The sequence below is a fragment of the Benincasa hispida genome, chromosome 9 (assembly GCF_027475165.1).
Source record: "Benincasa hispida cultivar pf3 chromosome 9, pf3_genome.v1.1, whole genome shotgun sequence".
NCBI classification, from domain to species: Eukaryota; Viridiplantae; Streptophyta; class Magnoliopsida; order Cucurbitales; family Cucurbitaceae; genus Benincasa; species Benincasa hispida.
This window is the reverse complement of record NC_143486.1, coordinates 55,677,610-55,749,698: the sequence shown is the minus strand read 5'-3', so window position 1 is coordinate 55,749,698 and position 72,089 is coordinate 55,677,610. Positions and strand designations below refer to the sequence as shown.

At 37.4% G+C, this 72,089-nt stretch overlaps 2 protein-coding genes and 2 non-coding genes across 41 annotated transcripts; 2 read left to right on the top strand and 2 right to left on the bottom strand.

Annotated features, from left to right (window-relative positions):
• Positions 1 to 18,192: 18,192 nt before the first annotated feature.
• LOC120084441 (uncharacterized) lies at positions 18,193 to 38,238 on the bottom strand. Of its 15 annotated transcripts, none has more exons than XM_090318308.1 (7): positions 37,751 to 38,238; positions 37,568 to 37,637; positions 37,438 to 37,475; positions 37,238 to 37,342; positions 36,642 to 36,885; positions 19,884 to 36,459; positions 18,193 to 18,792 (listed from the first exon to the last, which is right to left on the bottom strand). In XM_090318308.1, exon 6 carries the CDS (start codon positions 32,889 to 32,891, stop codon positions 31,419 to 31,421), a length of 1,473 nt encoding a protein of 490 aa, XP_090174434.1. In that variant the 5' UTR covers positions 32,892 to 36,459; positions 36,642 to 36,885; positions 37,238 to 37,342; positions 37,438 to 37,475; positions 37,568 to 37,637; positions 37,751 to 38,238; the 3' UTR covers positions 18,193 to 18,792; positions 19,884 to 31,418. The 15 variants fall into 15 exon arrangements, with proteins under 15 accessions (XP_090174434.1, XP_090174435.1, XP_090174432.1 ...); XM_090318309.1 differs by having other exon boundaries at positions 36,642 to 36,831; XM_090318306.1 differs by having other exon boundaries at positions 37,238 to 37,306.
• Positions 38,239 to 46,200: 7,962 nt separating this feature from the next.
• Positions 46,201 to 59,362, bottom strand: LOC120085491 (Tudor/PWWP/MBT superfamily protein). Of its 24 annotated transcripts, none has more exons than XM_090318118.1 (7): positions 59,018 to 59,362; positions 58,875 to 58,939; positions 58,723 to 58,795; positions 56,812 to 57,138; positions 48,943 to 49,532; positions 48,517 to 48,786; positions 46,201 to 47,457 (listed from the first exon to the last, which is right to left on the bottom strand). In XM_090318118.1, exons 4-7 carry the CDS (start codon positions 56,991 to 56,993, stop codon positions 46,268 to 46,270), a joined length of 2,232 nt encoding a protein of 743 aa, XP_090174244.1. In that variant the 5' UTR covers positions 56,994 to 57,138; positions 58,723 to 58,795; positions 58,875 to 58,939; positions 59,018 to 59,362; the 3' UTR covers positions 46,201 to 46,267. The 24 variants fall into 24 exon arrangements, with proteins under 24 accessions (XP_090174244.1, XP_090174255.1, XP_090174242.1 ...); XM_090318129.1 differs by having other exon boundaries at positions 56,808 to 57,138; positions 59,039 to 59,359; XM_090318116.1 differs by having other exon boundaries at positions 48,499 to 48,786; positions 59,039 to 59,359.
• Positions 59,363 to 63,501: 4,139 nt separating this feature from the next.
• On the top strand, positions 63,502 to 63,608 carry LOC120087404 (small nucleolar RNA R71). Its single transcript, XR_005484543.1, has one exon. It is a non-coding gene; the product is annotated as a small nucleolar RNA R71 (small nucleolar RNA).
• Positions 63,609 to 71,887: 8,279 nt separating this feature from the next.
• Positions 71,888 to 71,994, top strand: LOC150033934 (small nucleolar RNA R71). Its single transcript, XR_016532565.1, has one exon. It is a non-coding gene; the product is annotated as a small nucleolar RNA R71 (small nucleolar RNA).
• Positions 71,995 to 72,089: the final 95 nt, after the last annotated feature.

Sequence of the window (72,089 nt, the reverse complement as noted above, 5' to 3'; positions counted from 1 at the left end):
GCGACACTGCCGAGATCCAAGCTAGCGAAAAGGCTGGAGAGAGCGAGATCCTTAGCGAGAAACATGGAGAGAGCAACACTACCGAGAGCCAAATGAGCAAGAAGGCTGGAGAAAGCAAGATTCTTAGCGAAAAACATGGAGAGAGTGACACTGCCGAGAGCCAAATGAGCGAGAAGGTTTGAGAGAGTGAGATTTGGACAGAATGCTGTGTTTTAAGGAATGTAATGTGATCGTTGATATTTTTTATAATTAAGTCAAAAATTAAGCAATTTAAGTGGCAAAAGGAGATTTCATGCAGAAACTTAGGGATTAAAATGCACGACCAAGATTACATGCCATAGGAGTAATTTTGGTTGGCAAACTTAAAATTAGACAACTCAAAAGCTCAGTTAACCCTAGTAATTTAAAAAAAGGCCACTTGTAGGATGTGTTGTCACATAGAGAAGAGTTGAAAACGACTATAAATAGGAGGCTTTGGCTGAAGAATTAAACTCATTCTCAAACAAATTCCAGTAGTAATAGTCGTGTGGAGAGAGTGAGGTAGTTCTGTGAGTTTAAAAGAGAGAAGCTCGAGGGAAGTGCTGCCCAAATTTCCTTCTAAGAGGGAAAGCTTACTGTGAGTGTTATAGCTTTATAGTTAACATATGTTGTGTGTTACATTGCTTTTAGTAACTCAGTAGATGTTGTGCGTATTATGTTGCATGAGAAAATACCATCCCTGCTAGCATGATAATTTTGCTAGGTTAGTATGCGTGGTAAATGTTATGTCACTCCAGAGCATCATTTGTTAGCATGATAGTTGGGTAAAGTCAGTATATTTGGTGAATAATACGTGGTTTGTTAGAAAGTACAGTGGGTAGCTTGATGTACTGTGGGTGTGATACTTCTTTGTAGCACTGTGTCTTTGATAAATCAATACGTAATGTGAATATTAGTTGTATAACCTGAACCTCACAGTCTTGAGATGTTAGAATTTTCTATCCCATGAATTATAGGGTTTTCCGTTATCTCTCGCAAGCATTACAGTAGAGTCCATTGTGAATATTTACTTAAGTTAAAAGAGAAGTGCATCGTAAATACTATGAAGCCATGATATTGTTTGTGTGTGACTATGGAAACTGCGATTATGCCCGAGATGTGGTTAGCATGCTTAGAAAAAAGTGCTTGGCAGGAAATAATGATCGGCTTTGGTCAGCGGGAAAATTGGTCGGCTTCGGTCAGCGGGAAATAATAGTCGGTGACGACCAGTGGGAAATATGGCCAAGTACCTAATCATGACTAGCAGGATAAATAAAATGGTCGATGTGCACATTGGCGGGAAATGGGGTCATAGGAAGGTTTCCATAGGTGATTGTATTGTTTGATGATAGAATATGATTGCCATGTGTTGATGTTGGAATTCAAATTAGTAGCTGCGTGATTATGCCATTGATTGCACTTAAGTTCAGTGTGAGTGCCAATATGTGATTGGTTTCCCAAAATGATGATTTTCAAAATGATTTTCATCTTTAAAAAAACCACTCACTGGGCTTAGTAGCTCACACTCTTCAAATTGTTTTCCTAACCCCCCCCCCCCAGGTAGCGGAGCGGAGCGTTCAACAAAGAGTCCACCACCCACCACCATCAACTAAAAGCTCGGTAAACTCTCCAGGCACAGCTCAGATCATGTGTTAAAAGTATTGAAAAGACAATTAAATTGCATATATAGATAAATAGGTCGAGTATTGTAACCTTTTAATTGGTTGTATAGATTAATAGGTGGGATAATGAAAACCTATTGATTACATGTATAGATACATAGGTAAATGTTGTAAACCCATTGTAATTATAATAAATAGCGAAAACAATAGTTAGTACAAATATTGTCTTAGAAGGATTATAGTCACTCTCATGCTCCCTTCCCGGTCTTAGGGGATTAAGGCCTGGGAGGGGGTGTGACAGAATCACCCTAATTTCGGATGGGGTGGTAATAATGACCAAGGAAGCCAGAGAAATTCACAGAACAATTTCGGGAATCGAGGAAATTCTCCAGCCTTTCACCAGAATCAGAATCAGAGTCACCAACGGCAATTGCACAACCAACCTTCCACATCAAACACCTCTGTAAATTCATCATCCTTAGAAGCCCTGCTAAAACAATACATTGAGAAAAATGATGCAGTCATGCAGTCGCAGGCGTCTTCGATAAGGAATTTGGAGGTCCAAGTAGGGCAATTGGCAGCCGAGCTTCACAATCGAACACCGAGAATGCTACCAAGTAATTTAAAAGCCCCAGGATCTCATGGAAAGGAACAATGTCCGTGATGACATTGCGCAGGAAAGTCTGACCGCCTGCGGGGATGCGGATTGCGGTAATCTTGAAGAATTTTTCTTTCCATTAGCATCCCTAACATCTATCTTTAATCGCTTTCTTTATCGGTTCCTCTACTGCTTTATTATTGTGTTCATGCAATTCAGTTTACTGCTTTCCTAAATTAAGTTTTTACTGCTTTCCGAAATTACTTCTACTTTAATTCAAGTTGCATTAATTTTATGCATAGTTCAATTTATTTACATTCCTATCTTAGCATTGCGTTGTTCTTAAATTTCTGTGAATGATTTATTAAAAAGAAAATGTACACCGCAAAGTCTTATCGACTTGCGTTGTTGATGAAATAAAAATATAAAAAAAATAATAATAAAAATTAAAATTAAAAGTTAAAAAAATTAAAATTAATAATAATAATAATAAACATCAGGTATGCATTGCAATGACGGGTGTATCTTGCACTAATAAGATACAATTTGCGTCCATCTTACACAAATGTATTGCGCTGAGGGGTGTGTTGCGCGCGTATGTATTCTACACCCGTCCTTAGCGAAAACACACTATGTCAAGGTAGTGTTGTGTTGGTAGAAATGCCGTGCGCCCATCCTCTAGAAATGCGCTGAGTTGAGGGGTGTGTTGCACTAATGCATGCATTGTTACCCGTCCTCCGCAAACATGCATTTGTGGTAACAGATGCATTGCGTTAATCTTTAACATTACACCCGTTCGAATAAAATACAAAAGAAAAAAATCTTTTTGCGAGAGAGTAGTCGAATCGTTTAAGCTTCCAAGGAAATGATGACTTAGCAGACGAAAGGACGTCCTTTCTGCTAATTCATAAATGCGAGGAGCGCGGCGGGCAGGCATTTTGAGAATCTTGAAGCCTGCCACATAGAGTTTGCGTTGGGCCCATCAAGGCCCAAACTATAAACCTTTGCCCTCCTGCAACTAAGGAAGTTTATTTGAGTCTCTAGCGAAAAAGAAAACCCTAAGAATCCTCTCTGCATACCAGACCTTCAAAATTCCTTCCTCAAACCAAAGAAATTTTTCCAACTCTTCCACTCACTGAAACCATGGCCAAGCAATCCTCACACTCATCTTCCCTACCTTCATTACCTTCCCAAGCCCCCGTCACCACACGGGAGGCGGCATTCCTTGCTGCCAGTCTTCGCCTCGCTGCCCAGCCCAAGTTTGTCCAAAGAATCGCCAGAAACTATGGCAAAAACTCTCTGTAGCCAAACCACTCCCAATCCGAGAGAGCCGAGCACAGAGAGTGCCCCACTCTTAGTACCGTCATCAAAAAGTGAGAAGAAAAGAAGAGATGACAAAGAAGTATTTGGGAGCACTCTGAGCAACATGGAGAGAGGGGGGGCTACCCGAAGCCGGAGTTGTAAATGAGCCCCTGCCTTCGGAGGAGGAGATGGCAGAAGCTTCGCGAAGAAGCGCCCTGACCGTTGCAAATTCTAAAGAGACTGTTCCAACAGACTCCTTGAGGGACCCATCAGGGCCATTTTAGAGGAGGTGGGAGCGATGAAGCTGCTAGAAAAGGCTGAAGGGAAGAAGAAAAGGAAAACAAAGAAAAACGGGTAGACGGAGATAAAGATGCCCGGCCAACAAAGGAGAAGAAAGAAAAGAAAATGAGTGAGAAGAGACAGCGCAGGCGAGAAGAGAAGCGCCTGAAGAAGGAAGAGAAGAGGAAGAGGGCGAAAAGCCCAGATTTCGATGGAGAATCCACCACTGCAAGGGTGGAAGAGGGGGTGTCACCGTAAGACAAAGAATCAATGCAACTTCAAGTGTCATCAACGCATATAAGAATGGTTGCGACTGAAGATAGAAAAGATCCAGACATTACCCCTCTGATGCGGCGTCGCAAGGAGAATGCACCGCAAGGGTCAACAAGTGACCCACAATTTTGGCAACGCCTAGCAGAAGAAAAGGAGAAGAGAAGAAGAGAAGAAGAGGAGAAACAAGAAAAAATGTTACGTGCGCACCAAATCATCGCATCAGTCGATTTGACAAGAAAACTCCAAGATAAGAAGGTGCGTCGTAACAACGCAATATCGGCGAAAGAAGAAAGAAGAAGGCTCGAAGATGATCAACGCATATTGCTTGCCTCGGAGCAGTTTGAAAAAGAAATGAGAGAAGAAGAAGAAGAAGAAAAGAAGAAAAATGAGGAGAAGGAAAAACGGCGCAAGGCCAATGTGCAGCGCATAAGAGAGAATAAAAGAAAAGATGTTGTGGAATAGAAAAGGGAAGAAAAAAAGCAGCGTAAGGAACGGGAATGCAAACAAAGACAACAGTCCCACCTTGCGTTGGCTCAAGATAAGGGCAAAGCAAAATTTGAAAGTAGCGAGCTTGCGCCGACCAGGAGGCGCCCATCAACAAAGAAAGAAAACGATGATATGATGATGGAGATGGGTTTCTTCCCTGCGTCAATGCCACTACCAGATTTGATTACAAGTGTTGTGCTGGAGCATGGGTGGGAGACTTTCTGCCAATGCCCATCCATCATAATTCCTACGGTAGTAAGGGCTATCATGGTCGGCTCCATGACAGCGAAGATGTGGTGATCATGAAAGGTTGGACAGTGCCATTCAGCGCAAGGGACATCAACGAACAGTATAAGATGAAGGACATCCCGGATGCACCAGGTAACAAAATAATTGATGATCCTAAAGAAGCACACATGAAGGATGCACTAAAAGTTTTAATGCAACCAGGCACTCAATGGTCAATATCTTTGACTGGCATCAAGACCCTTGCGTCCAAAAAGCTGCTTTCAGAGGCGCAACTTTGGGTTTACTTAGTGAAACGGCGACTCATCCCAACATCGCATGATAAAACAGTTTCAAGGGATCGAGTGATAGACGCATATTGTATAGCGCGCGGCATTCTGATTGATGTAGGCCAGCTGATTGCGAAGCAAATTCAAGGCTTTGTAGGCTATGTCAGAAGCCAGTACTTCTTTCCTTGGACGATTTTGAGTTTATGCCTCTCTATGGGTGTAGGCATTGACAAGGAACCCATGCCAGAAGTCAACGGTCTCATTCATACGAAGATCTTGAGAATGCTTCTCAAGGACTCCCTTCACTGCCCCGAGCTTCCACCCAAACGGCCCCTCATCAATTTGAATGCACCGCAGCAGCCCAAGCCAAAGAAGTAGTGCAAAAATGATAAAGGGAAGGAAAAATTCCAAGATCAATCACCGCAAGACCAAATACCCTTGGACCCCTTACCCTTAATCATTCGCCCTCCAAGCCCTCCAATGGAACCCCTTTCCCCCCTTTTGTAACACTTCACCAATCTCCTCCTCGCTCCCGATTCAGACACTACATCCCTAGAAGCATCTCCCCCCCCCCATCCATCTCCACCTCAATTTTCACCTCCACCGCCGCATGTTGAGACCCACACGGTTTGGGAGAAGGCACTTCTGCTCAACCTCAAACCGTTACTGATGAAACATCGCAGGCGCATCCCACCATCGCAACCCTTTCTGCTGAACTAGTAGAGATACGGTCCCTTCTCTCTCAACAAAAAAATTTCTTCTGCCAGAGAATAACGGAATTACAAGAGAGCAACGTAGAGTTGCAACGCAGTCATGCGATGATGTGGCAGGTGATGATTAATATTCAACGCAATATCTTCACCATCCACCTGAATCAGAGACAGATGGCGGAGCGCAACCATGAATACTTCAACTTCTTAACAGTATACTTACATGGTCCCATGGTGCCTCCCCATCTCCAACAACCTCTCATTTTGAAGAAGCGCCTCGAGTTCCTCCGTAGAATCCTCCTCAAGATCCCCCGCCACAACTCTAAATTTGGGGGTGTGCCACCTTCTCCACAATTCTGCTATTTTTCGTTTGCGGCCATTCTTTCTTTCATTCATTATTTTTTTGTATATATAAGCTTTACCTTGAATTCTTTGTATATGCTAAAATTTTTTGTTGCGATGATTGTAATTCTTTGTATACTTAGTTAACTTTTATACAACTGAGTAATGATTCTTTCCATATGCGTTAGCCTCTTTACTTATCATCCTTTGTCAATTATTGCGGTAATTCGTGTCTTCCATTCCGCATTGTTAAATTGCGCTGCCATGATAAGTAGTATGCATACCCTTAGCAATATTTCTTACACATTACACTTTCTGACTAACACTTAGACAATTCATAACAATAGTTCTACTTTACCTTTTCTATTTCAAGACTCTGCTCAAATCTTTTTTCAAAATTTTGACTAAGTGTTTTGTCTTTTCTGTCCAAAACAACGCAATGAAGACCTTGTGCATCTCTAAATTTGGGGGTGAGGAAGGTCTGAGTAGATGCGATCAAGCGGATGCGGTCATTATCAGGCAAATGCGTTCATTATATTAAAAAAACCATAAAAACTCCAATGTCAGCGCAAGGGAAAATCCCAACCTGATAAGAGTTAAGTCGTGAAAGGAACCTGCTCATAGTTGGATGTTCGTATGTCACCCATGGGAGCAAGTCAAAACGAAGGTAGGTTTCCAGGATCAACGCAATATGAAAAGAAAAAAAGAGAGAAAATAAGAATAAAAGAGACAACTCCACTGACCAGCAAAAGTAAAATTTGGTTGAGAATCAAGAGTTGAAATTGAGATTGGTACACAACCGAAGTTCAAAACGAAGGGTAAAACCATGACCAACAGTCTCTAATAAGATGACGCAAATCAGGCCATCGCATAAAGACGCACCTAGTTATTTTTGCAAGAAGAGGTAAATATTCTTCTCAAAACTAGAAGGGAATTTTTTGGTAGAGGTTTGTTGTAGAAAAGAATAAAGTAGAGCAAGTTGATGAATTGTTAAAGGATAGAAGGAAATTGCTTTGTTGAGTAATCTTGTAGAGGTGGAGCACTCGGAGTAGCCGATCGACACAAAGTTAGGATAGGAATTGAGCCAAATTGCCTTAGTTGAAGATATGCTTGAGGACAAGCATATATCTAAATTTGGGGGTGTGATAACTTGTAGAAATACAAGTTATTTATGCTGTTTTATTTAGATATTGTGGCAAAAAGAGAGGAAAGTTGCATCGATAGTATAAGAATTGGCTGAGAAATACAAAAATTATAAAATGTCGTCAACGCATCCACTAACCCCATTGCGATGACGAAATATAGTGTTCCAGTCTCTGTTTTGCAGGAAATAGGTCACCACATGCATTAATGGCTCGAGGAATAAATGTACAACGCATCTACATCGCATGCGCCAATCGATCAAGAACGAAGAAATGATCAACGCAATGACGGTGCATGCGACGATCGATCATCGATTCTAGAGATCAACACATTTCCACTGCATGCGGCAATCAAAACAACAACATCGCATGCGGTGATCAATCGAAGATGTGAAGACCAATGCATTCGCGCACGATTATGACAAGTGTACAGCTTTCTATTGTACGATTCTGACATATTGATCATGGAGCAGAGCAGACATTTCCACTACGACATAGCAGAAATTATCAGAATTACACAGTGGGACCACTAATTCAAAGAGCCAAGGTCTTGTCTATAAATAGCTTCCTTGAATTCATTGCAAAAGAGGCTGGTCTGAAGAGACTTTACAGAGAAACTCTGAGAGAACGACGAGACAAGGCTGAAAGGTGAGTCTCCGAGCAAGGAATTCTTCCGATTCTCGAAGCTGAAGCTCTGTACAAGAGGTCACTTCTACCGGGAAAGCAAACCTGAGAGGGAAGCTTTCCTCTCCACTTCATCCATACGCCGACAAGCACAAGTCTCCGATCGGGATCTGTGTCAAGACATTGATACTCTTTCCGTATTTGTTTATATTCTTTTAATTCATCTTCTGTGTTCATCTTCTTTAATCTTTTATTCACAAATCATGTATCAAATGCTTATCTTTAGAATTAAATGTCATTATCGTCATCATTATCATCTCTCTTTCCCTTTCCATACATTTATCATCCATTTTCTCTATGATGTGTTCTTAATCCCCTGGGTAAATAGGAAGATTAAGCGAGTGAGTTAATCTGTGTTAAGGTAATTGACTAAGTTTAGCTAAAGCCTGCTCGACGGCATCTTCACCTATGTGAGCATAAGTGAAGATGTTATTCCGGCTATCGAGAGAGGGTTGGAAGAATGCATTAACTAAAGTGATAAGTATTTCCAGAGATGGAAACAACCTTGCGTTCATTACGTTCATCTTTGTTTCACCATAGATGTATGAGAACGCGACCGATCACTGAAAGGTGTACGTCAAGGGAAAGCAGAACCTTAGTTGTGTCCTTAACGAGATTGATGAACTTGCGATGTCCTTTCTCTTTACTCATTCTCTTTCTGCTTCGTTCACAAGACTTGCCATCGCATTCATTAGATTCTTTTGTACAAGTTCACAGCCAGTCCTCACCTTGTATCATAGTAGTTTAGAAATTTATTTTATCAACGCATTTTACTTTCAATGCTATATTTTTGTGAAAACAAAAATCTTTATTCTTTATGAAAATCGGTCGCATTTACCACATTAGTATCGCATCTAACGACAACAATCTCCATGTTCGACCTCAGGTCATTTTGAGAAACTTGCATTGGAATTATACTTGGTTCTAGCATAAGGAAACTTGTGACACGCACTTCGACATCGCATACTACGAAGCATATTATCATCGACGCATACACGTAGAACGTAGTATCACAAAATATCTTTATCAAAAAGCACTTGAGTCCATAGAGCATCATCACAATCATTCATTCATAAGCCACGTGTTAGAGTTAGATAAAGAAAGATATATTAAATTTTAGTCAACAAGTTTATGGCGTCGTTTCTGGGGACAAGAGCTTGTATCATTCATATTCATCATTGTCCATATGCTTAAAGATTAAAATTTACTGTTACATGCGCCCACCAAGTTGCGCCAACTCTATGCAGCAATCCTTCTTGAGCAGATATTTGCGAGCATAAATCACCACAAAGCCTTGCGGTAACGCTGCGCTCGACCGTTGATTTCTTGTGATCGCATTTTCCGCCTTGCGTCAACGCATATTCTGCACAAAAACACACAAGTTAACTGTTTTCATGCGATGAACGCATGCCACCACAATGTCATGAATTTAATGTTTTTTGGATGCAATCTTATATATTTTATCAATGCAAACCTGCATTGTTTAATAACTTAGTACTGTAATAACGTGCATTTCTGCCCGTTATCAGTGGTCCAGTGATCAAATCCTAGATTAGACTGATATTTATTGACTATCCCAATCACATAGCAGATGTCAGGTCTCGTACATAACATCGCATACATAAGGCTGCCAACAGCCGATGCATAGGCGATCCGTCTCATTTCCTCAACCTCTTGAAGTGTCTTAGGACACTGCTCTTTAGACAATATTACTCTATGCCTAAAAGGTAGTAAGCCTCTTGTAGAGTTCTGCATTAAATATTTGACAAGCATCTTGTCAATGTACGATGCTTGAGACAGAGCTAGCGTTTTGTTCTTTTGATCTCTAAAGATTTGAATTTCCAGAACAAACTGAGCCTCTCCCAAATCTTTCATTTGGAATTGGGTGACTAGCCAGTTCTTAACTTCAGTCATTAGACCTACATCATTCCCAATGAGTAGGATATCATCTACATATAACACTAAGAAACTACTGAACTATTGATGATCCTCTTGTAAACATAAGACTCATCAACATTTTGATCAAAGCCATGAGATTTGATCGCAGTATCAAACCTTATATTCAAAGATCGAAAAGCTTACATCAGTCCATAAATGGACCGATTAAGCCTGCAAACCCTTCGCCCTTGACCTTGGATTATGAAACCTTCGGGTTGCTCCATATAAATGATCTTATCAAGATTGCCATTCAAAAAAGTAGTCTTGACGTCCATCTGCCAAATCTCATAATCATAATATGAGGCAATGGACAAAAGGATCCGGATAGACTTAAGCATGGCAACAAGTGAGAAAGTCTCCTCATAATCAACTCCCTTAACCTCGGTATAACCCTTTGCCACCAATCTAGCCTTGAAGGTTTGCACCTTCCCGTCAACACCCTGTTTGCTCATGAAGATCCATTTACAACCTATAGGTTTTACCCCATCTGGTTGATCTACAAGATCCCATACTGAATTGAAGTACATTGACTCCATTTCAAGATTCATATCTTTGATCCATTCATCTTTGTCAACATCTTCCATTGCCTTCTTGTAAGACAGTGGATCTTTAACATCTTCGTCAACTACCATAGCTAGGATTTCAGTTAAACCCATGTAACGGACAAGTGGGTTTGCAACCCTCCAACTATGTCGAGGTTCCCTCAACACTTGAGGTGAAGTTGACCTACTAGATAATCCAACTTCAACAACTTTTGTTAAGGTGTTTAGTTCTTCAACAACTCTTGTTGAAGGTTCGGTAGTTTCTTTCAAAAGTTTATTCAACACAATTTTACTGTGGGGCATGTGCTCCGTTATGTGATCTTCTTCAAGAAAAGTAGCGGTTTTCGATATAAACACTTTTTTTTCTTTTGTGTCAAAGAAGTAACCACCACTGGTTCCTTTGAGGTAGCCTACAAATAGGCACAATTTTGAACGAGATTCCAGTTTCTTAGGATTTTCCTCAAGCACATGTGCTGGGCAACCCCAGATTTTGAAATGATGTAAACTAGCTTTATGAATATTCCATAACTCCAAAGGTATTCTAGTAACACTCTTAGATAGAACACAGTTCAAAATGTACGCTGCAGTCTCCACTATATAACCCCAAAATGAGTCAAGTAAACAAGTGTAACTCATCATAGACAAAACCATGTCCTACATGGTCAATTTCTCCTTTCTAATACACCATTCTACCGAGGTATACTAGGTGCTCAGAGTTGGGATACAATTCCATGTTCTATCAAATATTTTTGGAATGTCAAATCCATAAACTCTTCACCTCAACTAGATTGAAATGTCTTTATTGTTTTACTTAATGAATTTTCAACTTCACCCTTGAATTCTTCGAACTTTTCAAAAAATTCAGATTTATATTGTTAGGTTTTATGTCCTAAAACTCGCAGTTTGTAGAAAGATAAACATTTTCTATAGTCAATAAACTTATTATTGATTTTATAAATTGCACACATAAAAGTCTAAATCCAATAAACTAAGATCCATGGCTATTATATGAATATTTGAACTTTATGTAGTGACATAAAGATGGATCAAGTTCGAGTAAATAGCAAAAATGATCTATAGTACATGACTAAGGTCGGGTACCTTATTCTTGTAACACTATTGGATGTGCCCTACTCTGTAGTTGTTACAAAGAATTGTAAAGTGCTACATAGAAGTGATCCTAATTTGTAAATGTTATGACATGAGGAGTGGGGGCGTCTTGTGCAAATGGATTTGTACAAGATCGGACCAAGAAATAAGTCACTCTTACTTTATAACGTTGTTTACTGTATAAGACTGGCTATTTCACTTAGATGACCTAGGTAACTCGATCTTAATCCTAAGCTAACTATGAAATCCTGTTTATTCGAGATTACCCTTAGATTTGCATAGGTGACGGTTGGCTCAACAGCACCAACTCAATAAGACTCCCATTTCAGGGGTAAGACCGGATAGATAGATGGGGACATAGAATGTAAGACGGAGTTCACGCCTATCCAATTTAAGGATAGGAGAAAGGTTATTCTCTCATGTTCTGAATCCAAGTCTTGAACAAAGGGCCACACCCTCTCACTGAGCTGAGACAGTTTTGGTTTAGTGACTGGATCACAAACCAATTGTTCATTAGAGAATCAATAGGAAATTAAGGAACAAGATGTAATTTCGGGGGTAAACAGACATTTGACCCAGCCGTTATTACGAACAACCTATGAATCATATTTAAATAGTAATTCTCCAATTCTGTTTAATTTTAATTTGAACGTTTCAAATTAACTTATCACCTTGTTTAAATAATTATTTATTAATTTTTATTAGAAGATTAATTTATGAAATTAATTTGTAAAATTAATAAATTTTGATTTTAGAATCAAATGTGATTTTAAAATCAAAATTGGTTTTTTGAAATAAAAAAATACACAAATGGAAAATTGAGATTTTTCATCTCCATCTTCAAGTAGCTCACACTAAACCCACTATCTTGAGCTTCGATTACTCCAAGCATGAGCTGCGTCTCATGCAGCCATTCTCATTGGATGATGGTCTGCAATATATTGAAGAGATTGGAGTGAATTTGAGGCAATGCAATCATAAGAATTTTTCTAAAAAAATTCGGTTGAAGAAAGAGTTCTTCATTGGGTTGCTGTTGTGAGTATTTTCCAAGTTCCCTTGATTCCAACTTATTTTAAGTCTCACAACTTAATCTAGAGTACCAAGAGAATAGTGGGATAGATCTTGTGGTGGTCTGTACAAAGATTATGAGAGGTTTTGCAGCTAGAAATCGAGATTTCAAGAGTTCTTCAAAAGTATGACTTGAAACCCATTTATTTCTGCTATAGCATGTTTTCGTTTCTGCCTAAATTAATGAATTAGAGTGCTTATCGATCCTCGTCGTTTCCACTACGTGCTGATACAATCCAACATCTACAACAAGATTTGGAGAAGTTTGCAGCTGAGAATCAAGATTTGAAGAAGTTCTGCAAAGGTATGGCTTGAAACCCACTTGTTACTGTATGAGCATGCTTTAGTTACTGCCAAAATAAATGAATTAGAGTGCTTATTGATCCTTGTTGCTTTCGCTCTTGCCGATATATTCCAACATATATTGCATTAAATAAACGTACATACATCTTGAATAATCATAAGTAAAGGTGATGAAATATTCGTAACCTTCCCTAGCTTTTACATCCATTTTACCATAGAGGTCTGAATGTCAAGCTCTAAAGGTTCTTTGGCCTGTGATCTTTTCCCGTAAAGGGTCTCTTAGTGATTTTGCCTTCAAGGCATGACTCACACATAGGTAAATAATTTTCTTCTAACTCGTTTAGAAGTCCATTCTTCACCAATTTCACAATCCTATTGAGATTCATGAGTCCTAACCTCAAGTGTCAAAGTTAGGCATTTTCTTTAGGAGAAATTTTAAGCCTTTTATGTTGAGTTACTGCAGTTTTAAACATTCTAGTGTTATGGAGGGATTTAGTTGCTAAGGCCTTAGCACATATAAATTATTTTCCAGTTCAGCTGAACAAATATTGACACCATTCTTTGAAATAAACACTTTATTTACAGAGAAATTTATACAATATTTTTGTTCAAGTGTACTTTATAGAAATTAAGTTCCTCTTCAAACTAAGAACTACATATATATTTTCTAGTAAAATGAATTTATTGTGTAAAGTCAACTGAAGATCTCCCACTGCCACAGCCGAGACGATGTGCCCAGTTCCAACCTGCATCGTCATCTCACCAGCATCTAGTTGCACCAGGAACTAATTCCCTGAAATGAAGAACAAACGTGGTTAGTGGTGCCAAAATCTTTAATCCAGGCAGAATCATCATTCTCCACTAAACATGTTTCCAGTACAAGCAAATCACATTTACCCTTCTTGACCTTTTTCTTTTCTGCCAAGTACTTGGGACATTTCATTTTCCAATGTCCCTCTTGGTTGCAATGGTAACAGATTCCCTTTGCAACCTTGGCTTTCTTTTGAGCCGTTGCTGATGGGTTAGCTTTCCCCTTTCCACCTTTCTTCTTCTTCCACTTTTTATTGTCGGAGGAAGAAGGTACAAACTTTGTCCTAGAGGTTGAACCTCTATGGAACTTCTTAGAGAATGAAATAACATTTGCTTCACCCTTCTGTCCCTTTCTTTTCATTAAGGACTAGAAGGTTTGTAGCTCGTTTAGGAGGGTGGTTAGGTGATAATGGGCAGAAATGCACATTATTACAGTGCTAAGTTATTAAACAATGAAGATTTGTGTTGATAAAATATGTTAGATTGCGTCCAACAAGCATTAAGTTTATAACATTGCGATCGCATGCGTTCATCGCATAGAAACAGTTAATCTTTGTATTTCTATACAGAATATGCGTTGACGCAAGGCGGAAAGCGTGATCACCAGAAAACAACGGACGAGCGCAGCATTACTATAAGGCTTTGCGGTGATTTATGCTTACAAACTTCTGCTCAAGAAGGATTGCCGCATAGAGCCAGTGTAACTTGGTGGACGCAACTTGGTGGGCGCATCTGGGTGAAAGGCATTAATCACGATGGGACAGAAAGCTGATGACGGTCAAATCCAAATTAAGTTGACAAGCCACTAATGATAACAAGTACACTCAGCTTTTCAGTGACAAATATTTGACGCATCAGTCAGAGAATTAAAGCTTTCCCATCTGCACAATCATAAGAGAGAAGCCGCCCTTCACCCCGAAGCTCTATAAATACCGAAGGCATCCTGCAGAGAAGGGGTTCAGCAAGTTCGTTTCTTTTTGTTCATAGTTTCAGCCTTGTCCATAGTTTTCTTTTATTTTTAAGGCAGAACAAGAGAAAGGAAGAGACGCCGAAAGATCGCTCAGGGCAACTCAAGAGAGAACCTGGAGGCATAGAAAGCAGAGAGCGGGCCGACTCTCGCGAGAGCGAGATTATCTTTTGAACAAGAGTAGAAAAGATAGTGTAAAAGCCTGGGAAGCAAGAGATTGCTACCAGGCTCTTTATTCTCTTCTTGCATTGTTATTTTGTACTTCAACTTTATATTTATACAATAGAAGTTCTTATTCTACATCTATTCACTCTCTTAGCACGCATGAGTAGCTAAACTTGTCGAATGGGTTGAGAAGAACTAAGATACATGACCTAGAATCTTCATCGCATGCGAGTATCTTGTTTTATGTTGTGCCCAACACCCCTTTAGAGCTACTCGAGAGAGAGTCTAAAGAAAGAACCTAAAGACTTGAGAGAGCTAGGTTAGAATCTAGACTCGAGAGAGCAAGATTAGATCTGCATAAACAAGAGATAGGAACTTAGAGATAAGCTCTGTTTGCCAACATGCATCGCATGCACCCTAGAGATAGGTTATGATATTATGTGGTCGCCTTATTTGTGTGTGTGTCATTTTGTCATCGCATAAATGAGAATAGAGACTTATATCGCATATATCGCATGCATTCTAGCATTAGAAGCTGTAGCATTCGCATCGAGAGATGGTTTACTATTGTATATGTGTTGCATGATCGCATACCATGAACGCAACCTAGGAAGTGTTAGCCGAACCCTTCTCAACCCATTCACCGCATACTCATCGCATCTTCCATTTTATCAACTCTTTTCGAAACTCCGCTGTATTTGTTTATTTTTATTACCGCAAACAACATTCCAAACAACTACTTGATTTATTTGGTTACCGCAAAGTCTTCCTGAAAATTACCACTGCATATTGCTTTCCCAAGTCCCTGAGTTCAACCCTGGACTTACCAGGAAACTCACTGGGGTTTACATTTGGATTCCACTGCGAAAACTTGAGTGCTCAATGCATTTTCATCATCGCATTTCATTCCATATTTCCACCTCATAAAATAATGCATCATTAGGTTGTAGTCAATCTTGTTCAAAAGAACATTACTTTGGAAATGAAGAAAACTTTCAGGTAAAGATTCCAAAATAATGCTCACCTTGCTGGCTTCATCAATGTCGGACTCATTCATCTCCACCACGTTGAAGTGGACCATCATGTTGAGAATATGTTCTCAAACAGATGCCCCTTCTTGCATATAGGCATTGAAGATGTGTTTGAGAGCATCATGCCTGAGTTATGCAGACGATTTTTCGAACATTCCCTTCAGGGACTCCATGATCTCATGGGCTATGAGCATGGGTTCATGCTTGTTGGCCAAGACTTCGGAAAGAATCGCCAAGATATATGCTCGGGCTTTTTCGTTTGCCTGTGTCCAATGCTCGTATGCTTCCCACATTTCGAGTAGCATTTGGAGCTGAAATGGGAGGACAGTCCTCCATTAGGACAAAACGAAGGTCATCGATTATTAAAATTGTGTTGATTATGTTTTTCCATGAAGCGTAGTTTTCACCATTAATTCGTCAGTGGCGAGAAGATTTAAAGTAGTGGTAGCCATTGAAACAAATTTGCCGAAACATACAAATTATTTATAATTAGTTTATTTGCATTAAATCACTAAGACAACCAATCAATTTTTAACAAAATAGTCTAGTGTACCTTAAGTTACATCTATTTTGCAATGATGTTTCAATGAGGCAAGAAAAAAATAACCGTAGGGTGATCAAGTCCCCTTTAATAAAATGAGACATTCTAAACTATTAGACAGAAACAACACCTTCACTGAAATGACACCATTCTTTGAAATGTAAGTCTTAATTATGAACGATGTTATATAATGAGACTAGTCATTTTGTGGTCTGGTCTTATACAAACTCCTTCCTCCACTTACATGTCTTCACATGAATGATCAGGATCAGATCATTTGTAGCAATTTACAACAATTGTAACATCTATAAAGCGGGTCATACTCATAGTCCCAAGGATAAGATATCAAGCCTTATCCATCTACTACAGACATTTAGGTTATCACTTAAATATGATCCACTAGTATGTCTCCACATATATGTTTAAGTTACAGATGATAACCTTGGATGTTAGTTTATTGGTTTGTGGGTTTAATGCTACTAAATGTCAAATAAAACATCTCATATTTTATTAAATAAATAAAGTGTTTGTATAATACAATTACAAATTACAGGACCCTACGAGATTTAGGGCATCAACTCCAACAGGTAATGCACGTTTAATCTAGATTTGAAGAATATGTTGGTTAATTGAATAAGGCTATTCGGTCAGTTAATCACACAATTGAATCCTCATTCTAAATGCAGATGATTTTTAATTCTATATGATCACTAAGAACCCAGTAGAATTAAGAGCATATAGTTCAATTAGGGTATTGGCTTTCCGACCTTAATTGATAATTAGGATGCTTGATTGATTTTTTTTTTTAATTAGTTGTCAGCCTTTGTAGAGACTAGTTAAATCATATCAATTTGGTATTTGTGCACGCATGAATTGAAAATTTGTTTATTTATTGACTATGTTTGCACTCGAAATCTCTGTCATTAATTTGACTCTAACCAAAATAAAAATATTTATAAATCACCACCTACATCTTCTACTAACAAGTAGCATAAGCGGCAAGTACGGAGTCGATCCATTGGGAAGGCTTATTTCTAATATTTTCTTAAGTTAAATTCAACTATGAAAGCGATAAAAACGAGGGTTTTGATAAAGCAAGAAACATATTTGAAATTAAAAGAAAGAGAATAAATGTAAACAAAGTTTGGTCAATCTCATTTCTAGTTCAAGTTAGACATTCTTTGCAATTTCATTCTTGATTCCTAGTATTAATTATGCAAACGAATTATGCACACAACTACTCGCTTGACTCGATTAAGCTAGCCTCTAAAATGGAGGATAGCTAGCAAAAATCTAGTCAAGAAAGCGTTATAAACATTGATTAAAGTTGGACGACCTAACTCTAATCAACCTATAAGCTTCTAATCCTATTGAGTTCGATAGCATCTATATACAATAGAAAACATATGCATTAAGTTCAAGAATTCAATTGGGTCGATTAATCATCAAGATACCCATATTCAATTAATCGAAATTATCTTTGAATCTAACAATTAATGTATTCTAGAGATAGCCATCAAATACACAATTAACTATTGTTACTTAGTAGATCTTAGCTTGACATTCCTATATATGAACACATTCAAGCAATATATTCAAGCAAGATTGTAGCAAAACTAAGAATCTTGGCTATGCATGGTCAAAAGATAAAAATCCATAAACATGCTTTTAGAAGTTCAAATTGATTCAAAGAAGCATACATTTAGATTGCAATGAGTTAAAGAAAAGTAAAAAACTCAAGAAATGTACAAAGAATTCTTGAACTAGAGATGAAATTGAAGAAATTACTTCACAAATTCATTGACAAATCCATGAAGAAATTCAATACATTGTTTACAATTCAAAGAAAGAAATGAAAATCTAACCTAAATGGAATAGAATTACCAAGGAGATGAACTGATCTTGAGGGAAACTTCAGATTCCATGAGAAAACTTTTGCCTCTCTTTGCCAAAAATGAAAGAAAAGCTTTTATATTCGCAGGTGTAGTGTCGCGACGTTGAGGACACCGTTGCAACACTAATTTGTAAAAAAGCCAAGAAGCATTGGGTGAGGGTCAAGATGCTTGGCTGACGCTGGGTTGTGGTGCGCGCGGACAATTCCGTCAATCTCCGGAGCGTTGTGACGCTCCTTGGCAGCATTGCAACACTACCCTATTGTGCAACAATGTGATGTGTTCTATTTTTTAACGTTGCTCAACGCTTTTTGGAGGGTCGTGACGTTGCTTTTGATGGCAATTTGGTAAATATCTTGATTCTCTTCAATTTTGTTGATTTCTTGGTTCTTCTTTGTTCTTTTTACTCTAAACTTCTTGAAATGACTCCTAACTGCTCCCAGGATTCTTTTACCTATAAAATTGAAATATTAAGAAAAGAATGGAAGTAAATTTGAGGGAATTATCATAGAAAAAATAGCACTCTTAAGACCTATCAGAGTTCCATGATAGAAATTGCATAGAATTCTCCCTCTTACTCTAGAAATTATGGACTCCATTCCTAAATTACATTTACCCTTTGCATCTTAATTTCTTGCATATTTTCAATTTGTCCAAAAAGCCAAAACCCAGTTTTTACTGCTTTCATAGTCACATTTAGCTTAAGAGAGATTTAATTCTTGGCCTCTCTATGGTTCGACCCCGCACTTACCACTGTTGCTACGTTTTTGTAGTAATAGAGTAGTTCGGTGTATTATAAATTTTCTTTTCTTTCGTAACCCTTTTCAAGAATCAAATGAAATCAAAAAAGGCTTCGAACAATGTGTCCTATTTTCATAAAGCACCATGTACTGGCTTGGAGCACCACGACGCCAACTTTCCTTATTTGAATGTTTTGCAAATTTGGTAAGTTCTTTGGCTCCAAATTTTTATCCTCTATATATTTGAAAGCTCTTCAATGCTCAAGGGAAGAAAACTTAGCACGAAATTTAGACCTAAAAGAGAGAATTCTTAACCTACAAAATTAAAAAGTATACAAAATTATTTTGGAGACCGTTTGAGATCCCGAGGTTCTGACCGAGAGGAGATTGATGACATGAGTGGCTAAACTACAAATTTTCTTAACCTACAAATTTTCTTTTCTGGCTCTTTACCTTAGTTTAACTTTATGTTTTCAAATTTATATGAAAGTATGTATTTGAGAGAAACTCTCTAGTTCTAGGATGTTGGTTTATTTACTTCTGGATTTAGGTTAATATTTGGTATGTTTCATGAATATTGTAAAACCTTATGCTTTTCAATGTTATTATGCTTTATTCTTATTGATTGGCCATCAATGATTTTTAGATTAAATATTCATATCGGTAGGTTGCATGTATAATCTGATGGAATATACTAGCATGCAACGGAAGCAAACAGAATCAATAAGCACTCTTATTACATTTAATTTGAGTTCTAAAGCATGCTATTTCAAAAAATCAAAAAAGGGTTTCAAAATGAAGTTACCTTTGATGAATTCTTCCAATTCCAAGTTGTTCTTCACTCCAATTCAGCTCCAAATCAACCGTAAACCACCAAAAGATCTTCTCTACTATTCTCAGCCTTGAATTTGAGTGGTGAAACTCATATTTGAGCGAATTTGTGAAGGTATTTTTGTGGGTTTGAAGAGGAGGAAGAAGTAGCAAAAAACTGATTTTCCATCTTCCAAACTCTAATTTCTTCTTCAATTCAGGAACTTTTTAATTATTCTCAGCATGCAACCACTGAAGCTCTTCACCAAGGCCAGCTACTACTTGAGAAATTAAGTAGATTAGGTGGGATTATGCATGAGGAACACCTCATGCTTGAGGAAAGTGGGAAAAACCCCACTTTCTCCAATTTCAAATCAAATTAATTTCCATTTAATTAATTCCAAATTAATTAATTTGATTAATTCACAATTAACCACATTCAAGAATTTTAAAATCCAATTTCTCAAATTGGAAAGTTGGAAATTAATTTGATTTTTAATTAAACATATTTAATTATTTAATTTAATTTAATATCTAATATTAAATTAATCACACACCTAATTTTAAACATGAATCCTATTCATGTAATTTAATATTTAAATCATTATTTAAATATTATAAACTCTCAAATTTCGTTTAATTTCAATAAATTAAACATCAATTATATCATATATAACTAAACAAACCCTAATTCGAATTTGAACCTATTCAAATTCAAACCCAAGTTTCAATTTGAACATTTTCAAATTCAAATTCAAATTGATATCATCCCAAATTCACTCAATTGAATAATTGAAGGTGTTCATGTTTTATGAGCTAGTAGAGGGACCTTATAGACCTACAGATCATGAGCTCCAACAATATAAGATTAATTGGCTAAAACTCTTCAGTCCAAATTAATCAGTATTTGTTAACTATCAAGTCACACCAGTATACCTCGATAGTTGTACTCTCCTCACTATAGATACATTTGTGTCCATATGATTTAACCATAACCAGTAAGTCGACCCTTCACAGGTCGTTCGTAATAACGGTTGGATCAATATGCTGTTTTACCCCCGATATTACGTCTTGCTCCTTAAGTTCCACTGATCCTCTAATGAACAATTGGTTATGATTCAATCACTAAACTGGATCTCTCTCGGACCAGGGAGAAGGTGGGGCCCCTTGTTCAAGACCTAGATTCAGTACTTAAGAGAACAACATTTCTCTTATCCCTAAATTGGGTAGGCATGAATTCCATCTTGCACCCTATGTCCCTAGCTATCTACCCGTTCTTACCCCTGAAATGGGAGATTTATTGAGGTGCTGTTAAGCCAACCTTCACCTATGCAAATCTAAGGATATTCCTGAATAAACAAGAATTCATAGTTAGCTCAGAATTAAGATCGAGTTACCTAGGTCATCTAAGCTAAATAGTCAGTCTTAAATAGTAAACAGCGTTTATAAAGTAAGACTGACTTATTTCTTGGTTTGATATCATGCAAACTCATTGTACAGGACACCCCAACTCCTCATGTGAAAACATGAACGAATCAGGATCACTTCGTTTGTAACACCTTTACAAAAACTTGTAACCGCTATAGAGTAGGCCGCATCCAATAGTGTTACCAGAATAAGGCACCCAACCTTATTCATATACTATAGACCACTTTTGGTTATTTACTCGAACTTGATCCATTTTTATGTCTCTACATAAAGTTCAAGTATTCAAGTAATAGCCATGGATCTTAGTTTATTGGATTTAGACTGTATGAATGTAATTTAAAGATTCAATAACAACTTTATTGAAGAAATGTTAAATAACATCTTTATTGATAATAGAATATGTTTAATTTTACAAACTGCGAGTTTTAGAACACACAACCCAACAATACTCCCACTTGGACTGAAATGCCAGTGGATGATATATACAAATATATACAATGTTGAGTTACACTGAGAGAATAAAAGGTAGAAATTCAATAAACTAGGGCATTAGATACGCATAAATTCTCCCACTTGCCCTAGTGACAAATATCTCGTAGACCCAATTCTACTAGGTGACCCTTGAACACTTTAGCCAAGAGGGCCTTCGTAAAAGGATAAGCTAAGTTGTCTTGTGAGGCTATCTGCGTGATGATTATGTCTCCTCTGTGTACAATCTCCCTAATGAGATGGTACCTCCGCTCGATGTGCTTTCCACATTTATGGCTTCGAGGTTCCTTTGAATTTGCAACTGCTCCACTATTATCACAATAGAGGGTGATGGGCAGATGCATATTTGGAACTACTTCCAAATCCGTCAGGAACTTCTGAGCCATACTGCTTCTTTTACTGCTTCACTTGTAGCTACATACTCAGCTTTCATTGTGGAGTCATCAATACAACTTTGCTTGATACTTCTCCACACTACTACTCCTCCATACAAAGTGAATACTGACCCCGAAGTTGATTTCCTCGAATCTATATCAGTTTGAAAGTAAGAATCAGTGTATCCAGTAAGGAACGGATCCTTAGAACCATACACGAGTATATAATTTGTCATTCTCCGGAGATACTTGAAAATGTTCTTAACAGCAGTCCAATGATCATATCCAAGACTAGACTGAAATCTGCTGACTATTCCAACTACATAGCATATATCAAGACGAGTACACAACATTGTATACATTAAACTCCCTACTGCTGATATGTATGGAATTCATTTCATGTCCTCAACCTCTTAAGGTGTCTTAGGACTTCGTTCCTTAGACAGATGAATTCCATGTCTGAAAGGCAACGTTCCTTTCTTGGAATTTTGCATTTCATATCTAGACAACATCTTGTCTATATAAGATGCTTGAGATAATGCTAAAGTCTTGTTCTTGCGATTTCAAACTATTTGGATCCCAAGAACATACTGTGCTTCTCCCAAATATTTCAAAAGGGATCTTACGGACCTGTAGATTGAAGCTCCAATGGTACTCGGATAATTAATTAAATTACCCAACATCCATTAACTGTCGGACATCCACTAAAGACCGACAGTTGCACTCTTCGCACTACAAATAAATTTTTGTGTCCATTAGATATAACCAATCAACAATGTAATGACACTTCACAAATTGCTCGTAAGTATAGCTGGGCCTTAATACCATTTTGCCCCTATAGTTACATCTAACTTCTTAACCACTGATTTCTTTAATGAACAATAAGTCATAGTCCCATTATGAACAAGTCCCTCTCGGGCCAAGAGAGGGTATGGCCACTATGTTCAAGACCCAGAATCAGCCCTTAAGGGAGCAAACTTGTCCCTACATCAGGGAAGGAGTGAATTTCGTCTTGTGTAGCTGTGTACCCAGCTCCCCAGTTAGACAAATCCCCAAAATGGTAAACTTGTTGAGTTGGCAATTATGGTCACTCTCACCCATACAAATCAAAGGATCGCCTTCATGACTAGGAGTTCACAACTCACTCAGGATTTAGGTCATGTCACCTATGGTCATCCTAGTGAAATGTAAGTCCCTATTATTAACGGGTGTTAAATAAAGAGACTAATCATTTCATGGTCCGGTCTTATACAAACTCTTTGTATAGGATACCCCTACTCACATGTCTCTACATGAATGATCAGGATAAGATCATTTGTAGCACTTTACAAAACTTGTAATACCTACAAAGCGAGTCATATCTGTAGAGTCACCAGGATAAGGTACCCAAACTTATCCATCTACTACAAACTGTTTAGGTTATTATTTAAACAATATCCACTTGTATGTCTCTACATACTTGTTTAAATTACATGAAATAACCTTGGATCTTAGTTTATTGGATTGAGTATATGCTTATAAAATAACACTTATTTTTTTAACAACAATATGTTTATACAAAGTTTACAAACTACGAGATTACAAGGAGATTTAGGACACCAATCACAAGACTGCACGCATACGATAGGCCTATTCCATGAAAGTTCAGAGTGTTGTGATGGTCCCATGTGACAACGTGGCACTCACCAAGATAATGCTCTCAAGTGAAGCGCACCGGATGAGGCGTCAAGCAGAGCGCCGTTGTGCTCTTTGAAAGGATAGCTATTGCCTTCAAGAGCCACACAGAGCGCCAAGGCAGTGCAGCTGCGCTCTCCTGAGTAGTAAGTCCATAATTTTAGCTCTTCAATTGGTTAATGCTTCTTGAGCTCTGTTTTGCCGTGTTGAAGCCTTAAATTCGTTCCAATGATCCGTTTTACCTTCTTAATACTCAAGACATATAAAAGTCAAGAATAAAAAAGTAAAATTCCAGAACGAGCACGAATTAAGCGAGGAATATAGCACCTTCCAGGAGCTATCACATACACAACCCACCGTCCATTGCTATAACTAGAGAACTAACCTAAAAAAACAAATTTAGCACTTGCCTGCAGATCAATCCATGCTTGTCACTATTACTATGCCATCATAGTAGTAGAAGCAAAGTTGGTATTACAAATTATTTTTAATTAGTAGAGGTTTGCAGGCGACAGTAAATCTTACTGTCAACCATCAAATAAATCAACAGATTTCACTTTCCTTAGTCATACGAGGTGGGTCAATAGGCATCACAAACCCACGCTTACAAGTAGTTTCATCAGTAGTATTTATCTTATGACATATACATACCTCAATGAAGCTCTTAAGCAATGGATAAATGTAGTTTACCTTACCATCATTGACTTAAAAGTAAGCTTGCCTTCCTTCACATCTATAAGAGCTCTCTCTGTGGCTAGGAATGGTCTTCCCAAGATGACGGGGATCTCAGAGTCTTCCTCCATATCCAAGACCACGAAGTCTACAGAAAAGATAAATTGGTCCATCTTTACAAACACATCCTCAATTATACCTCGTGGGTATGCTAAAGATCTGTCAGCCATCTATAATGAAATTGTAGTGGGCTTCACCTTATTTAGTCCAAGTTTCCTGTAAATCCATAGAGCCATAAGATTAATAGAAGCACCTAAATCACATAAGGCTTTCTCAACAGAAGAAAGCCAATCGTGCAAGGAATAGTAAAACTCCCTGGATCCTTTAATTTTTAAGGTAGCTTATTATGTAAGATAGCACTACACTCCTCTACTAGATTAACAGTCTCATATTGCTCAAATTTATTTTCTTATATAACACCTTCTTCATAAACTTTACATAACTTGGCATTTATCTATGTGCATCAATAAAAAGGAACATTAGCATGAATTTTCTTAAATATATCTAGAATTGATAAAATTGTGTATCTAAGTTTTTCTTTTCAAAACATTGAGGAAAAGGTAAATTTTCACTAGGTAAAAAAGGAGGATTAGGAGACTTCTTTGAAGATGTGTCTAGGCTTCCTTTTTCTTTTCTTCCTCAACTCTCTTCTCGTGCATCATTGATTTTTTAGATCCAACATTTGAGACTCATTATTTGATTTCACAACGGGCTCCTTGGAATAGTTCTTAAGGTTATAGCATTGCATTGCTCATGGGGTCTCCCTCCAAATGTGCTGGGAGTATTACTCATCTTAATAGAGTTTATTGGAACAACTATTTGTTCCAACTTGGCATCCGTGTGTTGAATGGCTTTGTAACGACCCAAACCCCTAAGACTCAAGCTAGGTCGTTACTAAATACATGCATGCATGGAACTTAAATGACATCTTTGTATGGTGAAATAAATGCTAAATAAATAAGGTAAGTTCAAAAGCCCTTCATTAAATTCAAATATTAAAACAACAATAGAGTACTGATGCATTATTTTATTAATTGTGGAATATGGATGATATGCGTTGATGGAATTATGTTGTGCACTCAAGTTTCCCCAGTGGAATTCAAGTGTAAATTCCTCTAAGTTTCCTGGTAAGTCCAGGGTCAAACACAGGGACTTGTGAAAATAGTTTGCGTTGATAATTTTCTTATGAAAACATTGCGATAACCGGTAAAATAAATAAGGTGGTTGGTTTGTTGTTGCGTTAATAAAAATAATAATAAATGCGACAGAGTTCGAAAAGAGTTGGCAACGGGAAATACGATGAATATGCGGTGAACGGGTTGAGAAGGGTTTCGGCTAACACTCCCTAGGTTGCGTTCATGCCTTGCGATCATGCAACATGCATACAATAGTAAACCACCTCTCGGCGTGAATGCCATGGCTTCTAAGGCTAGAACGCATGCGATAAATATGCGATAAGTCTACAGGGTTTACACATAAACCTCTATTTCTATTTATGCAATGACAACATGACATTAACACAAATATGCGACCGCATAATATCATTCCTATTCCTAGGATGCATGCGATGCAAGTTGACAAACAGAGCTTATCTCTATGTCCCTATTTCTTGTTTATGCAGGCCTAATCTTGCTCTTTCAAGTCATATTCTAACCTAGCTCTCTCGAGATATTAGGTTTTTTCTTTAGATTCTCTCTTGAGCAACTCTAGTGGGATGTTTCGCACAGCATAAAACAAGATAATCACAAGCAATGAACTTCCTAGATCATGTTAACTTAGTTCCTCTCGGCCCATTCAACTAGTTTAGCTACTCATGCGTATTAAGAGAGTGAGCAGATGTAGAAATAGAACTTCCATTGAATAGATAAAAGATGAAGTACAGAATGACAATGCAACAGTAAAGAGCCTGGAGCATTTTCTTGCCACCAGGTGTTACACTATTCTACTCATGTTGTAAAGATAATCTCGCTTTCGCGAAAGTCAACCCGCTCTCTGCTCTTACGCCCCAAAGATCTCTCTCGAGCCCCCTTGGACGATCTCTAGTGTCACCACTCTTCTCTAGCTCCGTCGTGAAATGGAAAAGAAAACTATGAACAAAGATGTGAACTTGTAAGGTGATGAAGTAATTGATTGCTTAACCTCTTCTCTGAAGAATTGATGATAGTGAAATCGATCTAAGCTACAAGCTCATGTCCCCGTAACCAGTTCCCTAGCAACAGCGCCATAAACTTGTTGACCATAAATTTGATCTAAGCTAAAAGCTCATGTCCCCGTAACCAGTTCCCCGGCAACGGTGCCATAAACTTGATGACATGGATCTTATGCTAAAAGATATGCTATGCTATGCACAAGATGATGTGATACTACTTCTAGATTTGCGTTACTTATGAATGTTCTTGTAGTATGCCATGCGTAGTCACAAGTTTCCTTACGTTGGAACTAAGTATAATTCCACCGCAAGTTTCTCAGTGTGATCCGAGGTCGAACACAGGAACTGTTGAGGTTATTGTGGTATGTTCGTGATATATGCGACTAGGTTTTTCAATCTTTAAAGAGTGTTTTGTACAAGTATATAAAATTGCGGTAAAGTAAAGGCAAGCAGTAAAAATGCGATAATAAAATAAGTACAATAAACCTAAGTTAAATGATACAAGATACAAGCTTCATGATACAAGATGCTGGGGTCTAGGCTGGCTGTGAAGGTTATGCAAAGAACATGGAATGCGGCAGCAAGTCTTATGTACAAAACAGAAAGAGACAGATAACTAATATAAACAGTGCAAGTTTCTTAATTGCGTTGAAGCTATAAGTACAGTTCTGCTTTTCTCTTGGCGTACACCTTTCAGTGATCGGCTGCGCTCCCACATGTCTGTGGTGAAACAGAGACGAACGTAATGAACGTAAGGTTGCTTCTATGTCTCGAAGTACTACTCACTTTAGTTAACGTATTCTTCTAACCTTCTCTCAATAGATCAGAATGGCATCTTCACTTCTACTCTCACAGGTGAAGATGTCGTCTAGCATGCCTTAGCTAAACGCAGTTATCTCTTTAATACAAATTAAGTTACTTTTTTAATTCATATTAGCTATTAGGGGACTAAGAAGACATCATGGAGAAAGTGATTAACGGAGGAACGGAAGTAGACAGAAAATGGAATATGAAAACAATCGAAACATTTAATATATCTATTAAGCGTTTGATACATGGTGTGTGAATGAAGAGATAAAGAAAGTGAAATACAATGATGAAAAGAGATAGAATAGATACAAACAAGCGCCAACATCTTGGCACCGATTCGGGTGGAGATTTGCTTGTCGGAATGGATGGATCAGATGGATGGATGAGCTTCCCTCTTAGGCTTGCTCAACCGGTAGTAGGGTTCTAAACACAGAGCTTCTCGGCGGGTATTTGGCAGAATAGAACTGAGAACTCACCTCTCGGCCTTGTCTCGTCTTCTTCCTGGATTTCTTCAATTAAGCACTCAGCTTAGCCTTTTCTCTCAACACTTTAGCAGCAATTAGCCCCGTATCCTGTAGCATAAGTTTTCTCTGAAATCTATGGGGTATTTATAGGTGAGGACTCCGGCCTTGTGGTCCCCACTTGTTGTTATGGTAATTCCGAAGATGGGGGAATAATTATTCCTTCTGTTATGCAATCAGACCGTAAATTCTACACAACCGTTAGTTGTACACGTGTCTCAATCCTCTGCTTTTGCGTTGCTAAACTGCATCTTTCGATTGTGAGTTCGCATGCGGTGTTGTATTGCGACTGATGTATTGCGCCGTCATTACGGTATCGTTTCTTCATTGTTGATTGACGGGCGCAATGTGACAGAGATGCGTTGATCAGTTTCTCTTGAGCCTTGAGCGCAAGCGGTGACTTAGTTTCCTGCAAACCAAATTAAAATTCTCCTTGTCTTCCATCTTAATGATGTTAGTGGGTGTAATTGCGATAATTTATAATTATTGTAATTCTAAGCTAATTTTAATACAATCGGCACATATTCACTATCTTTTGGCCGCAATATCTAGATAAGGTAGCATAAATAACTTGTATTTCTACAAGTTATCAAGAATGCACTTGGTATTTATAGGACATCAAAGGTGAAAGGTGGCTTCTCTCTCCTGGTTTTACAGATGGGACAACTTTAATTCCTGACTGATGCTCCAGATAGTTGTCAACGATAAAGCTGGATGTACTTTATGACCGTTATCGGGTGTCAACTTAATTTGGATCCGACTACTGTTAGCTTTCCATCCCATCGATCTTAATTTTCCTTTCCTCCGAATGCGCCCACCATGTTGCAGTGATTCTTCTTAGGTGGATGTTTGCGAGCACGATCAACGCAAAGTCTTGCGGTGAAGTTGCACTCCACTGATGTATTCCTATGATCGCATTCTTTGCATTGTGTTAACGCATTATTCTGCACAAAAGTATAGAGATTTTACTGCTCTAATGCGTTGGACGCATGCGACCGTAATATTATAGAATTTATGCTTAATGGACACAATTTAACATATTCTAGCAACGCAATCCAACATTGTTTAAGAACTTAGTACTATGATAACGTACATTTCTGCCCGTTATCCCACCCCCAAATTTAAACAATGCTTGTCCTCAAGCATAAGCTAAAGATTCCTCTAGCAAGTTAACCGCAAAGTTCTTTTCCTAGTTTCTCAAGGATACTTCATTCAAATCCTATATACTAGAATTTTCTTAAGTCTTATTCAAGTCTACTCTTAAAATATTTCTAAGACCTAGGGACTACAAGTTTAACTTTCAAAAGGACTTTACTAAATTCTGGAACATTGCATGATTTATTTCAAAAAGAAAATTTCTACCGGGGTGACAAAAGATTTATCCTTGCACAAAAATTTTCTTTATTGCTATTTTTTTCTAACCTTGCGCTGATCCGAGTGTCTTGCCTTCGTTTTGGCTTGCCCCCACAGGTGTCATGCGAACATCCAACTACAAGTAATGCACTCTTTTCTCAGACTAAACTCATACCGATTTGGCATTGGAGTTGCGGTCATTGATTTATGCATTGATCCTGGTAACTTACTTTCATTTTGGCTTGCCCCCACGTGTGTCATGCAAACATCTAACTACGGGTAAGTGCCTTTCAACACTTAACTCTTATAAACATGAGTTTCCCCTTTGCGTTGACAATGGAGTTGTTATTCTCAAAAATATTTTTTTTTCATAGAACCGAAAATAGCAAGGTCACAAATAAATACCTAACTCCCAAATTTAAAATGCGGCAATGTCCCCATTGCCAAAAGATTAAAATAAGTTATGCGATGTTCTAGAATGCGTTGTAAAGACAGTTTGAAAGAAAGCTAGTAAACCCCTAACTTCCAGAAATATTTTATGAGGTGACTATCTTAAGATTAAATTGACTCTAATATATACGAAAAAAATAGAAGCATATTTTTCATCATTGAAATCTTACTTGGCAAAGAAACAGAATGCGGTAAACTACTAAATTTATCTACTTGTTAAATGATTATGGTAATCAAGAAGGATGCAGTGATAAGACATCGAAAAGTGAAATGCACTGTGATAGTGCAAAATTTGAAATAAAGATAAGGAAGAGTACACCCCCAAATTTTGCGCTGTCACCTGCAGTGTGTTGACGCATCCATCCTTGTGGCGATCTTTCTTCTTTGGGTTACGGTGATGGAATAAGATGAATGCTTCTTCGCGTAACATCGCCACAATCCAGTGCCTCGATCGTTGTAAGAAAAAAAAGGAGATGGTCAAATTATTTTAAACAAAAGAAAAATCGGTAACGCAAATTAAAATTTTTTTTTTTTTTTGTAGAAATAATACTGAAAAATGAAAAGATAGCTGAAAGATAGTGAAGATTCTGAGTAGTGTTGAAAATAGTTGAAGACTTGAAGTTTTCCAAAACTTGCGTCCCTGAGAAATTGTGATCATGTGACAACGCAGGGACCACCTACTTCCTTCTTTATTCAAAGTTTCTTAGTTCCATGGAGTCGACTTGGCGATGCCAGTCTTCTCCATGGTATACCTTTATCGCTGCCCATTGACTTTGAATATGTTGGAACCATCGTCATTTGATAATTCCACCGCGCCAGGCAGAAGTACTTGTCGAATTATTAACGATCCGATCAACGAGACTTTAGCTTTCCCGGGAAGAGTTGCAGACGTGAATTGAAAAGAAGACCTTTTGCCCGACTTGGAGGTCCTTACCGCATATGCGTTGATTAAGTTGAGCAGGGTTCAAGGTTTTACTCGCATATGCGATGGGGTGCAAAATTTTTTTCTTCTTTTGCGCTAGTGCGGCTCCCATCGCATACCCGCTTGCGTCGCACATGATTTCGAACGGCAGTGTCCAATCCGGCGTAATTAAGATGGGTGCAGTAATCAATGCATCCTTTAAAATTCGAAATGTGTCGAGGCAATTATTGTCAAATTTAAACTTTCTGTCTGCCTCTAGTAACGCACTCAATGGTCTTGCTATCTTAGAAAAGTCTTTAACGAATCTTCTGTAGAATCCAGCATGCCCCAAGAAGCTTCGTACTGCCTTCACGTTGGTTGAAGGTGGAAGCTTTTCAATTGCATCAATCTGTACTTTGTCCACCTTCAACCCTTCTCGAGAGACCTTGTGCCCCAACACTATACCCTCTGTCACCATGAAGTGACATTTTTCCCAATTAAGCACTAGGTTCGTCTCTTCACATCTTTTTAGAATTTTCTCCAAATTGGCCAAGCAGACTTCATAAGTGTTCCCATAAACGGAGAAGTCATCCATAAATATTTTTACTGAATCCTCGAGATAATCTGAAAAGATTGCCATCATGCACCTCTAGAATGTGCTTGGTGCATTGCAAAGGCTGAACGGCATGCGACGCAAAGCGAATGTCCCATATGGGCAAGTGAATGTGGTTTTGTCTTGGTCTTCAGGAGCTATCATGATATGGTTGTACCCGGCGTATCCATCCAAGAAACAGTAAAAATCATTCCTTGCCAATCTATCAAGCATTTGATCGATGAATGGAAGAGGAAAGTGATCCTTCTTTGTGGCCGCATTCAATTTGCAGTAGTCCATACATATGCGCCATCTAGTGATGGTTCTTTTCGGTATTAATTCATTGTTCTCATTGGGGACTGTCGTCATTCCGCCCTTCTTTGGCACACATTGCTTAGGGCTGACCCACGTGATATCTGCAATGGGATAGATAATGCCCGCATCCAGCCACTTGATAATCTCCTTTTTGATGACCTCTTTCATCGTAGGATTAAGTTTGCATTGATTCTCAATGGTTGCTTTTTGGTCGTCCTCAAGACGAATGTGGTGCATGCAGTATGCGGGGCTAATTCCTCTGATATCAGCGAACGTCCAGTCGATTGCTCGCACATGCTTTTTGAGAATGCTCATCAATGCATTCTCTTGATCTACGTTAAGCGCAAAAGAAATTATTACTGGCAGCTTCTCATTCTGCTCCAGAAATGCGTACTTCAAATGCGTTGGTAGGGTTTTTAGTTCAAGGGTTGGTGGCTCCACGAGGGAAGGTTGCGTTATTTTTCTTTCTTCCTTCGGCTCTTCTTCTCGCGTTGCGATCGATCCTTCTTCTTTGTTTGTTTTTGCTAAGATCGCATTGCAGGCAGCTACGGATGCGTCGGCATCCTCTTCTTTATACTCTTCATTAGACTTTTCATCTTCAATCAAATTCAAGTCATCTTCCGAATCTGGCAGGTCTTCCTCATTAGGAAATTTCATGGCATGAATTATATTAAATTTGAGCTTCTGTCCGTTTATGCTCAAAGTGATCTCGCCCTTGTGCACATCAATTTGAACACGACCTGTTGATAGGAAAGGTAACCCCAAAATGATGGGCACATCTTTATCGGCCTCATAATCCAGGATGATGAAGTCAACTAGCAAAATAAATTTATCAATTGTGATCAGCACGTCCTTCACCTTGCCCTCTGGATGAACCAGAGACCTGTCGGCCAGTTGGAGAGTCACGGATGTGGGCACAAGTTGCCCCATATTTAGTTGTCGAAAGATTGACAACGACATCAAATTTATGTTGGCCCCCAAGTCACACAGGGCTTGTGCAATATAGAGTCCTCCTATGGAGCAAGGAATAGTGAAGCTCCCAGGATTGCTCATCTTTGGTGGGATAATAGATTTAGAACCTTGTGTTAATGCCACCGTGGCAAATTTTCCAGCGCCTCTTTTCTTGGTTACCATGTCCTTTAGAAACTTGGCATAGGCAGGCATTTCCTCAATTCCTTCACTGAAAGGAATGTTAACATGTAATTGCTTTAACATAGATAGGAAGCGTTGGTACTGTACCTCTTCGTTTTTCTTCTTCTTTAGCCTCTGAGGGAAAGGTGGTTACTTGAACTTTCACTATTCCCGTTTTATTTGGCTTTGAGGTTGACGCAACCTCAGGTTCTACTACTTCATTTACTTTTTCTTCTTCTTGTGTTGCCGCAATCTCAAGTTCAGCTACGATAGAGGTTGATCTGTTCTGCTCCTTCTTTTCTCTCTCCATAGTCTTTCCACTGTGCAATGTCACAACCTGACATTGCTCCTTACCTGAACCCCTGGGTTGCATGGAAGCTCGGTTGAACTTGGCAGCGCCCATTATGGTCTACTTTTGAGCTCATTTGCAATCTGAACCATTTACAATTCAAGATTGTGATGGACGTAGCCTGGCTTTGAAGCACCGTCTCATTTTTCTCTATATATTGCTTCAATAGGCCTTCTAGGGAAGAAGATTGTGGTCGTTGTTGTGAGCTACTTGCTTGGTTGCTCTATTGACTGTTGCTGCGTTGAAAGAACCCTGGTGGCCCTTCTTTTTGTGCCACAGATTGAAAATTTTGTTGTGGATTCTTCCAGGCAAAGTTTGGGTGGTTTTTCCACCCGGGGTTGTAGGTTTTGGAAAAGGGGTTGTTCTTTATAAAATATACATACTGTGAGTTTTGTGGACAATCCTCCATCGCATGCCCATCATCGCAAGTCCTACACCTTGCGGTGTTTTGACTTATTGTGTTGATTTACCCACCTTGCGATGTTGGGCTGCTGATCGTCATTCCTTGAATCAAATTCATCATTGCGGTCATTTGGTTTTGCAATGAAACAATAACACCGTTATTTGCATCAGAATCTTTGAGTCTTAATCTTTGGTCGCTCTCCCTCTCGTCTTCATGATTCTTGGAGATGCAATCCAGGATATTCTTCGCCTCTTCATAAATCTTGTCAAGCAGACCACCAGCTATAGCTGCATTGGCAGCGGTCTGCAAAGTAGAATACAAACCGTGGTAGAAAATTTCCATTTGAAGGCAGTCTGGTAGCCCATTATGCGGACAATCTCGAACCAACCTTTTAAACCTCGCCCAAGCATCACTGAGCGATTCGTCCATGTCTTGTTCAAAGTTAGTAATAAGTTTTCTTCGTCTCGCATTCTCAGTAGGTGGGAAATACTTCTTCATAAACTTCTCCACCACCTGCTCCCAAGAAGTGATCTCTCCTGGTTCGGGTCATTTCTTAGCCTGATCATAGAGAGAAAATGGAAACAGCGTTAGTTGAACCTCCCCAGCAGAGATGTTCAGAAACAAAAAAGTATTGTAGATTTCAATAAAACTTCGGAGGTGGGCGTGCGGATCCTCGCCACTCCTTCCTCCGAATTGACCTGCAGCATCACCGGTTTCATTTCAAATCTACTTTCGTCTAAGGCAAGCCTCATGATTCCCTGAGAGAAATCATAGAGGTTTGGCGATGTATAGTCCCTAATGGGCCTATTGCGATCGTTGGCCAACAAAATTGGATTTTCCATGACATTGTTGTTGTTTGGTGCTTCATTCCTAGGCTGCTCCGCCATCTCTTCTTTATCGGATTGTGGTTGTTATTGGTAGTTCCATAGTCTCCTTCGAAATGTTCTCTCAATCTCCGGGTCGTAGTTCGCCAGAGATTGAGAGTTCTACAAAGAATTCACAAAAATCACCGTTAACAACTATTTTGCCGAAGTCGCCGGCAACGGCGCCAAAAACTTGATGCGTTATTTTATTAATTGTGGAAAATGGATGATATGCGTTGATGGAATTACATTGTGCACTCAAGTTTACCCAGTGAAATTCAAGTGTAAATTCCTCTGAGTTTTCTGGTAAGTCTAGGGTCAAACACAGAGACTTGTGAAAATAGTTTGCGTTGATAATTTTCTTATGAAAACTTTGCAGTAACCGGTAAAATAAATAAGGTGGTTGGTTTGTTGTTGCGTTAATGAAAATAATAATAAATGCGGCAGAGTTTGAAAAGAGTTAGCAATGGGAAATACGATGAATATGCGGTGAACGGGTTGAGAAGGGTTTCGGCTAACACTCCCTAGGTTGCGTTCATGCCTTACGATCATGCAACATGCATACAATAGTAAACCACCTCTCGGCGTGAATGCCATGGCTTCTAAGGCTAGAACGCATGCGATAAATATGCGATAAGTCTGCAGGGTTTACACATAAACCTCTATTTCTATTTATGCAATGACAACATGACATTCATACAAATATGCGACCGCATAATATCATTCCTATTCCTAGGATGCATGCGATGCAAGTTGACAAACAGAGCTTATCTCTATGTCCCTATTTCTTGTTTATGCAGGCCTAATCTTGCTCTTTCAAGTCATATTCTAACCTAGCTCTCTCGAGATATTAGGTTTTTTCTTTAGATTCTCTCTTGAGCAACTCTAGAGAGATGTTTCGCACAGCATAAAACAAGATAATCACAAGCAATGAACTTCCTAGATCATGTTAACTTAGTTCCTCTCGGCCCATTCAACTAGTTTAGCTACTCATGCGTATTAAGAGAGTGAGCAGATGTAGAAATAGAACTTTCATTGAATAGATAAAAGATGAAGTACAGAATGACAATGCAAGTATAGTAAGCCTAGAGCAATTTCTTGCCACCAGGTGTTACACTGTTCTACTCGTGCTCTAAAGGTATTCTCGCTTTCGCGAGAGTCAACCCGCTCTCTGCTCTTACGCCCCAAAGTTCTCTCTCAAGCCGCCTTGGACAATCTCTAGTGTCACCACTCTTCTCTAGCTCCGCCGTGAAATAGAAAAGAAAACTATGAACAGAGGTGTGAACTTGTAAAGTGATGAAGTAATCGACTGCTTAACCCCTTCTCTGAAGAATGAACTTGGTATTTATAGGGCATCAAAGGTGAAAGGCAGCTTCTCTATCCTAGTTGTACAAATGAGATAGCTTTAATTCCTGACTGATGCGTTGGATAGTTGTCACCAATAAAGCTGGATGTACTTTGTGACCGTTATTGGCTGTCAACTTAATTTGGATCCGACTGCTGTCAGCTTTCCGTCCCATCGATCTTAATTGTCCTTTCATCTGGATGCGCCCACCATGTTGCGGTGATTCTTCTTGGGTGGATGTTTGCGAGCACGATCAACGCAAAGTCTTGTGGTGAAGTTGCGCTCGACTGATGTATTCCTATGATCGCATTCTTTTCATTGCGTTAACGCATTATTCTGCACAAAAGTATAGAGATCAACTGCCCTAATGCGTTGGACACATGAGACCGCAATATTGTAGAATTTATGCTTAATGGACGCAATTAACATATTCTATCAACGCAATCCAACATTGTTTAAGAACTTAGTACTATGATAACGAGCATTTCTGCCCGTTATCAGGTACCCATAAATCATAAATGTTAATAAATAAGTCTGAAAACAATTCTTAATAGTAAGTTTTAAACATCAAAACTGAAAGTTAAGCAAAACATGAAAAGAAATATAAATCTCATGAGCGGAAACATAGCACTAGTTCCAGTGGCTAAATCACGAATTTCGCTTGTCAATCGTCGGTGCATCTCTACCTTTACCTGAAACAACATGAGAAAGAATGAGTATAAAATACTCAGTAAGCCCACTACTGGGGTCGGGCTAGGCATCTACGTTCTCTAGATGCCTACCTCTAGTGGAACATAAAAACTGCTCTAGTCCTCATAAGACACATACATACATGCAAAATTTTTATTCTATTGTAATTAAGTATGCCCACTACCTCTGGTGAATCTCGAAGGAAACAAAATCCCTGGTGAATCCCAAAGGAAACATAACCCCTGGTGAATCCCAAAGGAAACACAATATCTGGTGAATCTCGAAGGAAACACAATCTGGTGAATCTCGAAGGAAACACAATCTGGTGAATCTCGAAGGAAACACAATCTGGTGAATCTCGAAGGAAACACAATCTGGTGAATCCCGAAGAAAACACAATCTGGTGAATCTCGAAGGAAACACAATACCTAGTGGGCATCTAACTAATCAATAAAGACACTATCACAACCTCAATATCACAATTATCACAATATAATTTCATAACATACATATACACCTCAACATCATGGCAATACAACATGTATATACACCTCAATATCCTCATATCAAATACAACCCCAGTGAATCAAGTATCATCTCTTACTAGCATGCAAGTATCTACGTACACAAATAAATCTTGCAAATTCTCATACAAGAACATATATCGGTCATACTATACTATCCATGTATCATGCTATCGTTCTATTCTGATATTCGTCTATTATGCTAGCATATATCTAGTGTCTGGCCCATGGGCAGCTCCAGTAGTAGAATACGTACCTCAAATTTGGTCATAAATTAATCCAAGTAATTAACCCCCTTACAACTCTTGGAAGGCTTTAAATCCACCTTATAACATACATTACAAATATTAATTTAGCACCCCTGGTCCAAAAATAATAAATTCAAAGTTTTAAACTCGTCTTTGGGGTCTAAATCCAATTAACCAAATTATTTAAAGATCTTCAATTTAACTTTACCTAAATCGAAAATCCACAGATCAACTCCAAGTAAGACCCTGACATAAGAACGCGACCAAGTTTTAAAATTAAAACCAAGGCCTAATCACACATACTCCAAGTATTGCCAAATAAATCCGGGTAAACTCACCCAAGGTGTGATATAAGGCGCACCAAATCTGCTAAAACAATTCCAACTTCACCTAACACCACCTTAATACCTTCAAGAACATGAATCCAAAGTTGAAATATAAAGGCCTCAATCGATTGATGCCAAAAGTAAATGGGCAGTCAAAAATCAATTGAAAACAACCCCAAACAGTAGAAATCTTACCCAAATTGATAGATCTGATGACAGCACAAGAACCACAGTGACGACAAGAGGAATCCGGCGCGCGGAGCTAATGAATCCAGCGTAGATCTGGTCGATTGAAGGAAAGGAGCGGCGCCTGGCGGCGGCGTCTCGGGTGCAGATGCGTCTAGCAAAAGGAACGACTACTGCAGCGGTGTTGGTCGGCTCTTGGATGACACGCAGAGGAGCAGCGCTGGGCAGGAGAAGCTTGGCTGGCGAGATTGACCGAAGGGGGGGTCGACGCGACGGCTACAGTCGATCAACAGCGAGCGGTTATGGAGATCGGCTACTAGGTTCAAGCGGCGACGGTCTGGACGATGGGCTGAGGAGGACGGGCAGCTGGCGAGCAGGGAAAAAAGAAAAAAATCGAGGGGGGAGATCCGTGGTCGCGTGAGGGAGAAGAGAGAGAATTTGGGTTTTTTATAAAAATAATAATAATAACTAAAAATGAAATAAAATAAACTATATTTTATTATTTTCCTTATTCCACTTTATATTATTAAATTCTTTTCTTTCCCAAAATGAAATTAATTCATGCCATTAATTTCCAAATTAAATAATTTCAACGTCAACAATTAAATTCTCACAATTACACTTGAAGTCCAAAATTCAAAAAATGCTCTCAAATAATAAAATTACTAAAATTATATTATTACTAAAAAAATGTAGGGTATTACAGGCTTAGTCATGACTTGCCACTATGCTTACCAAACCTTATTGAGTGGTGCCCATACTCTGCATGTTACTAGCCATGGTTTGTACAGTACTCTCGAGTTATGGTTCGGCCTTTTGATTCCTTGATGAAATCAATTAGTAGATCCTATAGCTAGCTTTTTTTTAGTCTCTGTGGGATCCTACAACACATTTCTATTGTTAGCATAAGAGAAATTTAATGATTTCTCAAAGCAAAAGTGTAATGTGTTGGTTGTTGCTATTGTAGGCGTCCTTGATATCTCTGATTCTTGCCTACAGAGTTTGTTGTCTACCAGTCACCCTACTCTTATCTCTATTGATTGAGTGTGTTAGACACCATAGTTATATGGGTAGCTATGGATAGATGATTCATCTAAGCCTCGCTACCTATAGTCAGTTTGCTCAAAGCATTAATAAGTCAAGCTAATTGAGTTTTTAAGGAATTTACCTCATTAACTTCATAGATTCCTACTACTCTAATGGTGCCAGGTCTCTCACTTGGCCAATTATAGCATGTAGCTGCCAATTCCTCCAAATGGCATATGCTACTAATGTTGTTCTGCCAAAAATTGATCCCCAAATAGCCGCATCAATGATGGATTTCGTAGAACTATTAAATCCATTGAGAAACAATTGGATTTGCAACCATTATGGATATCCATCTATAGGGAACCTCTTGAGAATATCCTTATACCTTTCCCAAGTCTCAAACAACTGCTCATAAGGTAATGGACAAGATGTGGAAATTTCTAAACTTATTCTCTATGACTTAACTGGTCGAAAGTATTTTTTTCAAGAAAATTTGTTCCAACTCCTCTCAAGTAGTGATGTTGTCAGACGAGATGGTCTCCAATCAATCCTTAGCTTGATCTTGCAAAGAAAAATGGTATAGTCTCGTTTTAAGTGTATTACTAGAAATTCCCTTGATCTTTATCGTTCCATAAATTTTTAGGAAGGATCAAATATGCTTGTGAGGATCTTCTATGAGGCATCCTCTAAAAGTGATATCCCTTAACATTTGAATCAAGCCTGCTTTCAGTTCAAAATTATTTGTAGTGATGGAGCATGGACAATCCTAGGTTGGGGTATAAGCAAATTAGGTTGGAAGTATTCTCGAATAGCCTTCTCTAGAGCCCCCTTTGCCATCTCTTCAAGTTTAACTTTACTTTTCTTGGGACTTTTCTTGAAAGTTCTTTCAATTTCTAGATCAATAGGCAAAAGATTCGCTCCTTTGGTATGTGGCATACATCAAAATACCTTGACAAAAGAAAACAAAAAATAAGATACACATTAGATTAAGATATGTCTAATTCTATGAATATTAAGCAAATCCATTACTTTGATCTCCAACAACGACGCAAAAAATCCAATGCCAAAAAACTTGGTTATTTACCGGAAGTGCACGGATCAAGTTATAGTAAAATAATTAAGAGACTGAGTAACGTCCTTTGAGGATCAAGTGCTCGGATTATACTTAGCTATTCAAGAACTGTGTTGATTTTATCTAAGGACTGGTGTTGTGATGATGATTTTATATTTTTAAATGAAAGAAAACAAATAAAAATAATTTTGAAACTCAAAAGACAAAGGTATTCCAGGGTATTGAATTCCTTAATTATTTCACTCAGTAATGCAAAAGGTTCCTGCGGATTATTATGTCAATGATATGCTTCTAGAAACTATTTTCAAAATTATCATCTTCCAATAACAACCTATTCTCATGCATACATAATTGATAACTAATTGCTTGAAATCAAATTAAGAAGCATGGCACTAAGAATAGTCATAATTAACTTTCGTTAACAACCTAACTATTTGCATGAAAGGTTTAACTAACGATTCAATATTATAGACCCAATTAAACATGTAACCTATCGAATTGAACATTTAACCTAACATACATCTACGATGTGATAAAGCACAACAATATTGAAAAGCATTCAAAGACAAACATCCATCGAAAATACTATTGCGCTACCATAAATCCATAATTAAGTGCATCAATACCCTAGAACTAAAGCGTTTAGCCACACATCATTACTACAAACGTATTCTCATACATTGCCACTGTCATATTCAGTAAGGAAAAATTAAAAAAAAAAATGAAGAAAACCCACTTTTGAAGCAATCTCCATCGTTGAAGCCCATCAATCTCCCCTTGATTCACACCTCCAGATCTCGAACGGCCTCCAAACAACCCTCAAATTTTTCTCATTTTTTCTAGACTATAAATTTTCTCTAAAGCTCTGGATTTTGTGGTGTAATGGATTCTAATCGACAGCTAAAACCCTAGGTGATTAAATAAAAAAGACTTTCCAAATCCAACCGAGTCTGTATGATAAAAGAAGAGGGTTAAAGAAGAGTCGATCTTCCCTGGAGTGGGATCTTTGATTCAACCGAGCTAATTGAACAAATTATTCTGAAAAAGCTGTCTCTCGTGCACGAAGGAAGCGATGTGTTGTCTGTTGGTGTCGAAGCTAGGGTTGCACTGCTTTAAAAATGCCCCTATCGAGTCTGAAGCGCCTCAGATAGTGCTGCTACGCTACACGCTGCGCTATCCTCCTTTTTAGTAACATGCAATTTCTTCTTTTTTTTCTTCCCTCTATTCAATGCATGGCTTAGGATTGACTTCTCTGGACATATTTATTCTCTTTCTAGATTATTTTGACATTGAATTGCTATCTCGAATATAACCCTGAAACTACTAACAAATAAAGTCAAATCTAACCAAGTTATATTTAAAACCGTAAGGGCAAAATACGCACATTTTAGATGCATTGATTGCCAACCAAACAGCCTCCGAGGGTTTTTTCGTTCAAATCGAAGGGTTTCTTGTAAATCGTAGTTCTATACTTCTTAGATTTATTTTGGAAAGAGCAAAACTTAGGTGCAAGCTCGGTTTCACCCTGATATGCACGGTAGCCATGTGGCCCATTTTTATGGTGCCATATGTCTTTTTTTATTTTATTTTATTTTTCCTTTTTCCTTTCTTCTTCTATCATCTGTTTGTCTGTTGCTTTTCTTTGTTTCCTCTTTTTCCAAAATCTCAAGCTCCATCTTCCATTTTTTCCTACTCTAGCCCGTCTTCTTCACCACATCAAAATTTGCAACTTTTCCTTTGCTTTGAAGTAAAGCCCCTCCATTTTCTCAATCCAAATCCAATAGATTCTTTTGGCGGGTATTAAAATCCTAACAACTTCCATAGAAGAAGACCTAACTCTACCTTCCCATTCATAGCATATCGCCTACAAGAGTAATATTTTTTTCTCAATTTGCAAATTTATTGTGAAGAAAAAGAGGAGAACCATGGGAGGAACTTGGGGTTATGAGCTAAAAAGAGAAGCTACAAAAATAAAAATAAAAAAAAGAACATAAAAGCATAAAAAGAAGATCGTCACAAAGTGAAAAAAAATATATATACAAATTTCATGGTGTAAAAAAAGATAAGACAGTCATGGGAGTGGAGCTTGGCACCGAAAGCATGAAAGAATATCAGTAAAAAAATAAAATAAAATAAAATAAAACAAATTAAAGATTGAGGTTTGAAGAAAGAAAGAAAATCTGGAGGTTGAATTTGGAGAAGGGTTAAAGAGTTGCAGAGAAACAAGGAAAAGAAAAGGGGAGATGAACAGAAGGAAGAGAAAGTAGAAGAAGAAGAAGAAGAAGAAGACACGAGGTATCGTAAAAATGGACCGAACTAGGTGTAACCCAACTTACACTCAAGTTTTGTTCTTTTGAAAATAGATGTATTTGATTAAGGAGTTTTTAACATATACTTCTTTTAGTCTCGAACTTTAAAGTGTAACTTTCAAACGTTGTTAAAGTGACATTTTTATTATTATTTAAAATAATCGATGACATTTTAAATTAAAAATAATTTAAAGAATTTCTCTTTTCTCTAACATTTAACTTTTACAAATATTTTATAATGAGTTATAATTATTTAAAATAATAAAAAATACTTCCAAGAATTTTTTAAACCTCAAATACGCCAAGGTTTTAAAATCTCAATGACGGTAGACATAATGACCAAAAAATGCGTACTCTTCCGAACTTTGGGACAAAAAAAAAGTAACAATTCCTATAATTTATAAAAATGGAACCATTATTCTCCTAACAATCAAACTTCAATAATGTCACATCCTTTTTTGCAACATGTGAAATAGTGATGTCCAACAGAGTAAAATATCACTTTCATATAAGTATATAGCTGAATAAATAAAGCACAAATTATCTTTTCAAGCCATTTTGAATTAACAACGGTAAAACTATATATACACATATACATACACACGTACTTACTTGGTTCATTATTTTTTCAAGGCAAAAATTTGTTCTTGAATTTTATTATATAAAAGATTGATTTTTAAAAAATAATGTTCCTTTTTTTAAGATTATTATACAGTTTAAACTACAACAATTATATCTTACATTATAGATAAAAGCTTAGGAGGTGTTTGGACATTGAATTAGTTATTATAGTTAGTGAATTATATTAATTTTTAGGTTATAATAGTTGTATTTAGGTTGTAAACTATTTTAGTTGGAATTATAATAGTTTGTGTTCGAGGTACAGACTTATTTTAGTTCTATAAAAAATAGTAAACATCATAACAAAAATGGATTTGAAATAACAATAATAGTTTATTGTAGGTCATAATAGTTGCAAACACTATTATAATTGGAACCTCAACCATAGAGTATACTATAATAGCTCACTCAATCCATTTGAAGCTCAAGCCCTAACACTCCTTAGAGTCTTAAATCAATACTTCCACGTAGAGATTAAAAATATCTTTTAATTCAAAGGATGATTTGGTTCAAATAAGTAGTTATAATAGTCTGTGATTGTATAATTTTGAAGTTAATATAACAAATTGTGGAGATGAATAGTACGTGTTTGTAGTGCATATTATTTTAGCATAGGTTCAAATAGTATGTGTATGAAGTACAAACTATTTTAGTTTGAATTGTAAGTCAGTGTTTAAGGTGCGAACTATTTTAGTATAGATTCAGAAAGTCAATGTTTGGAGTGCATATTATTTTGTATGAGTTTAAGGAGGTTGCTGATTTATTTAACGTGAAGATCTTAATTATAAGTTTAGGATTATTTTCGATTTCTTTCTTTCTTTTTATTTTTTATTATACAAGTATTGATCTTAAATTCCATATATGGGTTGTTGGTGATTTGATGTAAACAACTAAACTTCAAGATATGTGTTGTACATTTATCGAGTAACCTCATCTTCTCATTTTTTTTTATACTTTTCACATTGTTCAAGTAATTCAATTTTCCTCTCTGTTTCTATTTTCACATTTATCGAGTAACTTCATCTAACTTTCTTAATCTACTTTTTACAATTATCAAGAAACTTGATCTTAAACTTTACACCCCAAATACAAACTTACTAACTGTAATAACCTCATACTTATTTACTCTACCCAGTGGGCCAAATGTCCCCTTGGTAAATATAAATAAAAAGATTTTTCTGACAATTTTAAAAAATGTGTTCGATTTTAAGTTATGTTATTCTCTAACTCCATATTATTGCATAAAAATATATATCTAAAAATGATAGTTGCAAAATATTGGTCACCACCATGATGACCGACAACAAAAAAAAAAATGTCAACTTAGATACATGGTTTCCAAAAGAATGATGGTAGGTTATCGTTCAAAAGAAATTCCAAAAGAAGGGTAGATCAAGTGTGCTTTTCGAGGAGTTCATAATATTAAAATAAGTTTATGTGAATTGAATTAAAAAGTATGAAGCATTGTAGATGATTTATTGGGATATTTCTTATCTTATTCTCTTGTACAATTTTTTGAATGACTTTTTTTCCCATACATACATCGTTTTGTTGCTTTAAAGCTTTGATGAGCTCATGAAACAAGTTATATATGTTTGGATGGACTAAAAGAACATCTTCTTGATTTGAACCGTCCAGGTATCAAATTATTATTTATGTTTTATTTAATAATTTTTATGTAATTTTAATATTTTTTAATTTTATTCTTTTTGTGACTTAATAAGTATTGACCATTTTTGTAATTTTATTATGAACTATGATGTGACATTAGGATTTTCTTTGGGAGACTATTAAATCCCTGCCTTTAGGTTGTTTAAGAGTCCTACGATGAATTGAGATTTAGCCCTTGTGCTTCTTTTAAGTTTAGCCAGGATAGCTTCTTGAATTTTACAATTCATATGTTGAGTTGCAAGCCAATAACATTCAAGTGGGATTGTTCATTCAATCTTGTGAAGTGTTCGAATCTTGGACCAAGGAACTTGTTTTTTGTCTAAAGATATTTGATCTTAAGGCAATCTGTGCCTAACCCAATCCTTAGAGTTGAAATTCTTTTATTTATTAATTTTAGTTGATATTCATCTAATGCATAATATTTCAAATTAATGTTTTCTTCATTTGAGAAGATTTGATTTATTTTCTTTGATATTGATAGCTAAAAATCGATCACATTATCATGATCTCAAGTTGTCGAATATACTCATAATATACTTAAAATGTAAATATGACTTACATATATTTTGATTTATCTTTTAATGTGTTTATAAATATATTAAAGAATGTTAATATACATTATATACATTGTTCGGTATACTAGATATATTGGACAAAATTATCTTATTCATGCCCTTATCAATTGTATTTTTAGAAAATTCAAATATATATTAAATATATTGTGTTGTTTCTAGTTGGTTAGGTTTTGAAAAGATTATTTTGGAAAGTTCATAATGCAAGCAACTTTTCTTAAATGTCTTTTAGTGTATATATGTGTGTTAAAATGATCTAAAAAATAAATTAAGGCAAAATTTTATGTAAAATAAAAGCCCGGTAGACTCTTTATGTACAAAATAGAAAATTTTAGTAAATTGTGTAATAGATTTAGACTCACGAGTAAAAAAACCCATAAACTCAAAGATATACGTTAGTAAAAGAAAATAGAAAACTAAAACTCTAACCCTCTATGGTAACTATTTGGTTTCTTATTTTTAGTTTTTGAAAATTGAGCCTATAAATACTTCTATCTCTAAATTTCTTATTTTTGTATCTACTTTAACTAATGTTTGCAAAAACCAAACTAAATTTTGAAAACTAAAAATAGTAATGGTTAAACATTTGTCTTTTTCTTTTTTTTTTTCTTTTTTAGATTTTGACTAATAATATAATTCATTTACTTTAAGATGCAAATTATCATAAAAAAATTAGGAAAAAATTTAATTACAAACTAAAAAAAAATATTATCAAATGAGATCTAAAATTAAGAATAAGAACCCCTTTTGTCGGGTAGGAGTAAGAGAGGAAGTGCATACAAACATTCTCAAACAATTGCATAATGTAAAAGGATCACAAACTGAAAACATGCCCGTAGAGTAATCATCATTGCAAATGGTACAGGGACCAGAGTTATTTACAAATAAATTTCCCCTCGCAACTGAAGACTTTCCACCCTTAAATAACTATATAAGATTTACAGTTATTCGGTCTCCAGATTTCTTATAACTTTCCAAGTTCTGTAATTCTATCAGACTAAAACAGATCAAAGTAACTATCTTGTATTGAACCAAAATATACTCTATAAATTCCACAATAACCTACCTTAAAGAATACGGTCAAAGAATACGGTCCTAATTACTTATTACAACTAAAGCATCCTCAGTGACTTGATTTATCAAAAGAATCAGGTTGGCAAAATAGGTTCAGGTGTAGCCAGGGGATATCGAAATCGATTGGCACCGAGGATATACATTTATTTCGGGTTGTCAACAGTATACACATAACTTGTCAAGGATCTCTATTAGAATTATTATTTAACAATACCATATTATTAGTAGCTTTTGAGGGTGGCCTATTGATCTTCTCTAATAATCTACTGAATACTAATTTTACTGGTATGCATGCTACAGTTGGGGGGCCAGAAGATTCTGGTTTGATAGATCCATTAATTTGACAAGTTACACTATCATGTATTGGCATGTTACTAAAATTCTGCTCAACAGCTATTGAAGACAAAGTTCTAGTCTTCTGGATAGAAGATAAGCTTACTTTCTTAGCCATCTTTTTTGGGAGCCTTCTATCATTTGAAGGTCCCCGAGGAATGTGAGGCTGTTCCCTACCCTGGCCTGCTTTCTGACGGTAGACCCCAGTTTTAACTCTTTTGAATCTTGATTTCCTTTCTTGATCACCAAAAGGTGAATCATAGCCAGCTTCTTCACCATCCAGTACTGTTGGTAAATGAGGGCGAGGGATTCGAACATTTGCCGTCCTCCTTGCAGTCCTCCAAGATGGTTGGAATGCTGTGTTTCCATCATTTTCACTGAGTGCATTACCTAGACTATCAGAAAGAATGGTTTCAGAAAAACCATCTTCTAGAGTTTCAATTTGAATTGGATGTCCAATTATAGCTTGACCATTTAACTTGCTCATAAGTGATACGATAGGAACAGGCTCTTTCTGGTAACTTGCATGGACCTTCACATCAACATCTATTAATATAGTCCTTGGCATCCCACCAAAATGATGATGTAGACCATATAAGGGATTTTTGACATCCCAATATCCTTTCAAAGCAGGCTGACCTTCCCAATCATGCATATAATTTCTGACAAAATATTGATCTTTTGATACCATTTTAGACGTCAAATAATATTCCTCTTCCAATGCATCAACTCCCTCTATGCTGTCATCAAAATAATCATTCCTGTTACTGAATGTTGTTTGCCCATGTACCCATAGGTGGCTTGATGGTTCATCAACTCCACCGAGTTTTTTAGAAAAATTACGAACATTCCTTTTTCCCTTCAGTTGCCACTTAGACACTGCTTCGTTAGTAGATACAGGGTCGTGATGATAAAGGTGAGACATATCACCAGAATGCACAGAATCATCATGCTCCTCGCTGCTCACATTTCCATGCTCTTGTGTGTCCGTTTTTTCAAATGTATTCGGCTCCTTTTCTGAAGGCAAAGTAGAATCTGAAGAAATCAAATATATGGAATGAATTAACCAAGCAATAGAAACACTAAGCGCAAAAGCCAAGGAACACTAACCACAGACCAGTTATATAATTCAGAGATCCAAAACATGGAGAACAATTCAAGGAAGTTCTTTTTTGTTCTTTTTCTTTTTTTCTTTTTTTTCCTTTCCTTTTTGCAGTAACAAGTTAAAGTTGCAACCATAAGGGAAAGAAAAAGAAAACTCACATTCCAAAACACCAAATTTGTAATTCACAATTTTCCTTTTCCACCATTACCAAGAACAAGTCCTCAATTAAACAAATGCTAGAAGCAAAATATATAGCAATTTGGTATATCATATTCTCAGTGATAAATTTACTTTGGTATGTAAACGAGTACATCTAATACAGAATACCAAAGAGAAGGAACAAAACATCATCGGACCTATTTAAAAGCAATACAAGCATCGAAACTTGAGCTTCAGAATTGAAGCTCTCGTCTTTTGATTAAAAAAGTGAGCTTAAGAATTGATGTATCTGAAAAAAAAAAAAAAAAAAAAAAAAAAAGATTTGAATGCCTGGACGTATTAATTCCAACTCACAACACTACTAGCACAACTAAGAGCATATAGCTAAGAAGGAAAACATCCATAGTGAACACACATGTACAGAGACAGAATAAGTTGGACAACAATAGGATGGGTAATGAATAATAATCAAAATCGGCAGATTACATATTCTATCCTGAAACTAAAATATTGGGTCTTCTAAGTTCTACCACACAAAATATTATCACTCAAAGCATCTGGTGGAAGGATCACAATGTAGCCTAGAAATATGCCTAGATAAGCACGTCAATTGTGCTAGGGACTCCTAGACCATTCACAATTACAACATTGGAGGTGTGGAAGCCCAAAACATTTAATAAAAACAGCTAAGAAGGTGATCGTTTAAGATAAATGAGATTATTCTATCCACGAGGATAAGCATTCAAGTGTAACATATCATTGAAATCAGTAGCACACCAATTAATAGTGGAATATGAATACGACAAACATACATCTATATAAGTAATAACCTGAAAGTGCAGCCATGTCATTATCCATGTCCTGATCTGACCTGGAAGAATCAGAATCAGTTTCTGAGCCAGAAGAATCATTTTCAGATGAACCAGAAGCATTCTCTTCAACTAGGGAATCAGGCCGAGAAGGCATAACTCCAGATCCTAAATGGGGTGTTGACACCTCAACCTGACCTAGAGAAGATTCTCTGCATTCCAATGAATCACTAGAATCAGCTGGAAGATACATACACTTGCTCCTCTTTGCAAGATCAATTTGCTGCATCCCTGAAGAAGAAAAAAATATGATCCATCAATCTAGCTACCTGTGGCAATCTACTTCGGGATCGTTTATGAATGGTTGAGCAAGAAGAGCATTTGGACATCCCTTGCCCAGTGTTTTTCATTGAACAATTCAATATATTAAAACCATAAAATCCTTACCATTTGCATCACCACTATCATTTCCGATGTTACAAACACCAACAGGAGGAGCCAGAACACTGGTATCAGTTGCAAGCATTTCAAAACCATTTGAGACAACAGAAGAAGATAGAACCTTTCTTTTGGAAGAAGTAATTCTGAGCCCGAAGTCCTGCAAGCCTCTCATTCTCGGTCTTGCTTCAGAATGGTCATCCTCACCACTCCGTTGGGCTCCTTCATTTGCTTTAAGACATGGATCAATTTCATTGTCATAATTTACATCAATTATCTTTGAAAATTGGAGTGATTCAGAATGCCCATCGTTGATATCACCAGTTCCTATATGATCCGAAGAAATTATTCCCTTTTTTGCAGTGGCACCAGGTGATCCAATAATCGTTTGATCAAAATATAAATTAAGTTTTCCTTGCTTATTCAGTAGTTCCTTCTCAAGTTCAAGAGCATGAAGAATAGCATCCTCCCTACGTGCATATTTCTCCCTCTTCTTTATTGGCATGCCTTGCGAGGACTCTGCCCTTTCAATACAATCATCAAATTCACCACATCGAAATGGTTTTACTCGCTTGGACTTCTCTAAATTGTACCAATCCCTGAGAAATAGATAAAGATATAAAATACAATACACTGATAATAATAATAATTTTATAGAATTAAAAAAATAATCATAACATTTTTTTCCAAAAAAAAAAAAGGGTACAAAGCCTATGGATACAACCTTCTTGCTTATAAATTATATTGAACCCAATAAATTACCAAACTGATGTAGTCTTTATGTTACTGTTTTTGTTTAATATTTTTTATTTGTGTTGATATGTTTTAGTTAAGTTACATAATCATAGTTTTTAGGCTGTTTAAGGGCTTAAGGTCGCAACTTTAGTTGTTATTAACCTGTACAGCAGGTTGTAGGTTGTTAGTTTCCATCCTAAATATATTTGGGTGTTGGCTTTGTAGGGAGTGTTTGGACTACCAACTTGAAGTTGGAGCAATGGATTATTATAGCTCACTCCATGTTTAGAGTTCCAATCATAATAATTGGTGTTTCCAACTATTAGAATCTACAATTAACTACCGTATTATTATTCAAATCTCTCTTTGCTACAATGTCTATTGTAACACTTAATATTTCCTACTCATTCTCTTATTCTCTCTTTGTTATAGTATTTATTACTTCCTACTAAACTAAAATAGCCTCCACCCTAAACACAAACTATTATTACTTTCCAGCTAGATCGAATAATGAGGCACATAACCAACCACAACTACCTCCACCACAAGAAAATAGAGTAAAATTAAATCTTCGTTACCAAGATAGACCGGGGAATCAACACTAGGTGCATCCAAGATATATCAAGATTTACCAAGAAACTTCCAAGAACAGCCAAGATTAAGGACATATCATAGAAGACATCGAATCGATGTTCTAGATTCATCAAGTTGAAAGAAGAAAGAAGGAAAAGAGATAAAGTCATAAAGTAACAATTTCAAGCTGGAGTGGTAAAGTCATAAGGTAAAACTAGATCCACCAAATTTTTATGGGAAAAGAGATATATAGGCTTTTTTGGATTGGACAAAAGGGATGGAAAGTTTTTTCAAGTATGTGATCACAACAAATAAGAAAAAAGTAAGTTTGGTAGCTCTAAAATTGAAAGGGGGTGCTCCCACATGGTGGAAACTAACTAAAGAAAACAGGATGAGGAGTGTGAAAGTATACCGATCAAGACTTGGGAAAGATGGAAAAGAAAAGAATGTTGAGGTACCAATTCCCACCTGCACATTATGAACAAATCTTATAGAATCAATACCAAAATTGTCGACAAGGTTCAAGAGCATTGCTAACTACACGAAAAGATTTCATAGGTTGGGTGCAAGAACAAACTTAGTTGAGAGTGAAAATCATCTTATAGCTTGATTTTGTGGTGCGTTTATTGACAGCACCATAAAAGTGCTCTATTTCTTAGCTTAATTTAGCCTTGTTCGTGAAATTTATACGTTTATTGTCCAATTTTGTAGGTATTAATCATCCCAAGGACGGTCATTTGGAGCAAAAAGAACTCAAAAAGGAGCCCACTTCGACAACAGCCCAAAGTGCAGTTGTGCTCTACCTCAACGCAACAACGTAGCCCACTATGTATAAATAGAATTTTCTGATTTTATTTTAGAGGGGGAGAGTCCATTTTTCACCCAAATTTCAGACCTTCATCCCCAATCTTCACCATTCTTCTCTCACATTTTTCCTTGTATTTTCTCATCAATTCATTGAAGATTCCTACCAAGCATGTGTGGCCAAGGTAAGAATTTCTTGGGAGTAGAATTCTAGTTTCATTTTCTTGAGAATTCTAATTTCATTTTCTTGAGAATTTTGGTATTCGTTATGGATTAATTTCTACAATCTTGATTGATTCTTGAAAAAATTTAATATGAATTCATTTTGTAAATTGACAACTTAAGATAAGTGATTTCTTGAATGCAAAATTCATATAGCGCCAAGCATAGATTATGAATTAAGTTGATGATTAGAGACTTTTTCTTTGATTCTTGCAATGTATGAACTAATTAGATTCAATGAAATAATCAAATTTGAAATCTAGGTTTTTCGGTCTTTAATTCGTCACAAAAATGTACCCATTGTTCTTAATGCAAATTTGGATTGATATGGAAACCGTTAAGGATAGAAAATCATGAAAATTTTAGGTTAAATAAGAATTAGTTCTTGTTAACAAAAAGGGCAATTAGTGAATTTGTTCATTGTGCGGTTAAGTGAATTTTCCATCTCCTTAATTCAAGGATAGAAATTGAAATTAGTACATTCCTATTCCCAAGTGTTTTCAGAATGAGATTAGGGAAAAAAAAATCCAATGCTCTCTTCAGTTTTATTGCAAATTCTTCCAAATGTTAACTCTGGTTTCTTTTTACAATCTTGCATGACAACCCCTCCCCCCATTACACTTGAATTCAAAAGTTGTTTTAAACAAGTAAAAGTTTCCTTGTGGTTCAGACTCGGTCTTACCACTATATCTACATTTTTGAGGATATAGTTGTTTTAATCGATAAAAATTATTGTTTGATTGCTAGACTAGGGCATAATGACACCTATTCTCACGGTACATCCTTTATGAACAGACATCAAAGAAAAGGTTAAGGTACATCTCATTGCCTTCCTATCCAATGGAATATCTTTGGCCGAAACCATTGAAGAAATTAATGAACTTCAATCTAGTAGATCTAAAGGAAGGGCTTCTTGGGAAAACAAGAACGGTGGCTTCAAGAGAAACAACATGACAAACAATAGAGCCATTCTCCCATCATCTAATGTTGGAAGAAAAGGAAAGAATATTGAACCACCAACCGCCAAAGACAAACTACCTGAATCTTCTCCATAGAAAGCACAAAATCCATACAATCATCCAAGAACAGGAAAAAGTTTTCGTTGCGGCCAAGTGAGACATCTCTCAAATAATTGTCCTTCTAGAAAGGCCATAGAAATGATGGAAGAAGATGACAATGTAAGAGAGGGCAGCAGGGAATCAAATGAAGAAAACATCACCTATTTGGAAGCTGATGAAGGGGAACAACTTTCTTGTGTCATTCAGAGACTACTCCTTGCTCCTAAAACAGCAACACACCATCTCAATGTATGGAAAGATTTGTAGCACCATTATAGATAGTGGCAACAGTGAGAACATTGTTTCTAAAAAGCTAGTGAATGCCCTAAACTCAACAAAACCACATCTAGACCCCTACAAGGTTAGTTGGATTAAGAAAGGAGGAGAAGCAACTATTACATTACAGATACGTGCGATGTTTTATGGACGCTAGTCATTTACTTCTTGGAAAGCCTTGGCAATATGATATGCAAACTCTCCATTGAGGAAGGGATAACACCTATGAATTTACTTGGATGGGGAAGAAAATTGTTTTAATTTTTATGAGTAGAAATGGAGCTCACAAAGTAAGTAGAAAGTTGGAATCTAATGAAAGCTTCTTTACGATTTTAAAAGGAAAAGAGTTTATGTGGCAAATATATGGGGGCTTATAAGTCAAGGGGGATTTGGAAATGGCATCGACAAAATCTATACTAGGGGAGATTGAAAATCTATTATCCACATATCCTTCACTAATGGATACTCCCACAGAACTACCTCCATTACGAAACATTCAAAACCATATAGATTTTGTTCTAGGAGCATCATTACTTCACCTACCACACTACAAGATGAGCCCTCGAGAGTAAAAACATTAGATGACCAAAAAGCAGAACTTCTAAACAAAGGACACGTCCAGCCAAGTATAAGTCCATGTGCAGCTCCTGCCTTATTAACACCTAAAAAAGATGGTAGTTGGAGGATGTGTGTTGATAGTAGAGCAATTAATAGAATAACATCAACTACTGTTCTCCTATACCACAAATTGGTGATTTGTTGGACCAATTACGTGGGGCCAATGTGTTTTCAAAGATTGATTTGACAAGTGGATACCATCAAAGTCATCCAGGAAACAAATGAAACACAAAGTTCAAGACTAATAAGGGATTATTCGAGTGGCTAGTCATGTCATTTGGCCTTTCTAATGCACCTAGCACATTTATGAGGTTGAATGAATCATTTTCTTCCTTTCCTTAACAGGTTTTCGTTGTTTATTCTGATGACATGCTTATTTATAGTGAAACTAAACAAGAACACTTGAATCACTTGAAAACTGACCATTTTTTTTTTGTTTGCATCAAATCAATTGTTTATAAATTCTTATAAATGTTTACTTTAGTAATGAAATATTAGTTTTAGGACTCATAATTGAAGAGAGTGGAATTGAAGTTGACCCTATCAAAATAAAAACACTGAATGGCCAACTCCTAAATCCATCAAACAAGTACAATCTTTCTTGGGCTTAGCATCTTTTACAGAAAATTTATTAGAAATTTTAGTTCTATAGCAGCTCCTCAAACAGATTGCCTAAAAAGGGTACTTTCCGATGAGAAAACCCTCAAGAACTTAGTTTTCAGAGATTTAAACAGCACCTGCCCAAGAGTCCAGTCCTTCACCGACCAAATTTTTCCCTACCTTGTTGATGCATCAAGAGTTGGGATAGGGCTTGTTCAATCTCAAAACAAACATCCAATATAGTACTTTAGTGAGAAGTTGGGAGGTTCAAAACAATATTGGAGTACCTATGAGTTAGAACTATATGCTTTAGTTAGATCCTTAATCAATGGGACATTGCCTCCTATACAAAGAATTTATTTTGCTAACCGACCATTTTTCCCTTAAATAAATTCAATTACAAAAGAATATAAGTCAAATGCATGGCCAGTGGATTTCCTTTCTCCAACCATTTAATTTTATTTGAAAACATCGATCTTCGAAAGAAAGTAAGTGGCAAATCCTCTTGGTAAAAAAGAAAACATACTTACCATACTTCGAAGTGAAGTGACTACTTTTGAACATCTTCGAGACATATATGCTAATGATCCAGACATATATGCTAATGAAAGTAAGTGGCAAATCCTTTTGAACATCTTCATTTTGAACATCTTTGATGTATATATAATGATCCAGACATATATGTACATATATGCTAATGAACCACTTGATTACAATGTTCAAATAACGTTAATTCTCCTGACTTTCACATCTTTGATGGTTAATGTAGATTTATTATGCATTACTTACACATCTTTGAGAGAAAATCTCATTAAAGAACTCCACTCTAGTGGTATTTCCTGTCATGTTGAAAGGGACAAAACAATGGATCTCTAAACATGATAGGAAATTCATTAAACAGCATGAAATTTGTGGATAAAGCCAAGGAATTTCCTTGAAAACCAGGTTTGGCTACAGTAGAACAAAAGAATAAGAAAGACTAGCATAGCATTCTAAAAGACCTTCATTTCCAAGTGTCCAAATATCTAATTGAATCCCTGCCACATTCACTTCTGATTACACAGAATTGGTTCTCATAGTAGAGTAAATCTCGTATTAGCTGAAAATCTTGTCCCACACCAAGTTAGCAGTCCAGCCTACAAAAGCTCTAGAAGCATCACCTTTAATTCTTCTAGTAAACAACCATTCCAGCCAAAGCGCGTGAACAATCTACAGCCCACAGTAAGAGAGCAGCCAAAAAGGGTAACTGATGAACTCATCCTTCCTCGAGCAGTTGAAGCACGCTTGTGGAAGGAGGTGGATATGCAGGTTCTTCCTTGAGTATTTATGCCTTTCAGGTAAAGGACTGCAAAGACTTTACCTTTTCGTGAACATTAAATCCTGAACTTTGATCTCAGGTCTTCTTCAAGCATGCAATTATTCTTCAACAAGAGAGTGGCTAATTTACAGGAGTATTTATCAGAATCTTCCTTCCAAATTAAGCTATCTTGATGTGATTAGAGGCCACATTTTCCAATCTATCTAAAAATCAGCCACTCTTCAAACTCTCTATCCTGTAGATTCTTCTTAAATCTATATCCAATGTAAATCATTAGAATCCCAAAATCCTCTACCACCAATAAATTTTTCAAGCAATTGCATAAAGTCTCGAATAAATGAGTGAAAGAGGAGAATTTGGCAGCCAATGGTCTTCCCAAATCCGAGAACCAAACTTCGGTTCCTTTCCTCCAAACTAAAAACCAACTTTGTCTTTCCCAAATTTCTGCACTTGGAGAAAAACAAGGGGCTTCAGAGCCACCCAAATGGAAACTTCTAACATTTCAACCCAACCAGTGCATCCCACAGATGCTAGCAATAAAGATGGCGAATCATATGGTTGTTACTTGATTCTTTGCTTGAATCTTATGAAACACTTATCTTCTAGGCACAGATGTTGACTGGTGTACTCTTCAACCAATTGGAGTTTTCTTTGTGATAATTGTAAAGTGCTTTAGCATGAGCTTATTTGAAAGGAGAAAACCTATTGGCGCTATTTGGTGTGTGTGCATTTATTGAGCTATTTGGTTGGACTACACCACCTAACTTTTGAGTTTTGAGTTCAGTGGACACATTTTCTATACCAGAAGCATTCGGTGTAATCAATTTCTAGTTTCTATATGGAAGCATTCAGTGTAATCAATTTCTAGTTTCTATATGGAACAACCTCCTCATGGGAAAACTCCGAGTAAAGAACAAAAGTATCGGAACAATTTTGAGTTTAGTGGACAACTTTTCAATGCAACAAGCTTTTGATGTAAATCAATTTCAGTTTCTAGATGGTATACCCGTTGTAGAAAAAGCCAGAGCAAAGAACAAAAGTATCATAACCAGATCTACGAACCCATGCCAGGAAGAGCCAAAGACTACAGTTGATCATATTAACCAGGAAGACGAGTCAATGACTAAGATGACAGTGTTTCTTTGGCACAAAAATTAAATATAACAAACTCCTTGTGAAGTCTGTTTTTGCTTTATCTTCTCGCACAAGGACATCCTCCACTAACACAATTGACTCTAGTTCTAAACAACCTACCCTCTGTAAATTGAAACAAGCAACTCATTCACAACCTTTCTGGCATGTCTTTCTTAACAATGTGTTTCTCAACCTGAACAGAAACAACCAATAAAGTCATCTTCTAGCAAATAAACCTCTTCCAAATTCTTTGTACTTCGCAATTTCCCAAAGCAAACACTGAGATAATCAGTATGATCTTGGATACTAAGACATAAGGTTCTATCCCTAGATATGCACTTTCGTCATCTAAAACTCAACTTGTTATTGGACACATTGGATAGTTTCCATCTTTCTTCAATATTCAAGCTTCAAACAAAGAAACAGATATAAACCAGTGTAAGCGAAGACATAACACCAATGAAACAGAGGAAGCTAACTAAACAACAGATGAGGAAATAAGTATAGAATTCAAAGATCATAATGAGGATCCTAACTTACACACTGGCATCTTCTCTTCCAAGGAGCTTGACTGGAGTTCCAGATCGAGGTGATGTAAGGTGCGAAGATGAAAGCTCATCAGAACCCAAGATTTTACCGGGCCACCATGAACCATTCCTCCTTCGAACCCACACGATCGATCCCACAGCATAATCAACCGCACCAGATCCAGGACTCCCCATTCTCTCTCTTCACCTATCTAAGCCCTTTTCTCTCACCCCCCCACCCCTGGTTCCAATAAAGCAACATGCAAGCAATATCAAATCAACCTCCGGCGAAGAAGAGTGAGGTGCGGAGAATGATCCGACAATGTGCAAAGATGGGGATCTGCAAAGATCGATACTGATTATGATTAGGGTTCCCATTCAAATTTGGGGATTTCCATTTCTAGGGTTCTTGATTAAAAAAAATGAAAAGATGAGCAAAGTAAGCACCATTGAGTGTGTAATATGATGAAAAATAAACATAGAAGGATTTAAGAAAACAATGACCGAATACTCACCAACCAAGCATGGCCAATAATAATACAAAGCAACATAAAACCTTTTTTTTCTTTTGAGTTCAACAACATAGGGGACTGGGGGATTCAAACCTCAGGCCTCTTGATTGAGATACATGCTTAAAATCAATGGAGCTATGCAAAAAGCAACATAAACTTTAGATACTTCAAAGAAGAAGAAAAGAAAATTGAAGGAAAAAAAGAGGCTCTTCATGTGAAACGTGATAAATGTTGTGTTTAGACAAAAGCCACTCACGAAACACTAAAATAAACCGGCCACTAATCTTTTAGAATGTCATCGATATTCACTATTCATGCCTCATGCCCTCCTTCTCTCCGTTGAATGGTTGATAGGTAATAGATTACCACACAAATGAAACAATATACAAGATTCCAACACATTAATTAAGAGTCTAGAACTCAATGACCCACCTAAAAACACAACTATTGTAAGAACACATTTTTCTAAGACTTCTAGTAGGGTCATTACCTCATGCATGCATAAACTATAAAATGAACTCTTTACAAACTGTGCTAAATCGACTGGCTTTATTAAATAAATAACCTCAAGAAAATGAAAAACTCCATTAACTAAAAAAACTTTAGTTCGGGGTTCCCCTAAAAAAAAAAAGAAAAAAGAAAAGAAATAAAAACCAGCAAAATTTCATGTTCAATAAATGCAACATACTAGTGGATGTTGCATTCACCAAATAACCCATATATGGGTATCTGAGTGAGTATTTAACCCACCCTACCATAGATGTGGTGAGTCTGTACAGTTTGGTAAGTCTCGAAGGAAATACAAACCTATATCTAGTGAATCTTAAAGGAAACACAACCTCTAACTGGTGAATCACAAAGGGAACACAACCTCTAATGGGTGAACCCAAAGGGATCACACAAATCTGGTGATCTCGAAAGAACACAAAACCTCCATCTGGTGATCCCGAAGGAACACAAAACCTCTATCTGGTGATCCCGAAGGAACACAAAACCTCTATCTGGTGATCCCGAAGGAACACAAAACCTCTACTAGACCCAAAGGTTCAGATTCATGGCTACGGGCAGGAGGCAATTTTCTCTAACATATATAACATGCATCATAATTCTAAGTTCCACAACATATAAACATAACATATCTCATATAGCATCATGCTCATACATCCTCATAAATCATGTAAATCACAGACAAATTACATCAGTAGTCCAAAGAAGCCAGCAATTTCTATCTAACTATGTGACGCCTGGCACAAAGACATTCTAGTAGTAATATAACTTACCTCGAATTTAAGCTCAAATATTTATCTAAGTCAACTAGTTTCAAACCTAAGACATGAGCCAAAAATCTAATTGAACTTTTAGGGCCTAATCTCAATTTGCCAAATTTATCAAAACATCTCCAATTAACTTACCCAAAAAACTATTAGTTGCCGGAAAACCTCCAACTCTACTGGACAACCACCAAGAACTCGCTAAACCACAACCCTAACATCCAAAATTCATGGATATCATCAAATCGGAACCAATAATTGATGGGCATTCAAGAGAAACCTCACACACTTACAAAGTTTCATCGAACTCGACCCCGAACCTGCTGGACAGCAATCAATCACGCCTCAGCCCTTCAGTCTAACACCAAAACGTGATGGGTATTAATAAATCGAAGCCAAAACTTAGTGGGTGTTCAACAATCTTCAAGAAACCCACCTGAATTAATCAAATCCATACCCAAATCCAAGATTCCAGCGAAAACCCAAGGCAGTGGCGGCAGCGACGGCGCTGGATCGACGGCGACTGCGGATCTGGCGGCACTGATGAAGACCAGCGGCTGGCTCGAGCTCAACGGCGTGGCTACTGACCGTCGGCGACCTGATTCGAGACGGCAGCGAACGCTGACGCACGGCGGCGACGTCTGGGGTTTCTGGTCATTGACCGGCGGCGGACGAAGGAGGGCAAAAGAGAGTCGGCGGTGCAGATTGACAAGAGACGAGAGAGAGATTTCGTGGGAGGGGGGGCGGCTGAGTATTAGGGTTAATTTTTCTTTTTTTCTTTTTTAACCCATTTTTATATATATATAACCTTTTAGTCAAACTGCCGATTGACTTTTATTAAGTACATATATTCCATTTTCCTTTTAAATCTCACAAACACAAATCCAAATCCAAAAATAACTGCCTCCAAAAAAAAATTCAAAAATAACTTTAAAAAAAACCAATCTTATATCAACTAACCCAATCTTTCAAATCTTCTCCAACACAACAAATTTTCTATCACATAAAAATTGAAATTGAAACATGCTAATTCGATTTTGGCCTCAAAGTTCAAAATTTTATAATACAAATAATCCAAACAATCTAATTACAAATCACCTAGAAATTTGGAATGTCAAAACCATTTAGTGCAAACGATAATAATAATGAGGAGGTATTTGATAAATGGATATAAGTTGTTGAGTTGGGTGGATATTTATTATCCATGTTTGTTAAGCTCATAAAGAAAAACCGTGGGTTATTAAAACCACTTTTTTACCTACTCAAAACTAACCCTACAACCTAGTGATATTTTCATTTTCTTCTCTCTTCCCTCATCTTTGCCATTTGGATTCTCCCCTGATTTTTTTTAATCATCAAACCTTTGGAATGTCACTTTACAAAAATTTGATATGATGATTTGGTTGATTGTTTTTGTTGGATTTCTTCCAAGGATCGATCTTATCTTATGTTCTATCTGAGGCCCTCACTATGTTATATTATAAGTATCGAAAAGAACATATATTTTGTGAATTTTTTTGGAAATGGCCACATGTTCGGTCATTTCATATTATTTTTGTGATCTTATGAAAAATGTTACTGTACTATATCACATTCTCACCATCATAATCAAATGAAAGGTAATTATCCTATGTACAATTTCAATTCCAAATATACTATCCATATTATATAAAAATAAACGGTATGATATGTGAAATAATAATGTTAAGTTAGCAAGATTCAATATATATACATTCCATAAACCAATTAGTAATTGGGATAATTACCTTCAATATATATACATACAATATACAATATACCAATTAATTGAGCAACAATATAAAATGTATTTTGTTGGTATATTTTACAGATTGAAGAGAATTAGAATTATTATAGTTTTTTAAAAGAATATATGAAAAATAATCTATTATGTCCTACAAATTGAGAAAAAAAATTGAGATTGTCCCAGTTTATGTCATAAATGATTTGAGAAAATACGTGTATATTTGAAAATTAATCAACAATAGCAAAACATAGAACTAAAAAATAAAAGAATGAAATAAAAAACAAACAGAAAAAAATAGAACTAATCTCATTCACAAAAAACTACATCAGATCCCCCAACTTAACTCAATTCAACTCTGCACAACAAACACAGACAATAATTACCAACTCAACTCAATTCTGCAAATAAATACAGACAATTTAACTCCCCAGACAATTTAACTCTCCAGATAATAATTATCAACTCAACTCAACTCAACTCTCTACATTTATCACGCACCAAACACACCCTTAGTTCATTTTTTTGTCTGTCCACAAAAAGTATCAAAATAGACTACTTTGTCGAACTGTAATCCCCTTAAAGTCTAGCAGCTGGAATTGAGGAGAAAAATTAAATCTCAAAACAATTTTCATTGTCATAAGAGGGACTTCATAAAAAGATTATTTCATTACTCAAAGTAGCATCCTCATGAACTCAAGCCCTTGTGCAATGTTCCAACATCATTTCGCAATTCAGAGAACTATTGACCCAAAAATTGAAAACCCATTGAAAATTTTAAAAGAAAACGACAATTGACACGCCTGACAACACCAACCCACCAATCACCTATTCATTATATCGTTTTATTTTCTTGCTGATCAACACATATTTCAGTCAAACGAGAAGATCAAGCGACAAAAGAAGAGAATAATGAAGGGAAAAAAAAACTTACCCAGTCGCTGGCTGCGATAGAACAAAACGAATCTAGTGGAGATTGTCGACTAGAAACCAAATAAAGCACTGAAAAAGTCAAAAGAGCAAGCACAGATCGAGTGAGAGAAATGAAGAGATGCAAAGAAAGAAAAGGAGAACTCAACAAGAAAGAAAATCATGAGGACTATGACAGTATGCTAGCATTGAGCATAAAATGTGGAAAAACATAAATTTAAAAATGATCATTATATGGGTCTTAAAAAAATAATAAAGTAATACATCATTTAGTGATATGTTAAAATATGAATAGGAGTAGTATTAGAAATCTATATTTGTACTATCTATCTAATTTTTTTAATTTAATCTAAATACAAAAAGGGCTATAGGAGAGAATTTTTTTGTTTTCCTTCCGCTTCTTTTAGATGATGGTCATAAAATTATTTTAGATAATTTTAATTTTAAATTAGAAAATAAACTTTCCTTAATCTTGAGCATCATGTGTAAAAAAAATCAAGTTTTATTTTCTTTTTTTATAATCACACATAAAAGAAAAAAAAGATAAATCTATTTAAAATCTAAAAGGGCTATGAAGAAGAAACTTCTAATTTTCTTTTGTCTCTTTTAGATGAAGATCATATGATTATTGTTAAGTAATTTGAATTTTAACTCATTATATAAACACTTCCTAATTTTGAGCTTGACAAGTAAAAATAAAAATAAATAGATTAGTTTTATCTTTATATTTTGAGAATCACATATTTGCTCAACTCTTTGAATCTTCGTCGAACCTTAAGTGAGGTTATTGCATCCTCAACCGAACTGAACTCATGTGGAACTGAACTCCATTCGGCCATATGTTGGAATGGTAGTAGCACGCAGCGGAAGGGATGCGGATCGATAAGCACTCTAATTGATTAATTTTGGCATAAACGAAAACATGCTCAAACAGAATTTAATGGGTTTCAAGACATACCTTTGAAGAACCGTTGAAATCTCGATTTTCAGCTGCTAATTCCTCCAAATCTTTGTGCAGACCACCACAAGATCTTCCCTACTATTCTCTTGGTACTCTAGATTGAGTTGTGGGATTCAAAATAAGCTGGAATCAAAGAAAACTTGGAGAATGCTCACAATAGCAACCTAATGAAGAACACCTTCTTCTACCCGAATTTTCAGCTAAAATTCTATCGGTTGCCATCACTTCAACTTCACTCTAATCTCTTCAATATATTGTAGATTATCATGCAAAGAGATTTGCTGCATGAGATGCAACTCATGCTTGGAGTAAATGAATCTTGAAGATGGTGGGTTATTTGTGAGCTAGTTGAAGATGAAGTTGAAAAATCAAATTTTTCACTTTTGTGTTTTTCTATTTCCAAAATTCAAAATTTATTTTAAAATCATATTTGATTTCAAAAATCAAAATTTATTAGTTTTATTAGAAAATTAATTTGTGAAAGCTCACAACCTGACATTGCTCCTTACCCGAACCCTCTCGGTTGCGTGGAAGCTCGGTTGAACTTGGCAGCGCCCCTTGCGGTCTATTTTTTAGCTCATTTGCAATCTGACCCATTTGCAATTCAAGATTGCGGATGGACGTAGCCTGACTTTGAAGCACTGTCTCATTTTTCTCTATATATTGCTTCAATAGGCTTTCTAGAGAAGAAGATTGTGGTGGTTGTTGTGAACTACTTGCTTGGTTACTCTGCTGACCGTTGCTACGTTGGAAGAATCCTTGTAGCCCTTCTTTTTGTGCCACAGATTGAAAATTTTATTGTTGATTCTTCCAAACAAAGTTTGGGTGGTTTTTCCACCCGGGGTTGTAGGTGTTGGAAAAAGGGTTGTTTTTTTACAAAATATACAGACTGTGGGTTTTGTGGGCAATCCTCCATAGCATGCCCATCACTGCAAGTCACACACCTTGTGGTGTTTTGACTTATTGCGTTGATTTGCCCACCTTGCGTTGTTGGGTTGCTAATCGTCATTCCTTGAATCAAATTCATCATTGCGGTCATTTGATTCTGCAATGAAACAATAGCATCGTTATTTGCATCAGAATCTTTGATTCTTAATCTCTGGTAGCTCTCCCTCTAGTCTTCATGATTCTTGGAGATGCAGTCCAGGATATTCTTCGCCTCATCATAAGTCTTGTTAAGCAGACCACCAACTGCTGCCGCATTGGCAGCGGTCTGCGAAGAGGATTCAAACCGTGGTAGAAAATTTCCATTTGCAGGCAATCTGGTAGCCCATTATGCGGACAATCTCGAACCAACCTCTTAAACCTCACCCAGGCATCGCTGAGTGATTCGTCCATATCCTGTTCAAAGTTAGTAATAAGCTTTCTTCGTCTGGCATTCTCTGTAGGTGGGAAATACTTCTTCATAAACTTCTCCACCACCTGCTCCCAAGAAGTGATCTCTCCTGGTTCGAGTGAATAAGCCCATTTCCTTGCCTGATCACAGAGAGAAAATGGAAACAACGTTAGTCAAACCTCCTCAGTAGAGATGTTTGGGAACACAAAAGTATTGCAGATTTCAATAAAACTTCGAAGGTGGGCATGCGGATCTTCGCCACGCCTTCCTCCGAATTGACCTACAGCCTGGATCATCTGCAGCATCACTGGTTTCATTTCAAATCTACTTCCGTCTAAGGTAGGCCTCATGATTTCCGGAGAGAAATCATAGAGGTTTTGCGATGCATGGTCCCTAATGGGTCTATTGCAATCGTTTGCCAACAGAATTGGATTTGCCATGACATTGTTGTTGTTTGGTGCTTCATTCCTAGGCTGCTCCACTATTTCTTCTTTATTGAAATGTGGTTGTTGTTGGCGTTCTCTCAGTCTCCTTCGAAATGTTCTCTCAATCTCCGGGTCGTAGTTCGCCAGAGATTGAGAGTTCTGCAAAGAATTCACAAAAATTACCATTAACAACTATTTTGCCAAAGTCCCCGACAACGGCACCAAAAACTTGATTGCTTATTTTTGTGAATGTGGAAATGATGGATGATATGTGTTGATAGATAGCGTTGTGCACTAAGTTTTCCCAGCGGAATCCAAGAGTAAATTCCTCTAAGTTTCCTGGTAAGTCCAGGGTCGAACACAGGGACTTGTGAAAATAGTTGCGTTGGAGAATTTTATGAAAACTTGCGGTAACTGGTTAAATAAATAAGTGTTTGGTTGTTATTGCGTTAATGAAAATAATAACAAATGTGGCAGAGTTCGAAAAGAGATGGTAAACGGGAAATATGATGAATATGCGTGAACGGGTTGAGAAGGAATTCGGCTAACACTCCCTAGGATGTGTTCATGCTTTGTGATCATACAACATGCATACAATAGTAAACCACCTCTTGGTGTGAATGTCATGGCTTTTAAGGCTCTAACGTATGCGATAATATGCGATAAGTCTACAGGGTTTACACATAAACCTCTATCTCTATTTATGCTATGACAACATGACATTCACACAAATATGCGACCACACAATATCACTCCTATTCCTAATATGCATGCGATGCAAGTTGGCAAACAGAGCTTATCTCTAAGTTCCTATCTCTTGTTTATGCAAGCCTAATCTTTTGCTCTTTCGAGTCCAGATTCTAACCTAGCTCTCTCGAGACATTAGGTTCTTTCTTTAGACTCTCTCTCGAGTAACTCTAAAGGGTATTTTCCACAACATAAAACAAGACAATCGCAAGCAATGAACTTCCTAGATCATGCTAGCTTAGTTTCTCTCAACCCATTCAACTAGTTTAGCTACTCATGCGTATTAAGAGAGTGAGCAGATGTAGAAATAGAACTTCCATTGAATAGATATAAGATGAAGTACAGAATAACAATGCAAGTAAAGTAAAGAGCCTGAAGCAATTTCTTGCCACCAGGCGTCACACTGTTTCTACTCGTGCTCTAAAGATATTCTCGCTTTCGCGAGAGTCAGCCCGCTCTCTGCTCTTACGCTCCAAGGTTTTCTCTCGAGCTGCCTTGGACGATCTCCGGCTTCACCACCCTTCTTTAGCTCCACCGTAAAAATGGTAAAGAAAACTATGCACAGAGGTGGAACTTGTAAAGAGTTGAAGTAATCGGTTGCTTAACCTCTTCTCTGAAGAATGTACTGGGTATTTATAGGGCATCAGTGAAAGGCGGCTTCTCTCTCCTGGTTGTACAGATGGGACAGCTCTAATTCCTGATTGACGCGCCGAATATTTGTCACCGATAAAGCTGGATGTACTTGTGACCGATATCGGCTGTCAACTTAATTAGGATCCGACTACCGTCAGCTTTCTGTCCCATCGATCGTAATTGTCCTTTTGTCTGGATGAGCCCACCATTTGCGCCGACCAAGTTGCGGTGATTCTTCTTGGGTGGATGTTTGCGAGCATGATCAATGCAAAGTCTTACGGTGAAGTTGCGCTCGACCGATGTATTCCTATGATCACGTTCTCTGTATTACGTTAACGCATTATTCTGCATAAAAATATAAAGATCAACTGCTCTAATGCGTTGGACACATGCGACCGCAATATTATAGATTTTATGCTTAATGGATGCAGTTTAACATATTCTATCAATGCAATCCAACATTGTTTAAGAACTTAGCGCTATGATAACGTGCATTTCTGCCCGTTATCACACCCCCAAATTTAAACAATTCTTGTCCTCAAGCATAAGCTAAAGATTCCTTTAGCAAGTTAACCGCAAAGTTCTTTCCCTAGATTTCTCACGGATACTTCATTCAGGTCCTATATGCCAGAATTTCCTTAAATTTTATTCAAAACTCTTCCTAAAATATTTCTAAGACTTAGGGATTGCAAGTTTTACTTTCAAAAGGACTTTACTGAATTCTGGAGTATCGCATGATTTATTTCAAAAAGAAAAATTTTCACTCAAGTGTCAAATGGTTTATCCTTGCACAAAAATTTTCTTCATTTCTATTTTTTCTGACCTTGCACTGATCCGAGTGCCTTGCCTTCGTTTTGGCTTGTCCCCACGAGTGTCATGCAGACATCCAACTATGGGCAATGCACTCTTTCTCATACTAAACTCGTACTAATTTGGCAGTGGAGTTGCGGTCATTTGTTTTTGCATTGATCCTGGAGACTTTCGATTTGGCTTGCCCCCACGTGTGTCATGCGGACATCCAACTACGGGTAAGTGCCTTTCACAACTTGACTCTTATCAACATGGGTTTCCCATTGCGTTGACAGTGGAGTTGTTATTCTCACTTTTTTTTTGTAGCAAGGTCGTAAACAAATACCGCACCCCCAAATTTAAAATGTGGCAATGTCCTCATTGCCAAAAGATTAAAATAAATCATGTGATGGTCCAAGAAGGCATTGTAAAGAGAGTTTGAAAGAAAGCGAGCAAACCTCTAACTTCTAGAAATATTTCATGAGGTGACTATCTTAAGATTTACATTGATTCTAGTATATACGAGAGAGATAGACGCATATTTTTCATCATTGAAATCATCCTTGGCACAAAACAACAGGCGTCAACTACTAAAGTTATCTATTTGTTATATGATTGTGGTAGTCAAGGAGGATGCGGTGATAAAACTTTGAAAAGTAGTATGCAATGTGATAGCGCGAAATTTGAAGGAAAGATAAAGAAAAGTACACCCCCAAATTTAGTGTTGTCGCCTGTATTGTACTAATGCATCCATCTTGCGGCGATCATTCTTCGTTGGGTTGGTGTCTCGATCGTTGTAAGGAAAACAAAGAAAGGGTCAAATTATTTCAACAAAAATAAAAAGGCATTATTCTTTTTCTTTTCTTTTTTTTTTTTTTTTGTAGAAATATTAGGATTGAGAAGTGAAAAGATAGCTGAAGAGATAGTGAAAATCCTGAGTAGTGGATAAAAGAGTTGCAGACTTGAAGGTTCCCAAAACTTGCGTCCCTGATAAATTGCGATCATTTGATAACGCAGGGACCACCTACCTCCTTCTTCATTCAAAGTTTCTTAGTTCCATGGAGTCGACTTGGCGATGCCAGTCTTCTCCATGATATGCCTTTATGCGCTGCCCATTAACTTTGAATATGTTGGTGCCGTCATCATTTGATAATTCTACCGTGCCATGCAGAAGTACTTGTTGAATTATGAACGATCTGGACCAACGAGACTTTAGCTTTCCCGGGAACAGTAGCAGACGTGAATTGAAAAGCAGGACTTTCTGCCCGACTTGGAGGTTCTTACTGCATATGCGTTGATCATGCCAACACTTGGTGTGCTCTTTGTAAATTTTCGCATTTTCATATGCATTGTTCCTCCATTTTTCTAGCTCGACCAATTGCATCTTCTGCGCTTCCCCTGCTTTCTTTAAATCGAAATTCAATTTCTTGACTTCCCACAATGCTTTATATTCCAGCTCCAAGGGCAAGTTACATGCTTTGTCGAATACCCACGCATAGGGGGGACATACCTATAGGCGTTTTAAATGCAGTCCGGTATGCCCATAACACATCATCAAGCTTCATTGCCCAATCCTTCCGTGAAAGTTTGACTACCTTCTCAAGTATCAATTTAATTTCACGGTTGGACACCTCAGCTTGGCCATTTGTTTGCGGATGGTATGCGGTGGCCACTTTGTGGAGGATGTTGTACTTGCGCAGTGGCTTCTTTATATTGTGGTTAACAAAGTATGATCCTTCATCATTTATGATGGAACGGGGGGTGCCAAAACGAGTGAAAATATGCTTCTTCAGCAACTGAGAGACTATTTTCGCATCACTTGCGGTGCATGCGGTTGCCTTTACCCACTTGGAGACATAGTCAATGGCTAATTAAATATAGTGCTTACCGTTTGAAGGAGGGAATGGTCCCATGAAATCAATCCCCCATATGTCAAATAGTTCCAGCTCCAAGATAGTATTCATCAGCATTGCGTTCTTCCATGAAATGTTGCCAGTGCGTTAACACCGATCACATTTCATTGTGTAATCAGCAGCATCCTTAAATAATGAAGGCCAAAAGAATCCACTTTGTAGAACCTTAGTTGCGGTACGTTGTCCTCCAAAGTGCCCTTCATAAGGTGAATCGTGGCACCGTGACAATAATATGCGTTGTTGAGCAGTATCTGGTACGCATAATCGAATGATTTGGTCTGCACCTCTTTTATACAGATTCGGCTCATCCCAATAGTAATGTTTGCATTCATTCTTGAGCTTTTTTCGTTGATGGTAGGTGTAATCTTCAGGAAATTGTTCACAGACTACCATGGCAGTTCTTCTATGCGGAACAGCTGCTCATCCGGAAACATGGCACTCACTTTAGATTCATTGCAGTCAACCTCGGGATTTTCCAATCTGGACAACTGATCCGCAACTTAATTCTCTGTCCCCTTCCGATCAATTATCTCGATATCAAATTCTTGAAGGAGGAGATCCCATCTGATCAACCTCGGCTTTGCGTCCTTCTTTGTCATCAAATATTTGATTGTCGAGTGATCAGTATGAATTAGTACCTTTGTTCCCAATAAGTATGCCCAGAATTTTTCCAATGCAAAAATCACAGTCAAGAGCTCCTTTTCAGTGGTGGTATAATTAATTTGAGCAGGGTTCAGGGTTTTACTCGCATATGTGATGGGGTGCAAAATTGTTTTCTTCTTTTGCGCTAGTGTAACTCCCATTGCATACCCGCTTGCGTCGCACATGATTTCGAACGACAATGTCCAATCCGGCGCAATTAAGATGGGTGCGGTAATCAGCGCATTCTTTAAAATTTTGAATGCGTTGAGGCAATTTTTGTCAAATTCAAACTTCCTGTCTGCCTCCAGTAACACACTCAATGGTCTTGCTATTCTAGAAAAGTCTTTAACAAATCGTCTGTAGAATCCGGCATGCCCCAAGAAGCTTCGCACTGCCTTCACGTTGGTTGGAGGTGGAAGCTTTTCAATTGTGTTAATCTTTGCCTTGTCCACCTCCAACCCTTCTCGGGAGACCTTGTGCCCCAACACTATACCCTCTGTCACCATGAAGTGACATTTTTCCCAATTGAGCACCAGGTTCGTCTCTTCACATCTTTTCAGAATTTTCTCCAGATTGGCCAGGCAGACTTCATAAGTGTTCCCATAAACGGAGAAGTCATCCATAAATATTTCTACTGAGTCCTCGAGATAATCTGAAAAGATCGCCATCATGCACCTCTGGAACGTACTTGGCGCATTACAGAGGCTGAACGACATGCGGCGAAAAGCGAATGTCCCATATGGTCAGGTGAATGTGGTCTTGTCTTGGTCTTCAGGAGCTATCATGATCTGGTTGTACTCGACATATCCATTCAAGAAACAGTAAAAATCATTCCCTGCTAATCTATCCAGCATTTGATCGATGAATGGTAGTGGAAAGTGATCTTTCCTTGTGGCCGCATTCAGTTTGCGGTAGTCCATACAAATGCGTCATTCAGTGATGATTCTTTGCAGTATTAATTCATTGTTCTCATTAAGGACTATCGTCATTCTGCCCTTCTTCGGCATACATTGCACGGGGCTGACCCACGTGCTATCAGCAATGGGATAGATAATGCCCGCATCCAGCCATTTGATAATCTCCTTCTTGACGACCTCCTTCATTGCAGGGTTAAGTCTGCGTTGATTTTCAATGGTTGCTTTGTGGTCATCTTCAAGATAGTGCATGCAGTACGCGGGGCTAATTCCTCTGATATCAGCGAGCGTCCATTCGATTGCTCGTACATACTTCTTGAGAATGCTTATCAACGCATTCTCTTATTCTGCATTGAACGCAGAGGAAATTATCACTGGCAGCTTCTCATTTTGCCCCAGAAATGCATACTTCAGATGTGTTGGTAGAGTTTTTAATTCAAGGGTTGGTGGTTCCACGAGAGAATGTTGCGTTATTTTTCTCTCTTCCTTCAGCTCTGCTTCTTGTGTTGCGATCGATTCTTCTTCTCTGTTTGTCTTTGCTACGATTGCATTGCAGGCAGCTACGGATGCGTTGGCATCCTCTTCTTCATACTCTTCATCCGACTTCTCTTCTTCAATCAAATTCAATTCATCTTCTGAATCTAGCAAGTCTTCCTCATTAGGAAACTTCATGGCACGAATTATGTTAAATTTGAGCTTCTGTCCATGTATGCTTAAAGTGATCTCTCCCTTGTGCACATCAATTTGAGCACGACCCGTTGATAGGAAGGCTCATCCCAAAATGATGGGCACATCTTTATCGGCCTCATAATCCAGGATGATGAAGTCAACTGGCAAAATAAATTTATCAATTGTGATCAGTACGTTCTTCACCTTTCCTTCGGGATGAACCAGAGATCTGTCAGCCAACTAGAGAGTCACAGATGTAGGTACAAGTTCCCCCATTCAATTGCCGAAAGATTGACAGCGACATCAAATTTATGCTGCCCCTAGGTCACACAGGGCTTGCCCAATATAGAGTCCTCCTATGGAGCAAGGAATAGTGAAGCTCCCAGGATCGCTCATCTTCGGTGGGATAATAGATTTGGAACTCTGCGTTAGTGCCACCGTGGCAAATTTTCCAACGCCTCTTTTCTTGGTTACCATGTCCTTCAGAAACTTCGCATAGGCAGACATTTCCTCAATCGCTTCACTGAAAGGGATAGTCACATGTAATTGTTTAAGCATAGACAGGAAATGTTGGTACTGTACCTCTTCGTTTTTCTTCTTCTTTAGCCTCTGAGGGAAAGGCGGTAACTGAACTCTCACGGTTCCCATTTCATTTGACTTTGAGGTTGACGCAACCTCAGGTTCTACTACCTCAGTTTCTTTTTCTTCTTCTTGTGTTGCCGCAATCTCCGGTTTAGCTACGATGGAGGTTGATTTGTTCTACCCTTTCTTTTCTCCTTCCATAGTTTTTCCACTGTGCAATGTCACAACCTGACATTGCTCCTTACCTGAAACCCCTGGGTTGCGTGGAAGCTCGGTTGAACTTGGCAGCGCCCCTTGCGGTCTATTTTTTAGCTCATTTGCAATCTGACCCATTTGCAATTCAAGATTGCGGATGGACGTAGCCTGACTTTGAAGCACTGTCTCATTTTTCTCTATATATTGCTTCAATAGGCTTTCTAGAGAAGAAGATTGTGGTGGTTGTTGTGAACTACTTGCTTGGTTACTCTGCTGACCGTTGCTACGTTGGAAGAATCCTTGTAGCCCTTCTTTTTGTGCCACAGATTGAAAATTTTATTGTTGATTCTTCCAAACAAAGTTTGGGTGGTTTTTCCACCCGGGGTTGTAGGTGTTGGAAAAAGGGTTGTTTTTTTACAAAATATACAGACTGTGGGTTTTGTGGGCAATCCTCCATAGCATGCCCATCACTGCAAGTCACACACCTTGTGGTGTTTTGACTTATTGCGTTGATTTGCCCACCTTGCGTTGTTGGGTTGCTAATCGTCATTCCTTGAATCAAATTCATCATTGCGGTCATTTGATTCTGCAATGAAACAATAGCATCGTTATTTGCATCAGAATCTTTGATTCTTAATCTCTGGTCGCTCTCCCTCTAGTCTTCATGATTCTTGGAGATGCAGTCCAGGATATTCTTCGCCTCATCATAAGTCTTGTTAAGCAGACCACCAACTGCTGCCGCATTGGCAGCGGTCTGCGAAGAGGATTCAAACCGTGGTAGAAAATTTCCATTTGCAGGCAATCTGGTAGCCCATTATGCGGACAATCTCGAACCAACCTCTTAAACCTCACCCAGGCATCGCTGAGTGATTCGTCCATATCCTGTTCAAAGTTAGTAATAAGCTTTCTTCGTCTGGCATTCTCTGTAGGTGGGAAATACTTCTTCATAAACTTCTCCACCACCTGCTCCCAAGAAGTGATCTCTCCTGGTTCGAGTGAATAAGCCCATT

Bases quoted from the DNA above. Each gene is read 5' to 3' on its own strand.
- LOC120085491 (XM_090318116.1), bottom strand. From the start codon at position 56,993: ATGGGGAGTCCTGGATCTGGTGCGGTTGATTATGCTGTGGGATCGATC. The intron at 49,533-56,811 runs GTAAGTTAGGAT...TCTATTTCTCAG, and splicing joins GGAAGAGAAGATGCCAGTGT to GGATTGGTACAATTTAGAGA. The intron at 48,787-48,942 runs GTAAGGATTTTA...TTTCTTCTTCAG, and splicing joins TGATAGTGGTGATGCAAATG to GGATGCAGCAAATTGATCTT.
- LOC120084441 (XM_090318303.1), bottom strand. From the start codon at position 32,891: ATGTTAAAGCAATTACATGTTAACATTCCTTTCAGTGAAGGAATTGAG.